Raw genomic sequence first — 66,713 nt, 5'->3', positions numbered from 1 at the left:
TTCTAGTGGAAGGTGTCCCTGCCCATGGAAGGGGTCTGGAATTGAGGGATTTTGGGGTCTCTTCGAGCCCATTCTATGACTGACCTAGCCAGAGATCCACCTTTGCCCAAGGCAGCCTTGTAAGCACTTGGGTGCAGGATGAAGGTGAGAGAAAAACCTCAAAGAGATTTTGATGGAAATACCAGCAATGACAGAGCCTGAGGCTGCATCCTTGGCAGAGCTGAGACCTCGTTAGCACAGCTCTGCACTTATTTGTGGAATTTGGGATACACTTCAGCATAAAAGGTGCCACATAAATCAAGTATTACCAGGAATTATTAAAGACTCGGGTGATGCAAAAACCAGGACTTCCAGTGGCTTTCTGACTTCACCTTTTGTTCCTTTTCTTGTTTCACTGCAACAAAAAGGGGGTGAGAAGGGTAAGGAAAGGAGCTCAAATGTACCAAGGGGAGTGGTTACATCAACTTTGTGGAATCCACCAGGCAAAGATAGTGGAAGAATCTTCTCTTTTGAATGAGAATTTTTTTAAAATGCTCAAATGAAGGCTGAGTACGGGAGCAGAAGGAGCAGGAGATTTGTTGGGGATGGATCTGTGCAGGGCCTGGAGCTGAACACAATGGTCCTTGTGGTTCCCTTCCAGTTTGGGATATTCTGTGATTCTTGTCAGAGCTCCTTACACAGCATGGGTATAAAGGAACCCCCCAAAACCATGGGGCAGAGAGAGATCAGATCCCTGGGGACACAACAAATGGACCTAAACCCCTGCATCCCTTCATGGGAAGGAACCTGGCACCAAAACTTTGTGCTGCTCCTCCTGTGGTGTGGCTCACAGGGCTTTCCAGAAAGCCAAGAAATGAAGATTTACCTTTTGGCCACAGCCATTTAATGTCATCAGCAGAGTCCTGCAGGGAGCTGTCCCTCAGCCATTTGTTGATCTCTTGCATTTCTTGGTTTGAACAGACAGGTGTCTGCAGGAAGGCAGGAGCCTCCCTTGAAATGGAAAATGTAAACACCTTCCTTCTGAATGATTATAATTTGGAAATTAAGGGACTCTCAGGCAAAGATATGGGAATAGGAATAACAGTTCTTTACTAGGAAAATTAAAAATACAAATGCAATAGTACAAAAAAAAAAAAAAAAACCTAAAGCACTGTCACAGAGAACATGCCCTGTCCCCTGTGTGTCAGGGGGTGTCCCAGCCCCATCCCAGGGGGGCTCAGCCCTCCTGCAGTGCCAGCTGTGGCTCTGCTGCAGCAGGGATCCTGCACAAGGGGGGAGTTTTCCTCTGCAGCTCCAGGGCTGCTGCAGATGGGCCTGGGCTCCCTCTGGCCATGCAGGGCAGCAGAAAGCTGCTCCTCTGGCAGTGCAGGGGGCAAAGGCTGCTGTGCTGTGCCAGGCTCAGATTGGATCCAGGTAGGAATGCTTGGCTCCTCCCCTGGGCGGAGCATCTCCCCATGGGATGCTGGGATTGGATCAGCCCTGCAGGGACACTCAGTGGCCATGGACAGCAGAGATCTCCTGCAGGGAGGGTTGGCTGTGGGAGAGAGAAAGGAAAAACTGCCCCATGGACAGCAGAGAACTGCCCCACATCTAACAGATGGCAATATAATTCATACCCTGTCATGGACATATTTTCTGAAATATCCTTTTGCTAGGATTTTTCCTCCTGAGAAGCTGAGAGGCCTCAGGAACAAAGTGTAACCAATAATTATCTGCTGCTGTGGAATGCAACAGGTGCATCTTTGATTGGTCTCATGTGGTTGTTTTTAATTAATGACCAATCACAGTCCAGCTGTCTTGGACTCTCTGGTCAGTCACAAGATTTTATTATTATTCCTTTTCCTCCTTGCTAGCCTTCTGATGAAATCCTTTTTCTTTCTTTAGAATAGTTTTAATATATCATTTTCTTTTAATATAATATATATCATAAAATAATAATCAGCCTTCTGACACATGGAGTCAAGATTCTCATCTCTTCCCTCGTCTGGGACCCCTGTGAGCACCACCACAACACCCCAAACTACACCTTGCAACCCAGGACAATTCCCAACCAGACAAGCTGAGATCCAGCTTCTCTCCAGGTCTCTAAAGCTAAGTACATCCTCCTCCTTTCCACTGTAGAGCAGTCCACACAGTCTGCAGCAAAGTCTTTCAGATTAAATCATTTCCAGAGCCCTAAGTGCTGAGGACAAGTTCTTTTCCCCTGCCAGCAGTGAATGCCTCCAAGCCATGACACCCTGGACATGATCTATAAGCTGTGGTCAATCAGCACAAAGTTTTAGACAGCTCCTCCTCCTCTTTCCTCCCAGGCCGTGCAGAATTGACAATTTTGGGTTTGCTGAGGGCAGGCAGGGAGCGAGCCCACACTCAGTGAGCAGCAAGGCACACACAGCTCTTCTGCAGGCTGGAATTTGATTCCCTTCCTTCACAGTCACTGTTTATAAGCTGTTTGATCTGACAGGTGGCTTTTGCAGAGCAAGGTAACAGCACAAGGAAAATTGAGAGTTCTTTGTTTAAAGGACAAATAACTGGGCATTTCCTGTGTACTTCAGGGCATTGAAATCACCAGACTCCTCCTTTTGGGCTGGTTTTGGCAAGAGAAGCTTCTGAATTTCCTCCAAAGAGGTGAAAATGCTGCCATTCATTATCACAGTGATCAAACTCAGCTCATGCCCCAGAAAAGCCAAGACCAGCTCTCTCAAAGTGACCAGGAGGAGGCACATGCTGGCAATCTGGGCTACTTCTTGTTATGCTAGAAAGAGGAAAAAACACTACAAACATGCAAAGGAACACAGATCTCTCTAAGAAGTCATTTACGTGGCCTGAAGAACACAATTTGCAGACAGAGGTCAGTGATGCAGATGGTTTTAAAAGACTTCTAGAGGAGAAAAAAGGAAAGGAAAAAGGAAAGGAGAGGAAAGGAAAGGAAAAAGAGGAGAGGAGAGGAGAGGAGAGGAGAGGAGAGGAGAGGAGAGGAGAGGAGAGGAGAGGAGAGGAGAGGAGAGGAGAGGAGAGGAGAGGAGAGGAGAGGAGAGGAGAGGAGAGGAGAGGAGAGGAGAGGAGAGAGAGGAGAGGAGAGGAGAGGAGAGGAGAGGAGAGGAGAGGAGAGGAGAGGAGAGGAGAGGAGAGGAGAGGAGAGGAGAGGAGAGGAGAGGAGAGGAGAGGAGAGGAGAGGAAGAGGAGAGGAGAGGAGAGGAGAGGAGAGGAGAGGAGAGGAGAGGAGAGGAGAGGAGAGGAGAGGAGAGGAGAGGAAAGGAGAGGAAAGGAGAGGAAAGGAGAGAAAGGAGAGGAAAGGAAAGGAAAGGAAAGGAAAGGAAAGGAAAGGAAAGGAAAGAAAGGAAAGGAAAGGAAAGGAAAGGAAAGGAAAGGAAAGGAAAGGAAAGGAAAGGAAAGGAAAGGAAAGGAAAGGAAAGGAAAGGAAAGGAAAGGAAAGGAAAGGAAAGGAAAGGAAAGGAAAGGAAAGGAAAGGAAAGGAAAGGAAAGGAAAGGAAAGGAAAGGAAAGGAAAGGAAAGGAAAGGAAAGGAAAGGAAAGGAAAGGAAAGGAAAGGAAAGGAAAGGAAAGGAAAGGAAAGGAAAGGAAAGGAAAGGAAAGGAAAGGAAAGGAAAGGAAAGGAAAGGAAAGGAAAGGAAAGGAAAGGAAAGGAAAGGAAAGGAAAGGAAAGGAAAGGAAAGGAAAGGAAAGGAAAGGAAAGGAAAGGAAAGGAAAGGAAGACAGGAGAAGATTCAGAAGATAACCACAAGGATGATTCATAGATGTGAGAAAATCCTACAACCTGATCTTGGTGGTAGCATCCCTGATCTCACCCATCTAAAAAGTGATTTTAAAGTCCCAAACCATTCTACAAAGAACATTTCCTTGTCTTTAAACAGCCCCCCACATTTAGGTGCAGCAGCTTTGTCCCTGGCCAAGATGTACAATGGGTAGAGCAGTGTCAATTAGCCTGTAATAGCACAAAACTGGGGCTTTAATGGCTTTGGGCAGCCTGAATTCCTATTTTATACTTTCCATAAGAAACCAGATCAATTGTGTTTCATGCTGAAGAGATTCCCTACAAAACAGGGAAGGAAAGAGTAAAGGGAGTGAGGTGCTGAATTTGCTCAGTGCAGAGATGCCACACCTGGCTGAGCTGGTTCCTCGTGTCCTTCCTATGGGGAAAAGCACCACAAACTGGTCCCGGTTCTCCAGATGGGAGCAAATCCTGGTTGGCCCAGTGGCAGCTGGTGAAATGTGTGACTCCTGGGCTTTCTCTGGCCACCACAGCCGCATGGGGACAGAATTTATTCCTGGTTGTGCTGGTGGCTCCATTTCTGCTCACTGAGCCATGCAAACCCCTGGGAGTAATCAGGGAAATGGGGTGATGGTCACAGCTGGGTCTCAGCCTCAGGGTCAGCAAATTCAGGCCTTGCTAAAGCCCTGCTGAGGCAAATATTAAATCCAGAATCTCAAATACAAAACACAAATGCACACACAGCAGTGCACGGTGACTGCTGGTCTTTTAAAGGCACGCATTTGACCTTTTTGGGGGGAAAAATCAGGAAACCTATGTCAGAAATGAAATGATGATGGATTTGAGGTCTTCTCAGAGCCTGGTGTGACCAAATATCTCTCTAAATAAATTTTATAACACAAAGGGAGAAAGATGCAGGCTGACCCAAGCAGAAACACGCATGTCTCTAAAAAGCAAGAGCCAGGTTGGATACGAGAGTCCTTGCAATTACACAGAAAGAACATTTTAAATGACGAAATGTGGGCATTTCTGGGTTCAGCCTGGCCAAAACCAGCAGCTCCTCCAGGCTGAATGCCCAGTGCTGCTGTTTCCAACACCTCGGGAGCAGGGGAACGTGTCCAAGGCCAGGCTGGATGGGGCCCAAGCAGCCTGCTCGAGTGGAAGATGTCCCTGCACAAGGCAGGGGGCTGGAGCTGTGTGATCCTGAAGGTTCTTTTCAGGAATCTGATGTGTTTTATTCCTTTCAGTTCTCTGGTTTCCCATTCAGCTGAGTTTGGTCTCAGCATTCAAGGGCCATCATGCAGCTCTGAGGGCATTTCACTGTGAGACAGAGCAGCTTCCAACTCCTCAGGGCAGGCTGGAAGCCAGGCTGTGTCCTTCACATCAGAAAGGCTGTTTGGGGTGTTCCACTTGTGGGTTTCTCTGGGTCTGGATTGAAGGCACTTGAGATGTTATTTCATGTTCACACTCAGGTGTTTATTGTTTCTTATCAGTAAAACAGTCTCACTGCTGGGAGTTCAGCAGCTTTTCATTAGAAGGCACAAAATGGCCAACAATCTCTTGTTCCAAGGCCTTTTCAGACTAAACTATCCCATTAAGAACTGACACCTGGATTATTTTCCCTTTTAACCCAATAACTGATCCCACAGAGCTGCCATGGGGACTTTTCTGCCCAATTACAAAATGCCACCCAAACCCATGGAGAAGGAGGAAGAAGCAGCATGAAGAAGAAACCCAGGATGACACCCTGTGCCCTCCATCTTGCTGCCATCCACAACACACTAAAAACCCCAAACCCTCAATTTCTCACCCAGTGACACACCTACACTGCTCTCTATAATCTGTTGCACACTTTTGTGGATTCCAGTCTGTCTTGGAGTCTGGGAAACTTTCTCCATGGATGAGGGTCAGAGTCAGTGCTGCCCTGGGGGTCAGGGCACCCCAGAGCAGATATAGAAATATTCCCAGTGCCCCAAAAAAAAAAAAAAAAAACCACAAAAAAACCCAAAAAAACCAACCCTCTGAGCAGGGATTAAAAAAAAGAAAACACAGCATACTGGCACCCAGGATGTGAGAGATATCCCACTGGATATTCCCTGCTGAGAGCTGGAGAAGGGCATCCAAAAGGAAATATCCAAAAGGAAATTCTCCTCTGAAGGATTAGAAGCTTTTCATAGTAAAGCATTTGAAGTTTTCAGGCTCTAATTCAGTTTTTCACTGGTAAAGGCTCAGGTGGGGCATCCTGGTTGCTGTGGTTTCCTCTCTCCAATTCTGGTCCTGCCTTTCCTTGGGAGTTTGTCCTGCAGAGTTCCTGCAGTGTTGTGACACTGGCTCAATCCCACCCATCACTAATTTAGCTCAGAAAGCACACTTTCAGCTCAGGGTTCTGCAGGAGCCCATGGATTCAGAGCTCCTCATCCTCCATGCACCTCATTTAGCCAGAGAGTGAAATCCAGCCCTGCTGGGCCCCATGTGAAACCCATAGAAGAGGTGGAAAACAACACAAATACTGGCTGCTGCTTCAGGCTGAGTTTCACACAGAATCACGCAGAATCACAGAAGTTCAAGGCTGGAAGAGACCTATAAGATCATCAAGTCCAGCCGATGTTCTAACTGTTCAACTAGATCATGGCAGCAAGTGCCACAATTAGGGGCAAAAAGGGGAGGGTTCAGGCTCTGGACCCTCATTCCTGGCACCGAGGAGGGCACAAATATTTTACACAACAACACAAATTCACTCTGGGGTGTTCCTGGTACCCACCAGGGTCCTCTGCTGCTGAGGTGACAGCACAAGGACAGGGAACACAAGACATCATTCCAAGTGTGGACCCACTGATCTCAGAGGACTTTCCCAGCCAGTATGACTTTATAATTTTCTGATTTTTTCCAAACCAGCCCCTCACAGTCAATCAAAGCTGTGGAGAGCACAGCAGGGATTTTTGTGTGTGTGGTCGGTTGCTTATTCTGAGTTGTCTTATTTTCCCCTTCCTGTTCCTTTCCAAGTCTGAGATTTCACACATCAAGCCTTAAGAGGAAAGGTTTGCTCCCCAGGACCCTGCCCGGCTCTCACAACTCCTCCATCCCCCTCCAGTGCTGCCTTCCCACCTTCCTTCCCAGATTTTCACCAGGGAAATAAAATCTGCAGAGCTTTACTCCCTGAGATGCCCCTGCCCAAATCCTGAGATCTGTGTGCTCCCTGTCCTCTCCAAGAGCAGGGACTGGGTTTGCTCTGCAGTCCCTCACATATGGCATCACCCTCCCCTACCTGCTTTTCACTCCTTTGAGCAGACAGCAAAGAAATATTTCCCTTGTGAGAAGTTGAAGGAAATTTCTGATTTTTCCTGGTTTGAAACTCTGAGGATAGTGTCTGTCCTGCTTCCTGCACCACCACCTAATGGCACGAGAGAAAACAGCACCTGGATCCCAGGGAGTTCTGTGGAACAGGTGAGGCACAGCCAGGGCTTGGTGGGCAGCTCTGTCACTTTGGGGTTGCTGCACAGAGCAACTCCTGCCAAAATATCCTGAATTAACCCTGCCTCACCCCTCCACAGGCACAGCAGCCCTTCCCAGGGACACAGTTCAGCCTCTAAAAAATTGTGATGTCCATTTTATATAGGAAACAGAGGCCCAAAAAGGATGAAATTATCAAAGAGTGGAGACAATGCAGAGAAAGGAGGAATTAACTCAGGTTCTTTGTCATCACAGAAACAAACAGAGCTCCTTCCTTAATGTTAATTCTTTAACTTCTTTTCTGCCTCTGTCAAGGTCAGGATTGACGCACTCAAGATGATATTTCGTGTTCAAACTCAGATATTTATTAGTTCCTATCTATATTACAGTCCTACAAACCCTGAGTTCTGCAGCATTCTACTAAAGCTACAAAATGGCTCACCATCTTTCTCTACAAGGACTTTTAAGGATTATTAAAGCGACCTGAGGGGGTCGCTGGGGTGAGAGAAGAACGAGAATCTTGTTTCTTGATCAGAAGGCTGGATTTATTGATATATGATATATAATACATTGTGACTATACTAAAAAGAATAAGGAGAGAATTTGCAGAGGCTTGCTAAGCTAAAAATAGAATAGAAAAGAATCTATAACAAAGTTCTGTATCCAGGGTCTCTGTCCCCAGCTTGCTCCTGTGATTGGCCCTTAATTATAAACACATGGAACATGAACCAATCACAGGTGCATCCTATTGCATTCCACAGCAGCTGATAATCATCGTTTACATTGTTCTTCTGGGGCCTTCGCTTCCCAGAAGATGAACAAATCTGAAAGAAAGGATTTCTGTGAAAAAATGTCTGCGACAAAGGATCATCTGTCCAATTAAGAGATGACACCTAAATTAGTTTTACTTTTAACCCAATAACCAACCACCCATGGCTGCAATGGGGACTTTTTTATCCAATTACACAAAACCACCCAAACCCATGGAGGAGGTGAAGAAGAAGGTGGTGAAGAAGGAGAAGGAGAAGGAGAAGAAGGAGAAGGTGGAGAAAGGTGAAGAAGAAGAAGATGATGATGATGATGAAGAGGAAGAAGAAGAAGAAGAAGAAGAAGAAGAAGAAGAAGGAGCAGCCTCCACCCCAAAATCTCCGTCTTCCTTTATATCCATTACTATATTCTAAACCCTTAAACTCTGAGTTTCCCACCCTGTGATATCACACACTTCTATCCAAACTCCACACCCACAATCCCAGTTCTGTCATTCCATTCTGGAAGCTTCTCCACGGCCTCAGGTCAGTGCAGTGTTCTCTTGGGGGTCAGTGCCTGCCAGCACAGAAATCTGGAATTCTCAGCAGCCAATTCCAACACTTCCCTGCTCCATGTGTGCCTGTACCTGGCGTTCTGGGCCAGTCCAGGACTGCTCAGCACAGCCAAATTCCAAATGGATTTTTAGAGTTACCAAATGGCAGAGGATAATTTAAATTCTGCCTCCCTCTCACACCACAGTAAAGCCACTGATTTTTCTGACCTTTTCCTGCACACCAGTATGATGCTCCATGGTTCATGGGACCTCCAACATGCAATGTATGGATAAATCCTGCACTTGGGTTCAGGATTTTTGGTGCCAGGAAGTATTTAGGGTTTTAATTCTACAATGAGACGCTTCAGTGAAAGTTTAAAACCACACAGCCTGCCTGAGTTAGCAATGAAACCATAATAAAAAAGAGACACTGAGATTTATCTCCATGCTCTTTAGAGCATCTCCCCTCCAAAGATCACCCAGGCTTAAACATTTCCCTGGATTTAAACCAAAAAAAAAATCTGTTTGAACTGTCAGGTACAACAAAAAATGCTGCCAGGTCTGCCAGAGCCGAAAACCACTGGCAAGGCAAGGGAAAAATCAGGACGTGTGTTATGTCAGGAATGTCTTGTCCATTGAAAGGTGAAACACAGGGAGAGAGTTTGCTTTGGTACTGCTCAACCTCATCCCAGATGTCCAAGGAGGGAAATTATCCTTCATGCAGGGTCAGGAGCCTCCCATCACAGTCCTGTGTGACCGTGTTCACAGGGGTCTGAGGATGAGAGAAGAGATGAGGACCTGACTCCATGTTTCAGAAGGCTGATTTATTATTTTATGATATATATTTTATTAAAACTGTACTAAAAGAATAGAAGAAAGGATTTCATCAGAAGGCTGGCTAAGAATAGAAAAAGAAGGAATGATAATAAAAGCTTGTGTCTGGGACAGAGAGTCTGAGCCAGCTGGGCTGTGATTGGCCATTAATTACAAACAACCACATGAGCCCAATCCCAGATGCACCTGTTGCATTCCACAGCAGCAGATAATCAATGTTTACATTTTGTTCCTGAGGCCTCTCAGCTTCTCAGAAGGAAAAATCCTTAAGGAAAGGATTTTTCATAAAAGATGTCGGTGACAATCCTGCTTCACTCAGGATCCCCAGCTGCTGATGCTGCAGGAGGAAATAAACAGCAGTGTTGTGGTTTCACTCAATAGAACTTCATTTAACATTCCTGGATGGGTTTAATATGGAAGAAAGGAGTCTCAGGGGGAACCTTCTGACTCTAGAACTTCCTGACCCCAGGGGACAGGGACAGAACCAGAGCAAACAGCCTCAAGCTGTGCCAGGAGAGGTTTAGGTTGGATTTTAGGGAAAATTTCCCACTGAAAGGGTGGTCAGGCATTGAAGGAGGTTTAGAGTCCCCATCCCTGGAGGTGGCACTCAGTGCTCTGTGCTGGTGACGCAGTGAGGATCAGCCACAGCTTGGACGCCAAGGTCTTGAAGTTCTTTCCCAACCTTAATAACTCTGTGATACTTCAGGGAAAGGCATCTGCATTTCCTCCAACCTCTCTGCTTCTCCAGCAAGATAAATCTTACCTTGTTTATCCACTGAAATTATTTATGCCACTTGGTGTCGAGTTTGCTGAAGAAGAGGGCCCTGCTCCACCACCCACAGCCAGGGTTAAATTTGCTTTCTCCTCACACCCAGTTTCATAGCTCTGGCTGCCTTTTCTGCAGGAGCTGGCGTGACAAGTCCCTCTGTTTGACAGGAGGGGAAGGAGCAGGTTTTCCCTGCTGCTATTTGCTTCTCTGCTGGCAGGAACCCACGAGGAAAACAAGCACCACACTGACCTTGGCTACATAAAACCTGCAGAGCAAAGAGAGGGGAAGGCACCAGCACCCTGAGACCTTTTATATCCCCTTTGTTATATCCCATAACCAGCAGGGATAAAATAAAAAGGCAAACCACACCTTCTGTTTGCTAACACACACAAATTTCAGCACCTCAGCTCCCACTGTGCTTCAGCTCAGCTCTGCAGTGTCCAAGTGCGAATTGTCACCTCCCCTCACCAAGTTTTGCATGGGCTGGTGGAGCCTCTGGTATAATTTAAGCCTTTTTCTGGGTTGTTTTTTGGTTTTAAGCTCCCCAAAATCTGCTGTGCCACAGGGTTTGGGGTTCAGCTTACCATCCCCAATGGGATTTGGCAGCTGTGTGTGGGAACTGAATCCCACCTGAGATGTGCAGGGTCAGGGGGCTGAATTCTGGGCTTGTGGTGTCTCCTGTTCTCCTAGAAAAGGACTCCTGGGTGACAGGTTTGGGTTTGAAATTTGATTTTTACATGTTAGGTTTACATGTTGAAATTTGATTTTTACATGTTTTTATCCTCTGCTGGAAATGCTGGGGTTGCTCAGCCTCAATAAGAGAAATCTCTGGGGGTGTTTATTAATTCCTACAAATTCCTGATGTGTGGGGAGGAAAGGAGATGGAGCCAGATTCTTCTCATTGACAGGACAAGAGGCAGCAGGCTCATCCCAGAGTAGGGGAAATTCCACTTTAACATTAGGAAAAGCTTATTCAGGATCAAACTATGGGCAAATTTTGGGGTTAAACCTCTGAATTGGGGTCCTCTAGAAAGCAAATCTTAGTGGTCCTTCCCCCACTTGGGTCGGGAAAAGATTTTTTTCAAAGAAAAGTGGAAAAAACCTTTTTATTTCCCAGGCAAATAATTTACTAGCATAACAATGAATAATGCTAAATAATAATATTTATATTTATTATTATAGTATTTATTTTAATTGGACATGGGCAGGAAGTCAAGGCAAGAAAAGGCTCAAACCCAGGAATTCTAGAGCAAGGCAAGGAATTAATCTGAGGTCTCTTGAGCTTTTTTTAAAGTCCATTTTCTTTCCCACACCTCTTAGGAACAGGGTTTATTTCTGCTCCTGTCCCTGCTTTCTCCATGGAGAAATGATTGGCTAGGTACTGAAATCAGCTGTTAATTCTGCCTAAACCATCCTGATGTTATTTAATGGTTGTGATCATGTTTTCCAGGTTTCCTTCCTCCAGGGATGGAAATTTCTCCCAGATCCTCTCAGATTTTGAACCAGCCTCACCATGAGGAAGCTTTTCTAACATTTAACTAAAAATCCCCTGTTGTAGCATCAATCTACTATTTCTGTGCCTTTCCTGTTGGAGATGGGAAAGAGTTTGCTCCCTTCACTTGCTCAAAGATAATAAAATCCTCTGAGCTCTCTCTCCCAGCACTGAAGAACAGAACTGAACTCACTCAGTTCCCCCAGCCTCTCCAGAGCAGAGGGGCTCCAGCTCTTGGAGATCTCTGTGGCCTTTTCTGGACCCACCTCAGCAGCTCCATATCCTGATGTTGGGACCCCAGGCCTGCCACACTGCAGGTGGAGGCTCAGGAGAGTGGATAAAAGAGGGAGAATCAGTGTCTTGGTTTGAACAGACAGGTGTCTGCTCAGGAAAGCAGGAGCCTCCCTTGAAATGGAAAATGTAAACCCCCTCCTTCTGAATTATTATAATTTTGAAATTGAGGGACTCTCCGGCAAAGATATGGGAGTAGGAATAACTTCTTTAAGAGGAATAATAAAATACAAATGCAATAGTCCAAATAAAATAAAATAAAATAAAATAAAATAAAATAAAATAAAATACTGCCAGAGTCAGAGCAGTCCCTGCCCCCATTGTGTCAGGGGGTGTCCCAGCCCCATCCCAGGGGGGCTCAGCCCTCCTGCAGTGCCAGCTGTGGCTCTGCTGCAGCAGGGATCCTGCACAAGGGGGGAGTTTTCCTCTGCAGCTCCAGGGCTGCTGCAGATGGGCCTGGGCTCCCTCTGGCCATGCAGGGCAGCAGAAAGCTGCTCCTCTGGCAGTGCAGGGGGCAAAGGCTGCTGTGCTGTGCCAGGCTCAGATTGGATCCAGGTAGGAATGCTTGGCTCCTCCCCTGGGCGGAGCATCTCCCCATGGGATGCTGGGATTGGATCAGCCCTGCAGGGACACTCAGTGGCCATGGACAGCAGAGATCTCCTGCAGGGAGGGTTGGTGTGGGAGAGAGAAAGGAAAAACTGCCCCATGGACAGAACTGCCCCACTTTTAACAGATGATAAATAGAATACACACCCCAACCACATCTTGCATTTCCAACCTAAGACAATCAGCCCCTCAACTATTGGCCACCATCCCTCATTCTTGGAAAGGTGCAGCTGGAGGTAAAACAGGCAATTTAAAAGTGAGAATGACCCAGCCTCTGACACCTGAGCTCAACCTCTGGCTCTTTTATTTTGAAATCTGCAGAATCTTCTGTTTGCCACAATGGAAAGTTTTTCCAGACCAGCTCATGTCCCTGCTCACAAAGCAATGTCCCACCCTGGGGTCCTGTTCCCACCCAGGGGAGACACACAACAAACAAACACACCCAAAATTATTTGCCCAAACCCCCTCATGGTCCAAGGTGTTGAGTTCACCTCTTTTGCCACCTGGCCAGGCTGATCCTCTCAGTGTCACTCCTCTCCCTCCCCCAATCCCTCATCCATTAGCTCATTTAATTACAGCCTTTCTGAATCGATGGGATTTCATTGATTCCCGAGGAGCTGCTCTGGATTTGCTGCTCCAACCCATCGGGGCCAGCTGGCAGCTTTGTTCTGTGTCCTCCCCTCAAATCAATACCTAATGGATGAGAGGGATCCTTGAGACTGAATACACTTTTGGGATGGAAGGTGTTTTACACCCCGACTGTCTGCTTTGTTTCCTGCAGTCTGTTAAAATCATCACAGGCATAACTCACCTCAAACAAAGCAAAGCGCCCCTGTGCAAGATAATGCAGGAGTGCTCTGGGCAAACCTCCCTCTGCAGAGATAAATGGGTTTCATCGCTCTTCTTAAAGGATCCAGCCAAGCTCTAGAGGCAAAATTGTACTTCAAAAGACAGCTTGTTGAAGTGTCACATTCACATTCTCTGGAAAATCCCTTCACCCAGAATTTTTCTTCTGGGAAGCTGAGAAACCTCAGAGAAAAGGAAAACAATTCTTATCTCATTTGCTTCTCCTGTGTTGTGCTTATGTGGAATGTGTTTGGAGATTGTTTACCCACAGGTGATTGTTCTATTGGATTCTGCCGTGAGTTGTTTTCACTCTTTGGCTGTGTCGGGACTCTGGAAAGAGCCAGGAGTTTTCATTATTATCTTTTTAGCCTTCTGTAAGTATCCTTTCTGTATTCTTTAGTATAGTTTAGTATAGTATTCTTTATTATAATATAGTATCATAAAATAATAAATTAGCCTTATGAAAACATAGATTCATCATTCCTTCCTGCCACAGGGCACCCCACAAATACAATATTGAAGGGGGAATGGTGCTGGATAGCCTGATTGAGATGGAGGTTGGACCTGGTGATTCCAGAGGTCTTTCCCACCCTCAGCCATTTTGTGGCTCCAGAACAGCTCCCAGTGCAAACACAGGCACAAACATTTGCATCATCACAAAAGATTTACATCACTCACCCTGCTGCCGGCTCAGTGTGTGTCATTCTTATGGCATCTGTGGTTTTACTAAAGCTTCAGACCTTCAAATTGTGCAAAAATATAGAGAGAATCAGCAAGCTAAGGTCATTGATTGAAGCCTTTAATGAGGAATGACCCCACTGTCACATGGTCCTCCCATTCAAACCAGGGCTGCAGCTGCCTCCAGTGACTCGACTTATAAAAAGGTAAATTTACCCCAAATAAATTCAAGGTAAACACAAAATTAAGCAATGGAAAATAGAGAAATAAAGAAATAACTCCGCTCCCAGAGGAAAAACCACAATGAGCTGGGCTGGCTTTAGAGCACAGCGACAGCCTAGACGAGGGGATCTGGGTAAAACAGGAGAGCAGATGATTGAAGCAAATCCCAGAGGAGCTGGGCAGGATTAACCCCATCATCAGCCCCACCAGCTGTGTGGGTGCTCACTGATGTCTGCATGCCTGGGGGAAAGGGAGCTCTGAGATGTTTTATTGCTTTATGTGGTGATTTGTTGGAATGTTCCCCTTGTTGACGGAATGACAAAATTGTCCTTTGTCTCCCTAAAAAGGAAAAAAGCCTGGAAGTTTCTCTCTTCACTTAGGTAAAAAGGACCTTGAGGACTTCACCTCAAACTTAAGGACAGCCAATTGGACAGAAGCCAAAAAGTCCTGCCTAAGCAATGTACTGAAAAAGAAGACAACAAGGGAACTAATTGCTTTTGTGAAGTGTTTTACCAAGAGCAAGAACCTCTTGCCCTGGCTCAGTTTTTCTCTGTAAAGAGCTTTGTTATTTTACCTCTTTATGAAAACTTCTCTGTTTCCAGCACTGCCACAGAAGCCATCCTGCTGATTTTATGCCATCTAAGGTAGCTGAGCTATCTTGGGTGTGATATAAATCTCCAAGAGCTTATGAGACCTGGCTGGAGGAGACCCCAAAATCAGTGATCCAAGAAATAAATCACATTTGCAGATGAACATGAGAGGATGAGGCCAATACAAGGCCCCAGGGTGCCCAGAGCAGCTGTGGCTGCCCCTGGATCCCTGGAAGTGCCCAAGGCCAGGCTGGATGGGCTGGGAGCAGCCTGGGATGGTGGAAGGTGTCCCTGCCCATGGCAGGGGTGGAATGGGATGATGTTTAAGTTTCCTTCAACCCCAGGCTGTTCTGGGCAGCTGTGGTTCCATGATTCAGGGTTGGGACACCTGAAATATCCACACAGGACTGGACCACAACCCACAGGAGACCCAAACTCCTGAGGCCAAACAAGAGACCCAAACAAGAGACCCTGTCACTAACATATTTTCTGACAAATCCTTTCACCAGGATCTTTTCTCCTGAGAAGCTGGGAAGCTTCAGCTTCTCCATGTTTTGCTACTTTGGAATGTGATTTGGAGAATTGTTTACCCAACATGTGAATTGTTTTTAATTAATGGCCAATCACAGTCCAGCTGTGTTGGACTCTCTGAGTCTGTCATGAGATTTTATTATCATTCCTTTCTTTTCTAACCTTCTGATGTCTCCTTTCTCTTTCTTTCAGTATAGTTTTAATCTATCATTTTCTTTTAATAGAATATATATAATAAAATAATAAATCAGCCTTCTGAAACATGGAGTCAAGATTTTAATCTCTTCCCTTGTCCTGGAGACCCTCAAAAACCAAAAATGGATATCCAGATGCCTGAATGTCCCCATGCACAACTCAAGGAACATAAAATTCAAAGACACATGTTGACAGGGCTCTTCACCAGAACCACATTAATATTCAGATGTTTAACACACCACTTATGCCACAAATCATTTCTCTTTAAGCCCTGCTTTTGTGTGCTTTGTGGAAATATCTTAGCAGAAGAAAACCAGCAATTATGCTAAGCTCTCTTCAAGTAATTTGAGCCTTTTTCATCCAGTCCCAGTGTCTGCTTGTCTAGGATGTGTACTACACACTCTGTTTGCATTTTATGACTTTCATAACCCATTTTGAGACTGACAGGTTTTGTCTAAATTTCTGGATAAAAACCACACTGCATCCACACTGTCAGAGAGCACCCGAGGTGCAAAATGATGGAAAAACTGTCAAGTAACTTTTAAATTTAAAATCTGAGAAGTTTCCCCTGCTCTTTAGAGATATCACAGAATTATAGGATGGTTTGGGATGGAAGGGACCTTAAAGCTCACCCAGTTCTAATCCTTCCATTAGCCCAGGTTTTTAACCAGTTCCTTCCCTTCATATGTCAAATAAGGCCAAAGAGGGTGAGCTCAAACCATCAGACTGAAATAAAACCATAAATACTGAAGGCAAAAATGAAATGAGAGGGAAATACCCCAAGTCTAATGACACCAGATAATTAGGGAACTAGAAACTATCAAGTAGTTCACACTTACAGAACTCAGGTAGGGCTAAACGTTTGTCAGACCTCCTGAGAAAGAAAACAATGGGATGGAGAAACAGTGGGAATCAAATTAATTAATAATTTATTTTCTGCCGCTGCCTGGGGGGAATGAGCACAGCATGGGGAAGGGGCAATGTGAAATATCATAAAATCAATGCCCACTGACTCTCTGTATCCAGTAAATTGATCTATTTGACTCAAAAGTTTCATGTTTCAAGAGATTTTATTGGTCTTCCCTGGTGGTGAACATGAGCAAACCAAAAAAGGTGAAGCCTGCAAAAATATTCCCAGCTGGGCCCTGGAGGGTTTTTGACTGTATTATTTTAACTATTTTGCTCATTTTGGTTGGTTGTTCATGTTCCTGGGATCTCTGGCAGTAATTGGAATGAAACCTCTCTATTTGTCCAAGACTTGGTGGATTTGGGCAATCTTGTACTGATATATTTCTTATGGATATATACAGATAAGTTTGGGATTTTGTTCAGAAGCTGTGGCTGGCCTTGGATCCCTGGGAGTGCCCAAGGCCTGGTTGGACAGGGCTTGGAGCAGCCTGGGATGGTGGAAGGGAGTTGGAACAAAATTATCTCTGAGCTCCCTTCCAACCCAAACCACTCCATGGTGGATTTGGAGGTGTCAGAGGTGTCTATAATTAAAGACCTGTGGGGGTTTCTACATGTTTTGGGGCTGGTTGTGGAGTCCAGAAAACAGAAAAGAGACACTGGGATAGAGGGAGGGAGAAGAAGGACAGGGAAATAAAAATGGGTCAATGGCAACACCAATGAGAGTGACTGACAGCAACCAAGAAATAAGAATGCAGTGGTTCTGGTTTAATTTATTGCACCATATTCAAGATGTGAAGTTGGAGTATTTTTAGTGCCCTTTAAAGTGCAGCCAAAGGTAAATCTGGCAGCCCCAAAGCTGTGCTCGTGCTGGAAAGTATCACATGCTGCCACCCTGGCTGCCTTTTAACTTCCCAAATCAGCTGAACAGGAGGATAATGGATGGCTGGAGAGGGAAAGCAAATGCACACTGAGCACTTCTTTCAGTTGCTCTCCCCAGCTTGTGAATCCAAGTCTCCAGTGGCACTTTGCCCAGTTCATTTTCCTTCAGCAGCTGGTAAATGAATATGTGATCAGGAAGCGTTTCCAATGAATGTAATTACTCCTCTGCTGGGGGGTGCAGTGAGGGAAAGGCAGCCCAGCAACATTTTATATGAAACAATGAAAAGGGAGAGAAGAAATGATGAGAAATTCCAGCTAAACTTGGTTCTCATGGGTTAGAGGAGATCACCTAAGTCCCAACCTGCTGAAAATCAGGATTAGCTGTGGAAGGAATTCCCTCCAGTGGATCTTCCTGGGATGGTGTTCACAGGGGTTCTTGGATGAGGGCAGAGATGAAGATCTGACTCCATGTTTCAGAAGGCTGATTTATTATTTTATTATATATATTACATTAAAACTATATTAAAGGAATATAAGAAAGGATTTCCTCAGAAGGCTGGCTAAGAATAGAAAAAGAAAGAATGATAACAAAGGCTCTGTCTCGGACTCTCTGTCCGAGCCAGCTGACTGTGATTGGCCATTAATTAGAAACAACCACATGGGCCAATCCCAGGTGCACCTGTTGCATCCCACAGCAGCAGATAATCAATGTTTGCATTTTGTTCCTGAGGCCTTTCAGCTTCTCAGGAGGAAAAATCCTAAGGAAAGGATTTTCCATAAAAGATGTCTGCGACATCTACCCACTTCGATACTGCTAGAATGGCAAATCCAGGGAATCATGGAATCTCAGAATGGTTTTGGTTGAAAGGGACTTTCAGGATCATCCAGCTCCATCCCCTGCCATGGCAGGGACAAATTCCATTATCCCAGGGTGCTCCAAGCCCCATCCAGCCTGGCCTGGGACACTTCCAGGAATCCAGGGGCAGCCAAAACTTCTCTGATTAACCTGTTCCAGTGCCTCACTACTCTCTAAGTAAAGAATTTCAGCCAAACATCTCATCTAAACCCATTCTCTTTCCATTTAAAACTGTCTCTCCTTGTCCCATCCCTCCCTGCCCATATAAAGTTCATTTTCTGGCAGGAACAGCTGGATGCTCCCCTTGGAAGAAGCTGAACAACCACATCTGCTGCCACAGATGTGCCACAGGAGTTTTGCCCCCAGGCATTTGGGCACTGAAACTCTGCCCCATCCACGCTGCAGTCACAAAGGGTGGCCTCTCTCTGGGCAAATATGTCATAAAAACTTACCTGGCCTAAGTTCACACAGCTCAAAGGCACTCCTGAAAGTCCTACTTTAAATGCAGAAGGGAGGAATTATCTGCTTGGAGATCAGATTATTCCTTTCTGTTCAGGTATGCCTGCAAAAATATTGTTATGACCAAAAAAATAAAGCTGGAGTCATTTGTTTTATTGGGTTTTTAAATAAATTCTGCTGAGGACTGTTTAACTGATCCCAGAGTAATGAAGGGAAATGCTGTAAGAAAAGTTTCACTTTACTTTCTTTCACTGGAAGTTTCAAAATGCTGTCTGGTCATTTTGAGTGAAATTTCATCAAAGTAGGCATTTTGGTTTTTTCTGAATTTCTCTGGATTTTTCTTTGGAAGAGAACAGTTCAACAAAAAGGTTCTGCAGCTGTTTGATGCAGGAGGAAGTGAGGCACAAAGAAAGTGAGAAATCCCCATATCCTGAGTGGGGATGGCAAGAGCCTCTCATTGGTCTGGGATCTGTGGATCCCAAAGGAATTTGATCCTGGAGAGAAGATGCTCCAATTCACTGCCCTGAGCTCAGAAATACTGGTTGGCCATAAAACCTGATTTCTGCATGATTTTAAATCATGTCTGGAGTCACAGAGGGAATTCCTAGAGAGCAGGAATTGATCCCAGGTCCCTTCAGCTGTGTCACAGCCTCCCAAGCCCTTTGGGTCATGGAACTCTCCAGTGATCCCTGGGGTGCTCACTCCAAAATGGGAACAATTGAAGCCTTCCAATTGGAAAAGCACTGTCAAATGGAGTTATGCTCAATTAGACCATCCTGGGGGATGAGGTTTTTGACCTCCTGAGAGATGAAGTTTTTGACCAACCTGAGGCCGTGGAGAAGCTTCCAAAATTGAATGATAGAACTGGGATTGTGGGTTTGGAGTTTGAATAGAAGTGTGTGGTTTTGACCATCCTGAGGGATGAGGGGTTTTTTGACCATCCTGAGGGATGGGGTTTTTGACCATTGTGAGGGATGAGGTTTTTGAACATCCTCAAGGATGGGGTTTTTTGACCATCCTGAGGAATGGGGATTTTTGACCTCCTGAAGGATGGGGATTTTTTTACCATCTTGAGGGATGAGGTTTTTGACCAACCTGAGGCCGTGGAGAAGCTTCCAAAATGCAATGATAGAACTGGGATTGTGGGTGTGGAGTTTGGATAGAAGTGTGTATTTTTGACTATCCTGAGGGATGAGGTTTTTGACCATCCTCAAGAATGGGGTTTTTGACCATCCTGATGGATGGGAACTTTTTTGACCATCCTGACAGATGGTGATTTTTGACCTACTGAAGGATGGAGATCTTTTGACCATCCTGAAGGATGGGGTTTTTTGACCATCCTGAGTGAATGGGGATTTTGACCATCTTGAGGAATAGGGATTTTTGACCAGAGGGAATGTGGTTTTTTGACCAACCTGAGGCTATGGAGAAGGCTTCCAAAATTGAACGATAGAACTGGGATTGAGGGTTTGGAGTTTGGATAGAAGTGTGTATTTTTGACCATCCTGAGGGATGAGGTTTTTGACCATTATGAGGTTTTTGACCATCTTGAGGAATGGGGATTTTTGACCATCCTCAAGGATGGGTTTTTTGACCATTCTGAGGGAATGGAGATTTTGACCATCCTGAGGGAATGGGGATTTTGACCATCTTGAGGAATGGGGATTTTTGACCAGAGGGAAGGGGGTTTTTGACCATCCTGAGGCTGTGGAGAAGCTTCCAAAATGAAATGATATAACTGGGATTGTGGGTTTGGAGTTTGGATAGAAGTGTGTATTTTTGACCATCCTGAGGGAATGGGGTTTTTGACCATCCTGAGGGATAGGGTTTTTTGACCAACCCAAGGCTGTGGAGAAGGCTTCCAAAATGGAATGACAGAACTGGGATTGTGGTTTTTTAGTTTGACTAGAAGTGTATATTTTTGACCATGCTGAGGGATGGGTTTTTGACCTCCTGCAGGATAAATATTTTGACCTTCTAAGGGATGGCTTTTTGGCCATCCTGAGGGAGGTGGGTGTGCAGGGGCTGCCCCAGCTGCCAATTGCAGTGGGGCTGTGCAGGGTTGAAAAGGCAAAGCCCATCTCTCACTGCAGACACCTCCACACTGTGTTTAATGCCCTGACCTTTTGCATTATTGAATATGCTCGTTGCTATAAAAAGGATTGATTTTCTTCCCTGGCAGTGATGGATGGAAAGATCTGATCCAGGGGGAAGGGCTGCTTAACAACCTGGGTCAAAAATATTCTCAAAGGCATTTTCCTTTCTTGCCCACATCCCCAAGTGTGCCTAAAGCAGCAGGAGGTGCCACAATGAAACAACTGAAGACCATAATTCCTCAGCACATCAATGGATTTGGGGACTACACAGCTGACCAGGCACCAAAGGATGACTTAATTTGCAATCATTAATTTATTAAGCACTTAAATTTTTAAGTCAGTCTTAAAAGGCGATGGGGTCTCCACAAAACTGAGCAGTGAATTTTAATGACTCAAGACTGTCAGAACAAAGGCTGAGAGCAGTTATACCCTGCCTTTTAAAATCTTTATGGGATTAAACTCTTTGATCAGAGCCCACTGTTGCCGTTTCTTGGCTTTTCTGGACAAAAAACTCTCTCGAGTTTAACAAAAATTTCATTTTCAGGATGTTTTCTTTTTGACTTTTATCAAGATTGAGGCTGACTGGAAAGTATCAGTTTGAATGAAAATTGCAGCATTTCAAGTTTGCTTTTCTTAAAGACAAGTTTAGATTTTTCTGTTTGTGACTGAAACACCAGAAATCTCAGAATGGTTTGGGTTGGATGGGACCTTAATTATCATCTGATTCCAATCCTTTGCCATGGCAGGAACATCTTCCACCATCCAAGGTTAGTCGAAGCCCTGTCCAACCTGGCTTTGGACATTTCCAAGAATGGGGAGGTACACTCATGCAAATCTGCATTAAAAAGTAATTTTAGGTCTTTTTTGGAGGCTGATATGTCTCAATCATCAGAAAAGTTAATTACCTTAAGATATGGGAGCAACACCACATTTCTATCCCCAGCACACTTCCTTCCTGCTTTGGAAGGCACTGGTGGTGCCAGGTTATTGTAACATTCCCATAAACCCATCAGAAACTTGTAAATTGAAAATTTAATGAGTCAGATTCCTGATAAGGGGGGGGGAAATAAAAGTTTTCTAAATTCTATTGATGTTCAATTTCTATCACGAGAGCCTTCAGGGAGAAACATTTGATTTGGGGTTGTTGGTGGGGATTTTTTGAATGTTGTGCTAATTTAGGACCTGAGTGCTGTGAAGCATTTGAGCAGCATCCAGACCCCTCAATCACAGGAATAGTGAAGTGCCAGAGATGCTGGTGGGCAGGGACATTAAATCACAGAGTGTCACAGGTTTGTCAAACCACAGGGATGTGTTTGGAAGGGGCATTAAATCAGGGAGATGTGGCTGGAGGGGACATGGGGTGTGACCGTGTTCACAGGGGTCTGAGGATGAGGGAAGAGACGAGGATCTGACTCCATGTTTCACAAGGCTGATTTATTATTTTATGATATATATTACATTAAAACTATGCTAAAAGAATAGAAGAAAGGATTTCATCAGAAGGCTGGCTAAGAATAGAAAAAGAAAGAATGATAACAAAGGTTTGTGGCTCAGACTCTCTGTCCAAGCTAGCTGGCTGTGATTGGCCATTAATTAGAAACAACCACATGAGACCAATCCCAGATGCACCTGTTGCATTCCACAGCAGCAGATAATCAATGTTTACATTTTGTTCCTGAGACCTTTCAGCTTCTCAGGAGGAAAAATCCTAAGGAAAGGATTTTCCATAAAAGATGTGTGTGACAATGGAGTGCAAGATGTGGCTCGGGGCAGGACTGACACCACAATGGGTCAGGCTGGGCATGGAGCTGCTCCAGAGCTTCTCGTCCCTCCTGGTGCAGTTTATATCTAACATCCAGCCTGGATCTGCCAGCTGCAGTCACAGAACCACAGAACCACAAAGGCTGGAAAAGATTTCCCAGGTCCAGCCTCAACCTGGCGCTGGGTTCACCACCAAACCCTGTCCCCAGGTGCCACATCCACACTGCTTTGAGCTCTTCCAGGGATGGTGATTCTTGTTCCTCTCTGGGCAGCCCCTTCCAATGCCTGAAACCCTTTCCATGAATAAATTCCACCTAATATCCAACCTAAACCTGCTCTGGCCCTAATTGAGGCCGTTCCCTCTCCTCCTGTCCCTGTTCCCTGGAGCAGAGCTGGCTGTCCCCTCCTGTTAGGAGCTGTGCAGAGCCACAAGGTCCCCCCTGAGCCTCCTTTGCTCCAGGCTGAGCCCCTTCCCAGCTCCCTCAGCTGCTCCAGCCCCTTTCCCAACCCCATTCCCTTCCCTGGACATGTCCTTTATTCCCAAAACTGACCCCAGGATTGGAGCTTCACTCTTTGCCAGTGAATATGTGGTACATGACAGCTCAGCACTCTCCATGCAATGATCAGGAAGAGATATAAAACAAACAAAAAACCCTCCCAAAAAACCCACTACAGGGAAAGAAATTGCTGAAAATCCCTAAAATTGTGTCAGGGAATTGTTTTCCCATCCACAGGTGATACCAGAAGTAGGTTTCTGGTAGATGCAGAAATTTCTTGTAGATGCAAACAGGACTCTCCTCCCCTTCACTCCTCAACAGCAGCAAGTTTACTGTGGGGTGAAGCTGGGGGAAATCTATCCTGTTTGCCTGCTCCTGGCCCTCTGTGCCCCCTCCTCTTGCTGAGGTTGCAAGGGCAGCATCACTCCCTGCCCATTTATCAGCAGGTTTGGGAACAAGGCTTTGCCTCAAGTCTCTTTCCAAAGCTCAACTCTCCAGGCAGTTTCTGCAGATGGATTAAGGACCAGGGATGGATGGATGGATGGATGGATGGATGGATGGATGGATGGATGGATGGATGGATGGATGGATGGATGTGTGTCTCAGATACCCTCCAGCCCCTTCCTGGATCCCTGAGGCTGAGAACAAAACCCCAGGGCTCAGAGCAGGAGCGCCTCCATTCAGCACAACGAGCGAGGTTTGTTCCTTAAAGACACCAAACTAAAAAATAAAAGTGGTCAGAGCCCACTGTTCCTGTTTCTATGCTTTTCTGGACAAAAACTCTCTTGAGTTGAACAAAATATTTCATTTCAGGATGTTTTCTTTTTGACTTTTATGGAGATTGAGGCTGAGAGGGAAGTATCAGTTGGAATGAAAATTGCAGTGACTTTCTGCTTCTGACAAACTGGTTCCAGCCCTGCCAGTTATCACTGGCCATGGTCTGTGTACAAATCACCAACAGGACAGGACTGCTGGGAACGTGCCTTGAGCTGTTTTATTTTCCTGCATCAGTCTCATTCCATGGTTATGACAATGGGAAAATGCCAGCAGCTCACATCCCAGGCAGCAGACAAAGAACTTAATGTTACAACTCACTTTAGAGGTTTTTTCACCAATCACACAAAGCAAAAGCACATTGACAGTAGTTCTATCCAGCCACTATAAGCACAGGTACCTTTGGTTAAACAATGCTTGCTTATTTCAAATACAATACCTGCTTGTGAGCCTTAAAACACAATGCACAGAGCTCCATTAGTAAGCTTCAAACTTCCTAACATCTCACTAGATATCCTTTTCTGTAGCTTAGGGAGTTATTCTACTCAAACATTAATACACAGACCATGGTTCTATTTGTCTTTACTTTTCTACTTCTTACATAATTTTCCTGCTGACAATCTCATGGCTACTGGGGCCAGCCTTTTGCAGCTTTCCCAAAACCCTCTGATTTTGTGGATTCCCAAACAAGTTAAGCAGATTTTCAGCCCCAAAGTGATTATCCTACAGTCTCCAGGGTGTTTGGTCTCCGTTTCAGGAATCCTACAGCAAAACCTGCTGGGAAAAGTGCAGCATTTGTAGGAGCAGGTAGGAAATGTGGCAGGTTCCCCTCAGCTTCCTTCCCAGCCTTGTGCACTGGTGCCTCCCAGTGCCTGCAAAAGGGAGAAGCAGAAAGCTCAGAAGAATTGAAGATTGTTTCAGTAGTTTTTATTTTACATCAAAGTCTTCCTTGCTATCACAGAATCACAGAATCTGAGAATGGTTTGGCTTGGGGAAAACCTTCAGATCATCAGGTTTTGAGGCAGGGATGCCTTCCACTAGACCAGGCTGCTTGAAGGTCCATCCAGCCTGGCCTTGAGCACCTCCAGGGAAGAGTTATTCACAAAATTCACAGGATGACCAGGTTGGAAGTGTGACAGTGTTCACAGGGGTCTCAGGCTGAGGGAAGAGATGAGGATCTGACTCCATGTTTCAGAAGGCTGATTTATTATTTTATGATATATATTACATTAAAACTATACTAAAAGAATAAAGGATTTCATCAGAGGGCTAGCTAAGAAGAATAGAAAAGGAAAGAATGATAACAAAGGTTTGTGGCTCAGCTCTCTGTCCGAGCCAGCTGACTGTGATTGGCCATTAATTAGAAACAACCACATGAGACCAATCCCAGATGCACCTGTTGCATTCCACAGCAGCAGATAATCAATGTTTACATTTTGTTCCTGAGGTCTCCAGCTTCTCAGGAGGAAAAATCCTAAGGAAAGGATTTTCCATAAAAGATGTCTGCGACATGCGTCCAAACCAAAACCCGTCTGCCAGCTCTGGGATGCCTCAAGCACCAGAGGTTCCTGCTCTGGATCACCTGAGTGTTTCTCAACCACCTGGAGAGCAGCCAGTTCCAGTGCCTGCCCACCCTTTCTGTAAAATATCTCTCCTGAAATCCAACCCAACCCTCCCCAGGCTGAGGAGAACCTGGCACAACCTGAGGCCATTTCCTCTGGTCCCATCCCTTACCTGGCAAAGGAAACCACCTGTACCTAAACCTGGGTCACCCCTAAAGCAGAGACAGCACATCCCAGGCTGAGGGAGTGCCACTGGCCCAGTGCCTGTCCCCCCAGCAGCTGTGCTGGTGCTGTCACCTCCTCTGAGCATCACTCAGGGCACATTGAGCCCCCCAAACACAGCTGCAAGCCTGGAGGAACCTGCACAGGTTTGTTCAGTGCCTTCACTGCAGCTTGGTTGGGTTTTTGACCTCATCTAGCAGTTAATAGGAAAATTTTGGGGCCAACCAGGTCAGGTCTGTGCCCTTTGCTCCCACCCAAGGTACCACAGAGAGAGGAGGTGGCAGCTCCCTGGAGAAATCCTCGTGCTTGCTTTGCCCTCTGGTGGGCAGTAAAGCATTTCAGGGCTTCAGGGCTGAACTTTCTGCCTAATTTGTTTATTATTACCCTATGAAATCAGGGATTTGGGATTTATTGTGAGTGGAGTATTTGCTTTGTTTTTTGGGGTTTTTTTTGTTTGTTTTTTTTTTTTTTTTTTTTTTTTTTTTTTTGTTTTTTTGTTTTTTTTTTTTTTTTTTTGCCAGAGTCAGGATTAAATGTGTGAGATGGAATTTCTTGTTGGGACTCAGATGTTTATCAGTTCTTATCTCTGTCACACTCTCACAAACCCTGAGTTCTGCAGCACTTCACTCTCACAAACTAAAAATGGAGCCCCATCTCTCTCTCTGCAAGGCCTTTGAAGGATCAACTGTCCAATTAAGAAATGACACCTCAGTTATTTTCACTTTTAACCCAATAACCAACCAGCCATGGCTGCAATGGGGACTTTTTATCCAATTACACAAAACCACCCAAACCCATGGAGAAGAAGGAGAAGGAGAAGGAGAAGGAGAAGGAGAAGGAGAAGGAGAAGGAGAAGGAGAAGGAGAAGGAGAAGGAGAAGGAGAAGGAGAAGGAGAAGGAGAAGGAGGAGAAGGTTCAACCACCGCTCTAAAACCCCTATCCTGCTTTATTTCCATTACTCTATTCTAAACCCTTAAACTCTGAGTTTCCCACCCTGTGATATCACACACTTCTATCCAAACTCCACACCCACAATCCCAGTTCTGTCATTCCATTCTGGAAGCTTCTCCACGGCCTCAGGTCAGTGCAGTGTTCTCTTGGGGGTCAGTGCCTGGCAGCACAGAAATCTGAAATCCTGAGTATCCAGGGTTCCAAAAGTGAATTATTTTTTTCCCCATAATGAAATTATTAATCTCAGCCTTCCATGCTGTACTGACTGGTGCTTTACCTTTTAATGGTCATTATTTCAAGCCTTCCTTACCATTCTTTCATCAAAAGACATTTATTCCACCAAAGGGAATTTTAAAGGCATATTGTGTTTTGGTTAATGTGTACTTGAAGTGGGAACAGGAAGTAAAGACATTTTAGGGGTCTTTGGTTGGTGTTGCCATTTAATTACTTTGTCAAGGATTCTTCTAAGAGCTGGAGAAAAGTGAAAGAAAAGGAAATCACAGAATCCCAGAATGGTTTGGGTTGGAAGGGACCTTAAAGATCACCTCCTTCCATCACCTGCCATGGGCAGGGACACCTCCCACTGTCCCAGGCTGCTCCAAGCCCTGCCCTGAGCTCAGGACAAGTGGCCCAGAGATTCTAAAGCCATGACCATTGAGAAGGACACTCCACCTGTGGGATCTCAGCACCTCAGGACGGAGGTGCAGAGTGGCCGAGACCACCCTTGGGGGGCTCGGGAGTCCTGGAATGTTGCCAGAAGTGTCTGGTGGCTGGACTTGGATCCTACACAGGAGACAACACCTGTATGAGGACTGGGAGGAATTCACTGGGTGAATGGTGAAGGGATAAGTTAATTAGAGTGTAAAACACAGGGTTTAGGATTTTGGTACAGGGGGGTCTAAAGAAGTAAGATGGAGGAATTGGGGTGTGTCCTGTCCTTCTTCTTCTTCTTGTTGGCCTCCATCTTCTGTGGTGATGGTGGCACTTTGGGATTGGTTATTACTAAAAGTGCACCGGTTAATAAGGGTAGAAGGTATTGGGGAAAAATTATAAATATTGTACACGTAACTTCGGGTATAAAGATAAGTGACCGCCCCGGGGGCTCTCAGTGTGCCCATGGCTGGCTTGCTGTGCAGACCTCTGTCGGGCTGAAAGAAAATCTTTTAGATAAACAATTAATAAACACCGAGACCGAGACAAGATCAGAAGTCTCTCCTCGTCCTTTGAAGCGCCGGCTCTTCAAGGCCATCCCTGGGCCTTTCCAGGCCACCTAAACAGCCTAGACAGCACAGAAAACTTACAAGCCTAAACAGCCAACAAAAGAAAACTTACAAGTGGCGTCCCTGAGCTATCTCCGGTCATAAATCAGCGCCGGGAGAAACAGTGAAAATCTACATCCACCTGTCCTCACCTCCTGCCTGTCCCTGCTTTTGTGGCCATGGTTTCCTTTCCCCCCTCACAAACAGTTTTTCCGTGCAACTGGGTCACCTTTGAAAGTCAGCAGAAGTGGAGTTACTTTGTTTGAAATAAAAACATGTATTTCTATCACCTCAGGAGTCGTTTCTGTTTCGGCACAGGGACCCTCTGATCCTCCCACCTTCTTTTATCAGCATCTTCAAAAGAGAAAGGCAGTTATAATTGCTTTCTCCCCTCGCCACAGAAGAAAGGGAGAGGCTGCTGTTCCCCTGCACTGGCATCCTGAGAAGAAACATGCTTTGAGCAATCATTTATTTACAGAACGAAAATAACATCTGGATTTCAAAGGGCAGAGCAGTTCAGAAGAATGAGGCTCTCTCTCCTCCTGATTCCCACCCCCTGCCCTGCCTCTCTCCTCACTCCAGGGGCTTCTCCCTCTCTTTCTGAGCATTGTTCTGCTTTTGCCACAGAATCCCAGAGTGGTTTGGCTTGGAAGGGACCTTAAAGCCCATCCAGGGCCACCCCAGCCATGGTGGGGACACCTTCCACTGTCCCAGGCTGCTCCAAACCTGGTCTTGGACATTTCCAGGGATGAGGGGCAGCCAAAGCTCCTCTGGGCACCTTCTGCCAGAGGTTCCCCACCTTCAGAGTGAGGAATTTTCCTAATATTCAATTGTTAACCCTGCCCTCTGTCAGTTTGAAGCCATTAGATACCCTGTGGAGGAGCAGGGAGCAGAAAAATGGGAAGCAACCAGTAGTTCCACAAGCCTGGTTTCTTCCAGCTCTTTGATTTTTATTTTCTGGTTCCTGATCCAGCAGAATCCTCTGAGTGCTGTCACACAAAGCATCTCTCCCACACATGAACCCCATCCCATTCCAGTGATGGAAAAGCTGAATTTTCTGTCACTTTAACCCCTTCATTGCTTTAAAACTGATGAATTGGTGTCTTCAGAGCCATCAGCAAAGGTGGCTGATATTCCCCAAAAAAAGCCCACAAGTTCTTAGTAAGGACAAACGAATTAACAATTCTGTTTTTATTAAGGCTAAAAATGCACCTGCAAACTGCCACGTCCCCACTGTCCCTGCCAGGCAGCTGGAAAGGCACCTTTGGGATGTGTCACATCTCATTTCATCTCATTTCAACACACAAATTTTGCAGGAAAAACCTCTGAGAATCCCTGAAAATTAACAGCAAGCTTGTTAAAGCCACAAAGAGATTCCATCAAAGCCTGCTGCAATGCCCTGCTTGGAAAACTGCATTTCTATAAATGTATTTATAAATAAATATGTATAAATATGTTTATCCAGTTCAGCTGATGAATTGGCCACAGGGATCACTAAAGATGCCTGCAAAAATGAAATGATTGATTAACCTCCTCATATAATCAGTAAATTCCAAACACTCCATGAAGACAACCATTACAAAAAAAGCCATTTATTAGATATATGTACATATATACATATACATGCAAAATGATTTTATACACATTTACACAGGTTCAATTATTAATACAGTGCAAAAATTTCTAAAAAGGTACCAGCCCACCTTCTACAAACTCAACAGGTCTTTGGGAGAAAAGGGAAAAAAAAAAGAAACCAGAGAATTACCAGCTCCATAAAGTGACTAAGCACTGAGTAAGCAAATCTGGAAATTACTGAAGTTTATTCTTTGCCAATTTGCTTGTGCTGAGCTGCTGGGTGAGAAGAGCTTCCAAAAGACTTCTCTTGCAAAGTGACAGAATGAAGAAGATGCAATTCAAAGCACATTAACCAATTTAAAGCTGAAAAAAGGGATGGATTTCTCTTTGGGGATTTGATTCAATACAGGAGAAATCCCACATTATGAGTCAGATTTTGTGTTCTCAAACTGCAAGTCATTCTTTTTTATCAAATCTTAAAGCACTGAGATCAATGTAAACTATTCTATTCCTCTTGCCAAGAGAAAATGTTTAACTGTATTAACACTGTGTGGAGATGGGATAAATACCAAATTAAAAATAAAAATAGATCAAATTCTGTGTGTTCTGCCTCATCCTGGAACCCAAACCTATGAAGTGCACACGGACTAATCCATGTAGATTCCTTAATATGGTTTACACCTATTACAGGAAAATAAAAGGTTGCAAAGGGATTAAGACCAACACCAAAGCAGAGCTTTGTCACTGGGCAGAAAACACCTGAAGATTCAGCCACATTCCCCAAAAATCCACAAAGCAAAAAAATACAAGTTTAGGCAAAGGCAGAACTGAACCAACTGATTTGGTTTGATTTTACTGAAATGTTTTCAGGAAAACCAATTCAAAAAAAGCTGAAATTAACCTTTCTCCACTCTGTTAATTGCACAATTATGCAGACACCCCGTTCTAGCACTCCTCTGCAGAGCTGTGGCTGCCATCCCCTGGCTCAGGGATGGGTTTGGTTCAGGACAGAGCAGTTGGATGCTGGGGAAGCAGCAAGAATGTTCCAACTTTTCCAATCAGCTCTGGGGAATGCCCTCTGGAAATGCTCTGTGTGCAGAAACAGGAAAAGCTATTCTGGACTCTTTAGCCAGAGTGGGGATAAAAATGCAGGAGGAGGGATTTGGCTCCCATCCTAAAGTCCTTTTCATGAAGATTTGTCTGTCTGCATAAAATGCTTCATCCTTTCCCCACAAGAATCCAGTGGGTTGATATCCAATTTATGCTCCTGGAAAACACCACCAGTCACTAGATCCATTATCCTTAAAGTGTTGCATTTTTAGTGTCAGATTTTTGGGGTGTTCTTTTTGCAGGTTTTTTTTTTTTAAACTTGTAATCCAAACTCATGGCTGAGTTCCCTGCAGTCTCCAGAAACAATTTACCAGGGAAAACTGGGAGTGAACAGTTTGAAAATTAAGAGCAGCACAAAACCCCTCACATCTCTGGGGTCATCTTGGTGTCTCAGGGACAGTGCTTGAATTGTGGCTTCATTTCTCCACTTGCAGAAAACTGGGATAATGACAGACAAACAACTTTAATCCCCTCCTTTAGAACAGAAAACCTTTCCCTTATGGCACACAGCTCCAGCTGTGTCCTTAAATGCCTGGCTAAAATATTCCTCCATCATTCCTACCAGACTATTGCTCACACTTTGGGGGTTTTTGTCATGTTGCTGTTCCAGTAAGTGCAGTGAAAAAGAAATTCCTATATTTTCCTCCAGGCACAAGTCCCCTGATGTCCTGGAAACTGTCCAGGTTGGAATGAGCTGCACATGGATGCTGTTTCTGCATCCAGAAGTGCTTCCAAAGTCCAGCACCACAAATTCCTATTCTGATCCTGGTGTTTGCATCCTGAGATTCCAGGAAAACTTGCTGAGATAAAAGAAAGGAATTTTCTGCCTTATAACAGAAAACCTTTCCCTTATGGCACACAGCTCAAGCTATGTCTTAAATGCCTGGCTAAAATATTCCTCCATCATTCCTACCAGACTATTCCTCACACTTTGGGGGTTTTTGTCATGTTGCTGTTCCAGTAAGTGCAGTGAAAAAGAAATTCCTATATTTTCCTCCGGGCACTAAGTCCCCTGATGTCCTGGAAACTGTCCAGGTTGGAATGAGCTGCACATGGATGCTGTTTCTGCATCCAGAAGTGCTTCCAATGTCCAGCACCACAAATTTCTGGTCTGATCTTCATATTTGCATCCTGAGATTCCAGGAAAGCTCACTGACATAAAAGAAAGGAATTTTCTGCCTTATAACAGAGAATCTTTCCCTTATGGCAGAGCTCAAGTTGTGTCCTTAAATGCCTGGCTAAAATATTCCTCCATCATTCCTACCAGACTATTGCTCACACTTTGAGATTTTTATCACATTGTTGTTACAGTAAGTAAAGTGAAAAAGAAATCCCTACATTTTCCTCCTGAGAAAAGCTCTGGCACTGTCTCCTGATGTCCTACAAACTGTCCAGGTTGGAATGAGCTGCACATGGATGCTGTTTCTGCATCCAGAAGTGCTTCCAATGTCCAGCACCACAAATTTCTGGTCTGATCCTGGTGTTTGCATCCTGAGATTCCAGGAAAGCTCACTGACATAAAGAAAGGAATTTTGTCAAGTGTTCCTGCAAAAAAAGACAACTCTGCTGCATGTTAATCTCTTTGCAACCAGAGGTAGAGACTATGTGAGAAGAAAAAGAAATCTTTGGTGAAAGAAATGGGAATGACCAGAAAGTGAAAAAAAAATAAAAGGAAATTTTAGGACCATAATTCCACAATAACATACCTACAGTGTCAATCTCTACAAGCCCTCAAGGACAGCTGCATCAAACTGCTATGCATTTTTTGAACAGCCAGCCTAAATTATTCATCTATGCCCTAAAATGCCCCTGTGCACCTGGATCCATGACAAAATAAAACAGCCAGTGCAGCAGAGGTTGGGAATTCCAGTCCCCAGTTCCAAAGTGCACACCCAGAAACTCTTCTGAGTGTCAGAATTCACCACCACTAACCACAAGTGTTCCACAGAACAAAGAGAACCTGCTCTTGCTTTCCATTCCTGGAAATGGCTTCCTACTCACCAGCTACTCATTTTATTAAAAAAAGGTGAAGGAGTCAGTGGCCTGTCATAAATAGGCTTGGAAGATTTATTCTCCATCCAGGCCAAGCAAACATGGAATTGCCCTTATCCTGAAAGTGACCTTAGCCAAGGAAACAAAGGCCACAGGAGCTGACAGATCACTTACACCCACTTGGATTATTTTCTGCTGCCCCAAGCATATTTGCAATTACCCCATGAGCACACACTAAACTGCAATGTGCTGTTCAGCAAGATATTTATAGATTTTATGGTTTATGAAAGACCCACAGCCTTTCCCTGTCCTTCCAAACCTAGAGAAATGATCCTGAAGCTCACCCTCAGCATTTTCCACACTAATTACAGCAAATAGCCCTTCACTCACATTTACAGCAAGACAATCTAGAGACAGAAGTGTTACCCATCACTTTACCCTTGTTTTACCACACAACTGGAGTATTTGCAGCAGCAGGGCAAGACTGACCTGCCCAGCTCTCACAGAGCCAGTGAGACAAATGGCAAAATGCTGTCTGGATGGTGGCAGCCAAGGAGGAAAAGCCTGCTGAAGGTAAGAACTTCCATCTCTGGTGACACTGACAAGCTCCACCACGTGAAACAGAGCTGCACCCCTCGCTGTGTGCTGGACAGAATTACAGGATCCTGCTCATCCCAGGTTGCTTGGAGCTGTTCTCCTTGCAATAACCATTGCCATGGCTGGTTAAAAAACACTCTCAGTTATTTCTGGTCAGGTGAATACAAAAAAAGAGTTGTAAAAACAGAGTAGCAAACCCCAAGTTTGTTGTTTGTTTTTTTTCATACACCACAGTCAGGCTGCTTCTCCAGGAGCTGCCTCGTCAGGATCTGGTAAGAGGAAAGAGAAGCCACTCCTATGTGGAAGGAGATTTGCCAGAGGTTCCTCAATCCATACAAGTAGAAGTTGCATGAGCAGACACAGAAAAGGAGCACAAATGTCTTCACCTTCCTGGCTGAGCTGTAGAAGAGGTACAGGTAACACTGCAAAAGAGCAGAGAGGGAGAGTTAGCACTGAACTCTGCACAAAACCAGGGAATTATTGCCTGGGACCCATCTGCTGAGCATGTGAAGGGCAAACCCTCACAGGAGCACATGAAAAGCTCCCAGTGCTGACAGAGGAGTCACTTTTCCCCCTCAGGCAGTGACAGATCAGCCTTTGTCAGCTCAGGTCACAGTTTCCAACTGTGCTGATGCAGAGGGCAGCATGTGGAAAGCACTGCAGGTTGTGCACAGATTTTGGGGAGAAGCTGCTATAAATCAAAAGGAGAAGAGAGAATTCTCCTTTATTCAGCTTCCCTGGCTTCAGGTACTCACAGGGAAAGAGGCAGCACAGAGCCTTTCTTTGTGAAAAACAGCTTGCATCAAGTTCTTAAATCTAAATTCATCTACTAGATCTAAATCCATCTATTAGATTGAAATAAATATATTAGATCAAATCCATCTATTGGATCTAAATAAATTTATTAGACATAATAAATCTATTGGATCTAAATCCATCTATTAGACCTAAATAAATCCATTAGATCTAAATCCATCTATTAGATCTAAATCCGTCTATTAGATCTAAATAAATCTATTAGATCTAAATCCATCAATTAGATTTAAATCCATCTATTAGATCTAAATCCATCTATTAGATCAAAATAAATCTATTGGATCTAAATCCATCTATTAGGTCTAAATCCATCTATTAGGTCTAAATCCATCTATTGGATCTAAATAAATCTATTAGATCAAAATAAATCTATTGGATCTAAATCCATCTATTAGACCTAAATAAATCTATTAGATCTAAATAAATCTATTAGATCTAAATCCATCTATTAGATCTAAATAAATCCATTAGATCTAAATCCATCTATTAGATCTAAATCCATCTATTAGGTCTAAATAAATCTATTAGATCTAAATAAATCTATTAGCTATAAATCCATCTATTAGATCAAAATTAATCCATTAGATCAAAATAAATCTATTAGATCAAAATAAATCCATTAGATGTAAACAAATCCATTAGATCTAAATCCATCCATTAGATCTAAATAAATCTATTAGATCTAAATCCATCTATTCACCCCAAAACTCTGCCATGAGCAAAGGTGTAAGAAAGCTGAAAGACACTAAATTGTACCATGATACAACAAATAATCCCATAAATACATCACAGTCTGCAGACAGTGGTCCCCAAACCTTGATCCAAAAGGTAAAAGGACAGTGAATACACTGTAGGCATCAATTATTCCTGGAAACAAAACTGCAGCACCTTTCTGCAATGCCAGGCTGAAAGTTGAAGATTTTCCAGCATGTATTTCCCTCAGGTCAAAGGTTGTGGGATTTTTTAGGAATTCAAGGAGCCTTTCAAGAAAAACCAGTTTGGAACATGTTGGGTTTTCCTCATTCAAACTCTTCTGTGTAAGGTCAGAGGAAATAACCTCATTGTGGAAAAAAATGGAAAATATGGAAAATTGGAATATGGAAAAATCCCATTAAGGAACCACCAGGATTCAATGTGATTTTTCATGTAAATTACACCATTTCAATAATGTTGCTGTCCAATATTTGCTCAGTCCCCAAGGTGGTTGTGCTGCAAAAGCCCATCACTAAGTGAGACACTGACAGAAGATGTGTCCATCCCTTTGGGAATAACCCATCTTTGGGATGGCATTTATCCATCACACCCAGCCCCTCTGACTTGTCACAACATGGGAGCACTGAAAAAGCCTGAAAATGCAATTTCCCAAGGGTCAAAATGTGCCTTGAGCTGCTTTTGTGCCACTTCACTGGAATAAATCAGTGGAATCACCTGGGTAGGTGTCGTGGGTTGACAGCCTTTATCCCAATATCGTGTGTTGTGTCTGGCAGCTGTGCCTTTTCTCTCTTCCCCCCCCCCACCCCGGCCGTCTTGCTGCGGCGGGGCGGGGAAGAGAGGGGGGAGTGTTTGACCAGGCCTTTTTGCTTTTGGTTTTTGCTGCTTGGCTTGGCTAGCCGCTTTGCTTGCTTGCTTTCTGCTTTTTTGTGCTGTTTTTTTCCTTTTCTCTTGCTCCCTCTTTCTTACCCTCCCCTGAAGATACTTGACCGGCTCCGGACGTGACCTGAAGACGTCCAGGACATCCGAAGCTTGCAGAGAAGCGCCGCGCCCTCTCAACACACAGTCTGTTTTTTCTGTTTTCTTTTCTTTTCTTGTGTTGGGGAGTGTTCTTTTGTTACTTGTAAATAAATAGGTTTTGTTTTCCACTTTGCTCCTCCGAGAAATTCCTTCCCGAACCCGGTGTTGGGGGAGGGGTGGTTGGAGGTTTGTTTTGTTTTTGGGGGGCTCCCTTTTGGAGATTTCCCCTAATTTGTCCTAAACCAGGACAATATACTTTTTGGTGCGTTGGCCGGGAAAAAGGAGGCCAAAAAACAGTGGAAAAAAAACCTATAACAATAATATTTTGGTTTTGGCTATTTTGTGGGCATATCGGTGATTCATAATGTCATTTGGAGTGGAAGCTTGCCGGTCGTTCTGGTCCCTAGGGGTTTTTGAAGTTTTAATACTTTTGTGGTCCCTGGGGTTATTTCCTTACCCAAAAATAGCTCTGATGTTGGCCCTAATAAGTAGCTTTTGTAAGCGGGGGGCACTAACCAGAATAGTCATTGTGCTGGTCTTATGTATGATGATGTGTCGGATAAAAATGCTGGACTTTATTTCAGGAATGTATGGACTGTTATTATGGTTGTTTACTCAGTTTGTTTGGGGAGAAGAAGGGGAAGGGGCTTTTCAGCCTTTGTCTTCCTTCTTGTCCTCCAAATTGTTGACATCTCTATTAGAAAATACTGAATTTCCCCTGAGTTTGAAAGAAACCATCTTTCTGGCATTTAATTTATTAAGCCTTTTCTATACTGTCTGGAGTGTGTATAAAATGAAGACTGAGATTTCTAGAGGGGTTAGAGACACTCCTGACTTAGGAGTAAAACAAAGCAGGAAAAATCTTGACTGGAGTGGGAAATGGGAGGACATGGGCCAGACTTTAAAGGAATTTTCTGATCCTATGGACTGGGACTTTCCATCTGATCAAATTCAGAATCCAGTCGAGGTGGCAAAGTATTTGAGGGAGAAGTGCCATGGTAACACTAAGGAAGAAAGGATTACTGCAGTGAGCTGGGCCTTGGCATTTGTTTACCGTACTCTGCTAGATACTGTGGAGCAGCAGATAGCAGAAAGGGAACAGGGAGATAAGTTAGTTACTACCCCAGTGACCCAGGCTGCAGCTAACATCCCAGGCTCCAGGCTAGCAGCTGAATCAGACAGTAGGCCCCAAACCATGGCTGTTGCAGCTAATACAAGAGGTGGAAAGTGTAAAGGCAAGACCGATCGAAAGGTGGAGGATGATGAGGATGATGATGCAGGAGAAGGACCCTCACCAAAATCAGAGGCCACATCAAGGGGCACAGAATCTGGAGCTAATATTGACTCCTTTTCTCTGAAGGACCTCAGAGGCCTAAGAAAGGATTACAGACGACAACCTGACGAATCTATAATTAGTTGGTTAGTCCGCCTTTGGGATGCTGCAGGGGAGGTTACGATTTTGGATGGTACTGAAGCGAGGCATTTGGGATCCCTGTCACATGATCCTGTCATCGATCAAGGTATGATGAGGGGGGCTAACCCTCACAGCCTCTGGGAACGGGTCCTAAGAAGCGTAGCAGAACGATACCTGTGTACGGATGATCTCTATATGCAGCAGACACGGTGGAAGACCATAGAACAGGGGATCCAACGCCTGAGAGAGATGGCGGTGGCAGAGCTCATTTTCTCAGATGACACAACAACTAGAAATCCGGACCTGGTACCATGCACACCTGTAATGTGGAGGAAACTCGTGCGACTTGGGCCACCTGAATACGCTTCTGCCCTAGCAATAATGAAGCGGGATGATACATATGAGACTGTGCTCGATATGGCAAAGAAGCTTCGAGCGTATGCAGATGCTGTGCATGGCCCAACTCATGCCAGAATTGCAGCAGTGGAAACCCGACTGCAGAAACTAGAGGATAAAATTGAGGAGAATCATAAGAAACTCCGGGAAGAGATTAAGGAGGACCTTATTCAAATCTCAGCTGTACAAATTAGAGGTCCTGGTGTCCAACGCTGGCGCTCCTTTGATGGGGAGAGAAGGTACACCCCACGGACTGAGTTATGGGCTTTTCTGCGTGAGTCTGGAGAAGACATGAGGAGATGGGATGGAAAACCCACCGCTGCTTTGGCACAACGGGTGCGTGATTTGAAGAAAAGAGAAAGTATCACCAAAAGGATAGCAGCTCCGGTCGCTCGTAGCCGAGATGTTAAGTATAATGATGACGATGACATGTCCGATCCCCTTGAAGGAACTTCTAAGGCATATGCCCAAGGAAAGAAGGACAATCTGGCTTAGAGGGGCCCTGCCTCCAGCCAGGAAGAGGCACGGGAGAACCGGGTTTTTTGGAAGGTGTGGATCAGATGGCCTGGCACATCAGAGCCACAAGACTATGAAGCGTTGGTTGACACTGGATCACAGTGTACCTTAATGCCATCGGAACACGTGGGGACAGAACCTGTTTCCATTGCTGGAGTGACGGGAGGATCACAACAGTTGACTTTGTTGGAAGCTGAGGTGAGCTTGACTGGGAAGGAATGGCAGGAACACCCGATTGTGACTGGTCCAGAGGCTCCGTGTATTTTGGGCATAGACTTCCTCCGGAATGGCTATTACAAAGATCCTAAGGGATTCAGGTGGGCTTTTGGAATAGCTGCAGTGGAGATAGAGGGTATTAAACAATTGAACACCTTGTCTGGACTATCAGAGAACCCATCTGCAGTAGGACTCTTGAAGGTAGAGGAGCAGCGAGTGCCAATTGCCACCTCAACAGTGCACCGCAGGCAGTACCGGACGAATCGAGATGCCGTGATCCCCATCCACAAAATGATCCGAGAGCTGGAGAGCCAAGGGGTGGTCAGTAAAACCCACTCACCCTTTAACAGCCCTATCTGGCCTGTGCGAAAATCTGACGGAGAATGGAGACTGACTGTGGACTATCGTGCCTTGAATGAAGTGACTCCACCACTGAGTGCGGCTGTACCGGACATACTGGAACTGCAGTACGAGCTGGAGTCTAAGGCAGCAAAGTGGTATGCGACCATCGATATTGCTAACGCGTTTTTCTCCATCCCTCTGGCAGCAGAATGCAGGCCTCAGTTTGCTTTTACATGGAGGGGAGTGCAGTATACCTGGAACCGACTGCCCCAAGGGTGGAAACACAGTCCTACCATCTGTCATGGACTGATCCAGGCTGCACTAGAAGAGGGTGAGGCTCCAGAACATCTGCAATATATTGATGATATCATTGTTTGGGGGAGCACGGCAATAGAAGTGTTCGAGAAAGGAGAGAAGATAATTCATATTCTCTTGGAAGCTGGATTTGCCATTAAGAAGAGCAAAGTCAAGGGACCTGCCCGAGAAATTCAGTTCTTGGGGGTGAAGTGGCAAGATGGACGGCGTCAGATTCCTGTGGATGTTATTAATAAAATCACTGCCATGTCCCCACCAACTGATAAAAAGGAAACACAAGCTTTCTTAGGCGCTATAGGTTTCTGGAGGATGCACATCCCTGAGTATAGTCAGATTGTGAGACCCCTTTATCTGGTTACCCGCAAGAAGAACGACTTCCATTGGGGCCCTGAGCAGCAGCAAGCTTTTGTCCAAATCAAGCAGGAGATCGCTCATGCTGTAGCCCTTGGTCCAGTCAGGACGGGACCAGATGTGAAGAACGTGCTCTACTCTGCAGCCGGGAGCCATGGTCTGTCCTGGAGCCTTTGGCAGAAGGTACCTGGCGAGACCCGAGGCCGACCATTGGGATTTTGGAGTCGGAGCTACAGGGGGTCTGAAGATAACTATACTCCAACAGAAAAGGAAATCTTGGCCGCCTATGAAGGAGTCCAAGCCGCCTCGGAGGTGATTGGTACAGAGGCACAACTCTTTTTGGCACCCCGACTACCAGTGTTGGGATGGATGTTCAGAGGAAAGGTTCCCTCTACCCACCATGCCACCAGTGCTACTTGGAGTAAGTGGATTGCCCTCATTACGCAGCGCGCTCGAATTGGGAAGTTAAATCGCCCTGGGATCCTGGAGATAATTACAAATTGGCCTGAAGGTGAAAGCTTTAGTGTCGCAGATGAGGAACAAGAGCCAGTGACCCGGGTTGAGGAAGCTCCGCCATACAATCAGTTACCAGTAGAAGAAACACGCTATGCTCTATTCACCGATGGTTCTTGTCGTGTCATAGGGATGAAACGGAGGTGGAAAGCAGCTGTGTGGAGTCCCACTCGACGGGTTGCAGAGGCTACTGAAGGAGAGGGTGAATCCAGTCAATTTGCTGAAATCAAAGCTATTCAACTGGCCCTAGGTATTGCAGAGAGAGAGAGGTGGCCAAGGCTCTATTTGTATACCGATTCCTGGATGGCAGCCAATGCTCTATGGGGATGGCTGAAGAGATGGAAAGAGGCCAACTGGCAGCGAAGAGGAAAACCAATTTGGGCTGCGGAAGAGTGGAAAGATATCGCTACTCGGGTAGAGAAGTTACCTGTGAAGATTCGCCATGTAGATGCCCATGTCCCCAGAAGTAGAGCTAATGAAGAGCAGCAAAACAACCAGCAAGTACATCAGGCTGCAAAGATAGGGGAGTTGAAGATAGATCTCGACTGGGAGCATAAGGGAGAGTTATTCTTAGCACGATGGGCCCATGATGCCTCAGGCCACCAGGGTAGAGATGCCACCTATAAGTGGGCACGAGACCGAGGGGTGGATCTAACCATGGACAGTATCTCTCAGGTTATTCGTGACTGTGAGACGTGCGCTGCCATCAAGCAGGCCAAGCGGGTGAAGCCCCTCTGGTATGGGGGGCGGTGGTCTAAGTACAAATACGGGGAGGCCTGGCAGATTGATTACATCACACTGCCTCAAACCCGCCAGGGCAAGCGCTATGTACTAACCATGGTAGAAGCCACCACGGGATGGTTGGAAACCTACCCTGTGTCTCATGCCACAGCCCGTAACACTATCTTGGGCCTTGAAAAGCAGGTCCTTTGGAGGCACGGTACTCCCGAGAGAATTGAGTCGGATAATGGAACTCATTTTAAAAACAATCTTATTAATACTTGGGCTAGGGAACATGGCATCGAGTGGATATACCATATCCCCTATCATGCACCAGCTGCAGGGAAAGTGGAAAGGTATAATGGATTGTTAAAAACCACCTTAAAAGCATTGGGTGGGGGGTCTTTTAAAAACTGGGAGCAGCATTTGGCAAAGGCTACCTGGTTAGTTAACACTCGAGGTTCCACCAACCGAGCGGGTCCTGCTCAGTCTGAGCTCCTTAATATAGTAGATGGGGATAAAGCCCCAGTGGCCCATGTCAGAGGTTTGTTGGGAAAGACAGTATGGATCAACCCTGCCTCGAGTACAGACAAACCCATCCGTGGGATTGTCTTTGCTCAAGGACCAGGTTATACATGGTGGATAATGCAGAAAGATGGAACAACACGGTGTGTACCTCAGGGAGACCTGATTGTGGGATGAGATTCATATATGAATGTCATTGTTTGTTGAATGTGAGACAGAAGGAAACTGTAAGTGTCAAAGGTCTGAGCAAGTAAGATGAGAGGAATGCGTAAGTGTCAAAGGTGTGAGTAAGTGAAATGAAAGTTTTTATTGTATATTCACGATATGGGATAAGGGGTGGAGTGTCGTGGGTTGACAGCCTTTATCCCAATATCGTGTGTTGTGTCTGGCAGCTGTGCCTTTTCTCTCTTCCCCCCCCCCACCCCGGCCGTCTTGCTGCGGCGGGGCGGGGAAGAGAGGGGGGAGTGTTTGACCAGGCCTTTTTGCTTTTGGTTTTTGCTGCTTGGCTTGGCTAGCCGCTTTGCTTGCTTGCTTTCTGCTTTTTTGTGCTGTTTTTTTCCTTTTCTCTTGCTCCCTCTTTCTTACCCTCCCCTGAAGATACTTGACCGGCTCCGGACGTGACCTGAAGACGTCCAGGACATCCGAAGCTTGCAGAGAAGCGCCGCGCCCTCTCAACACACAGTCTGTTTTTTCTGTTTTCTTTTCTTTTCTTGTGTTGGGGAGTGTTCTTTTGTTACTTGTAAATAAATAGGTTTTGTTTTCCACTTTGCTCCTCCGAGAAATTCCTTCCCGAACCCGGTGTTGGGGGAGGGGTGGTTGGAGGTTTGTTTTGTTTTTGGGGGGCTCCCTTTTGGAGATTTCCCCTAATTTGTCCTAAACCAGGACAGTAGGATATTAAAAACCTCTCCTTAGCTGAAAATGGCTCTGTCTTGTGAATTGTAACGGCAAAATAATCACCAAAAAAATGTTATTTGCAGTTAACATACCTGAAAAACACAGGCTAGAAAAGGTAGAAAAAAAGCTATCACATTTCCAATTCCTTCATGGTCCTCCTGTTGGGATTAAAAGAAGTGACAACCACGTCAGGCACAGCTTTTAGCAAGTGCTGCTTGATATTTGAGAACATTTTAAATATAGTCAAGAACCTCTCATCCCAGTTTATGCTGATTGACTGTAACAGTGTCAAACACCAAGACCAATATCGTTGGATAAGACACCAAGAACTGAGGCTTATGTGACACTTCCTGCTAAATAAAACTGTGTCAGGATACAATCAGCACACTTTTTTCCCCCTTTTTTTAAAGTTGTTTACAGTGTCATGTTTATTTTTAAAAAAATTACAGAAAAGGATCTAAAATAAAGAACAGAGCAAAAATATATCCAGGCAGCCTGAGAAGAATAAATAAATTAAAAAATAAAAATTATAAAAATTACTAAATAATTATTTTAAATTTATTAAATATTAAAAATAAATTAAATATTAAATTATATAAATAATTATACAAATAATTATACAAATAATTATAGAATAATAAATAATTATATAAGTAGTATATATTATATATTATACTTATATATTATATAATAATATAATATATATTATACACAATAATATTTATATATAATATATTATATTTTATATTATATATAAATATAATATATATTTTATATAATAATAAATAATTATACAAATAATTCTATAAATAACTATTAAATATTAAAATATTGTCAATATTAAATAATTTTCGAGTAAAATAATAAATAATTCAATAATTATTTCATAATTATGAAATAATTATGAAATAATTAAATAATTGATAATGTAATAATTTTTGTTTATTTTAATAAATAATTAAATAGTTTTTAGAATTTTAGAATTCTGATAATAAAAAATTAAGAATAAATAATCAAAAAAAATTTATATTCTTTATAAATTATTATAAAAATAATATAAAATAATTTTAAAAATAAATCAAAAATTAAACTTCTATAGAACAGAATAAAATGCAGAATACTGTGATGTGCAGAAAAATACAGAAGGTGTAGCAGTCCTGGAGAAACAAAACACTTCTTGTGGAGAGATTGTGCTCAGCTAAGGGGCAGAACAGCCACCCTTGAACTGGTTACCCAAAAATTCTCTGCCTTTCACTCATTGTCAGGTCTGGGAGCATCAGGGTTACCTGAAAGGAATATTCTGCCAGGTGAACTCCTCGGATGAGGTTCAGAGCTCCACACATGATGTTCAGAACAAGGGACAGAATCCCCAGGGGGGTCACAGGCTGCATTCTGTAAGTAGGGACTGGAAATGAAATGAAAACCAGACATTAGTGAAAGTTTGCTCTATTACTTTCAATATTTTACTAGAAAACACCACAATTACTTTGTGTGGATTTTAAACACTTTCAAAACCTTCCATGCTTGCTCCAGGGAAGACTGATTATGAATAGAAACCCCCCCTTTTTTTTTTTGTTGTATTGCAGTATTCAGTTCTTCACACATCCAGAAATCACTCACTGGAGTATTTTTAAACAGATCAACAACAGATTTTTCTTGCCCTATTTGGCGTCAGTGTCTTCTATGGTGCACACAGATAATTCTTTGTTTATTCCAGCAGATGAGGATGCTCAGCACTCAGGTCAGCAGAAAAAACAGAGGCTTTCCCCACCCAAAGGTCTGGGAAAAGGCTTAGATTTCACCCACCACCACAGCAAGGCAGTAATTCATCTCCTCCTTAACCAGTAATTAAACATTTTATCCCACCTGAGGGCTCAGGCTGCCCCCATTTCACAGGTAGTGAATTATCTGCCTCCTTCCTTTCTCACCTTCTCTACCACTACTTAACACCCACACTGCTGAGCAGCAGTTCTGCATAATAATCTCATTGATACATCCCTAATTAAGGTCAAAGTAATTATCATGTGTGTTTAGCTTTGGAACCTGCTGCCTTTAATTCAGGCTTGGCCAAGAGCACACCTCCAGTTTTCCTGCACTTGTTCAACAACAGATTCCACACCTTGATCCTCACCCACATTTCATCCCTGCCCTTGGATCACCACAAGTAGGACACTGCCAGTTTCATAAAAAATGATAATTTGCAGCTCAGATATCAAATCCAGATGTCCTCTTGCACCCAAGACACAGGAGAGAATGAATGAGCCCTCAAGGAAAACATCTCCCCATACCCAGGTGTATCCAGATCCTCTTTATCTATCTATCTGTTTATCTAAGTATTTATCTATTTATTTGACCCTTTATCTATTCATCTGACCATTCCAGAAAAACTGCACCTCTGGCTTCCCTTGAGTGACAAATGAATCACCACATCAGCCACCACATGATTTCAGAGAGAAAAACACTCCTGCCTTCTCCTTCAAGCCAGATTTTGATAGATGGATGTAAAAAACTCTGGTGCCAAATTAATAGAGGGATGTAAAGCACCTTTCATCTGTGTCTCTGTAATTAATTTGTCTGGCATGCACTCACACACCCATAATTTCAGCTCCAAAGGAACTGGATCAACTCAATTTGATGAGTGTCACTTTAGGGAGCATTATTGGGTGCTACAGACAGAATGCTCTAACTCTGTCACTCAAGGCAATTTGGCTTTTCATTTGCTACACAGTGACATTTACAGAGAACTTGTAGCAGCATCTTTATTCATTCCCCGACCCCAAAATTCAGTCTCCTTCTATTTTTTCCTGCTATTCCTACTTTTGATTAATTAAATAATGTGGCAGCTATATATATGTGTGTAACTCTCCCACAGATATTTCCTAATAAAGACTGCTCCTCAAATTTTAAGGTTTACTTCAGAGGCACAAAATATCTCCCAAACAAATAATTATTAAACACAAATATCATTCATTGAGCAGAATCCTGCAAGCCACACATGCCAAGAGTTCCCAGTTCCTAGGGAAAAACATGTAGGCCTCAATATATTGCTTCTGCAGCATGAAATATTATGTAAAAGTTACATATATTTTTTTTAGTCCAGGAGGATAAAAAAGAATTGCTGTCACAGATGCAGGGGAGATTAAAACATCCAGTTGCTCAGGGTTCAGATTTTGTGAAAACTGGGCTTGAAATGGTTTGCTGCAGAGATTTATTTGTGCTGCTACATTCTGAGGTTTAACTCACAAACTGCAATTGCACAGAGAAGTGAGATGGGTCCTGCTAAGGGAAAATTATTTCACTTCATTGGGTGAAGTCAGTCATATTTTTATAAAGAGAATTTCACACTGGAATGGTCTATTACATTAAATAAGGGAAAAGAAGAGTACAAACACTCAGTACAGGACAGCAGCACTCTGCACAAGCACAAATAAACACTAATTAGGCTTCACATTGATCTGCCTCCTCAAGCACAGAAATTGTGCACTTCAGAGCACAAGATCCACACAGAAATGTTCTGGGAGCTGTGGGTGATGCACCAGCAGGTTTGAACGTGTGCAGAATAACTGCAAACACCCTCACCCAGTGAAGAAATTGAAACCTCTGCCCAGGAAAGGTTTTCTGGCAGAGGCCTGTGGCCATTTCACTGGAGGGAGACACCAGAGTGTGCAGCATTAGCTTGGATCTGCCTCCTGCAGGCACAGCACAAGGCTGGACACTGAGTCACTCACTCAGAGCTCTGCAGAAACAGCACCAGGAGTGAGAAATGAAATCACTCCAACAGCCTCAGCTGAAAGACAAGCACACAAAAGGCAGAGAGTGAGACAGCTTCAAAAGCAGCCCCTGAAAAGGCCTTTGAAGGACTCCCTGTGTGCCTGTGGAAGATGAAGAACACTCACCAAGGGGAGCTGCAGGATTCACCAGTTGCCTCACAAAACAGTGGCACAAATTGTTCTGCTGCTTCCCAGAGGCAGCTGTGATGTGCAAACCCTCCCTGCCCACAGAGAGCCCCCTGTGCCCTGCAAACTCTCCCTGCCCACAGAGCCCCCTGTGCCCTGCACTCAGCCCCATGTCCTGGTGCAAATCCTCTGTTCCAGATTGCAAGGCAAGATGTTTTCAATTCCCATCTGTATGGCAGTTGTCTTTTGTCAAGTGGGCAGTTTGCCTTATCTCTCTCTTTGAGTGACCACATTCACACCTCCCTTGGGAGGGGACATCTGCTGATAACAGCTATTGAATGTCACTGCATGGCTGATAAGAACTACAGCATCCCATTGGGAGATGTGAGCCCAGAGGGAGGAGCCAAGCATTCCTACCCAGAAATAATCCAGAGGTTCTGAGACACCAGCACGGCTTCTCCACTGGATTCCCCAGAGGAACAGCAGCTGCCTCTCCTTCCACTGGATCTTCAGAGGAAGAATCCATCCTTCTCTACAGGATCCCTGCTCCAGCAGAACCACCCCTGACACTGCAGGAGGGCTGAGCCACAATTCCAATGGGACTGCCACCAACACCCTGACCCACAGGGTGTCAGGTTGGGTTCTGGCTCTGTCAGTGTTGTTCTAGTGCACTGCATTGTTTATTTTATCCTTTTATTGTCTTCCCTAATAAACAACTGTTATTTCCTGCTCTCATATTTTTGCCTGAGAGCCCCTTAATTTAACATTTATAGCAATTGGGAGGGGTGGGAGGGTTTACATTCTCCACTTCAGGGGAGGCTCCTGCCTTCCTTAGCAGACTCCTGGCTTTCCAAACCAAGACACCCTCCCTGCCCACAGAGAGCCCCCTGTGCCCTGCACACAGCCCCATGTCCTCTGTGCCCACACTGACACCAGAGAGGCTCTGAGCAGCAGCCAGGGCTCTGGGGGTGCTGATCAAGGGTGCAAGGGAAGGGTTTTTGTAGCCAGAGTTGGGCTGTGTTTAGTTAACAAAAGGAAAGAACAAACAGCAGAAAGATTAGAAGTAAAAAGGGAAAAAAAATCTCTTGTTCTCAAGAATACTAACAAGGAGAAAGCTGCCCTGACTTTTGTGGCCTTTTTCACAGCAAACTGAAGAGCCAGAAGATGAGCTCAGCCAGCTCCAAAGAGGCCAGCAGCAGCCCCAGCCATGTGAGGAAGGGATGTCTGGATCATCCCTGGATCAATCAATCTGCACCAGGGAGTGCAGTCACAATTCAATCCTGCTCTCCTGCAGCCACAGCATTTCAAACAGGCTCTTGTAGAGCAGAGCCCTGGTATAAATAACATTAATATGGAACAAACACTATGCACACAGCTAAACTTAGAACAGCAAAGTGGGATTCAGCTGGGAGGGGATGATGAGAGGAGAGAGACACAAGCCAGGAAAGCTGACTCCAGTGGAGGCAAACAGATGATCATAAACATGAGCCTTAAAATAAAGGCAGAACAATCTGTGAGAGTATTTGGGTTAGACCAGAGAGAACAGCCAGAAATAAAAAGCCAGATGGAAAGTAAAGGAAAGCAATTAGGAATAAGAGGGAAGTAAAAATATATTTCTGATCTGTGGACACAGACTAGATCACAAATATTTACTGGCACTGAAGCCGCTCAAAATTTAAAGAAAAAGTGCAAAGAATTTCTAAGCCCTGTCGTAACATGAAAAGATTTAACCTTCAAGCACAGCTCTGAGGAGCACTCACAAATCTGACTGGCAAATAAAGGGCTTTCCATTCTATTTTTAATTCCTCCTGGCCAGTGCCCTTCCATATTCTAATTTAAAATACCTATGTCAAATTAGATTCCAGCTCATCTATCACAAATATAAGATTGAGCAACTGGAACTTAATTTTATTAGTGCTTCATAAGCCAAGAACAACAACAAAAAAAAAAGGAAATACAAGCTCATGGCACTCCAGCTGCATTTAAACCACCGTGCTAATAGGATTGAAATTTAGTGGTGGACTTGGCAGGGTTTGGTTTCTGGTAGGACTCAATGATCTGAAAGATTTCCTCCAACCTAAATAATTCTCTGATTTCATTTGTGGAGGAGGTAGGCAGGACCTTAACCGTGCAACTGAAACACAACTAAGAGGTACCATTTTTATAATAAAGAATTAGAGGCTGGTACTTCAAAAGCAGGTAAAACATCAGGTTCTGTTATTAAAAAGGCCCCTGTCAAGCCTCTGTGTTATTTATACAGATACACAAAGCCTCTTTCAGAATTTTAGTCAAATGAATTCAATTTTAGAAAGCAAGGTAAAAGGAAAAAGCAAAGAGTGGAGAACACCTCAAGCCAAACAATGTGGGAACAAGAGGTTACCCTCAGTTCATATTTTTCTCATCTTCTTTTCCCTCAAGGCTGAAGAATCTCATTCAGACTGTAATTACAGATCTTTCATTATGAGTTTGCAACAAGCAATGAATGAATCAGTGGACCTTCTTTAGAAACTTGAACAAACGAGGGTTTGAAGAGAAAATATCACATGGAAAATATCAAGCCTATATTTTCCATCCAGAGAGGAAGCTGTAAGGCTGGAAAAAGACTCCACAGCAGCCACCAAAGCTCTGCTGCACACCTGCTGCAATGTAAAGCCCATATGTTGTTTACTATGATGGAAAAAGCCTTTTTTGGTTTGACACACACAATGTAAATAAACTTTTCTTGGTACACAAGGAACCTCCATGTGTTTTTCTGCCATGTGCTGTGGGCCATAATTCATGACCAAAAAATTAAGCACAGCAGATTTGTCCAGCAATTGAAATCTGACTGCCAAAAGAAAATTAACTTTTGAGGTAGAAAAAAGAAAATAGCAGCCTCAGTATTGTCCCCTGGGGTTGCTGCTGCAAAAACTTTAAAATTATATGAAAATTCAAAGTGCTAGCTAAGTAAGCAAACCAGTGCTATGTTCCAGGCGCTGAGTGAGCTGCTAACAAATGCCAATAACACCAAGCATGTAACACTATAAAACCAAGCAGCAACAGACTTTTCACTGCTTGCCCACGGACATAACTGCTAGGACTTTGAAAAGATGCTCTGCTTCAACCTTTCTTCACACTCAACATTTATCCACATCCAGAAGCTGAAGGAGCAAGTAAAGGACTTAAAGCTGAGAAAAACTCAGGTTACATCAATGAACTTTTCAGATAAGATCGGTTCCATCTTTTACCAAACAGATTTTTGGGTTGTAATCATTGTTTTTACCGTTTTACTCAAGTTACCCTGTTAAGCGTCTGCAAAAATCCACTGGGGAACTTTTCATAGTAGGAAAAAACAGGGGAGTTGTGGGAATGGAATAAATGTAATAAAATGTAATAAAGCTTTGCTCTGGAAAGATCTACCATGGAGTTTTCCCCACCTAGGCTGAAAGAGAGGACTCCCCCCATGGTGCTCTGCAGCACTATTGCCAATCCACATTAGAAATCTCTCTCAGTTTGAACAGACAGGTGTCTGCTAAGGAAGGCAGGAGCCTCCCCTGAAATGGAAAATGTAAACCCCCTCCCTCTGAATTATTATAATTTTATTTAAATTCTCCCATTGGCCAGTTAACCCTGCCCACCCCAATTGCTCATCCCTCATCCCTCCTACAGTTTGCTGCCCTTTGTACCACCCCTGTACCCTCAAGTCACTGAGCCCATAGTTAAGCCTGTGCAGACCCCATGGTTTGGTCTCTGTCCCTGATCCATTTGGATCATGGTGGATGCAATAAACCTTGGCTGGAATTCATCACACAAAGACCTTTCCTGTCCTTCTTCCCCTGAGCTATCTGTGGTGTTTGTGTGTGTGCATGGACTTGAAATTGCTCCCGTGGCCTTACTCAGAGCAGCTTCTGAAGGAGACGCTTTGAGGGATGTTGCAGCATTTCTACTGTCATAGATACATATTGTAATACTGGCTTTTTGCAAATATTAAAATAGATATTGTATGTGTCATGTTTAAGTAACTTTGTTATATAGTTTTTATTTCTGTTGTTAATTAGGCTTAGACATAGTAGTGAAATAGCTGATATGTATTATAGATAAATATAATCATGTTGTCTTTTTGCAAATATTAAAATGGATTTTATATGTGTGATGCTAAAGTAACTTTGTTATAAAGATACAGTTTTTATTTCTGTTGTTAATTAAGCTTAGACATAGTAGTGAAATAGCTGATATGTGTTAGATACATATTATAATATTGGCTTTTTGCAAATATTAAAATAGATTTTATGTGTGTCATGTTAAAGTAACTTTGTTATATAGTTTTTATTTCTGTTGTTAATTAAGCTTAGACATAGTAGTGAAATAGCTGATATGTGTTATAGATATGTATTATAATATTGGCTTTTTGCAAATATTAAAATAGATTTTATATGAGTATTGTTAAAGTAACTTTGTTATATAGTTTTTATTTCTGCTGTTAATTAAGTTTAGATATAGTAGTGAAATAGCTGATAAATAACTTTGTTATATAGTTTGTATTTCTGCTGTTAATTAAGCTTAGACATAGTAGTGAAATACTGATATGTGTTATAGATACAATTATATTGGCTTTTTGCAAATATTAAAACAGATTTCTTATGCGTAGTGCTAAAGTATCTTTGTTATATAGTTTTCATTGCTGTTGTAATTAAGCTTAGACATGGTAGTGAAATAGCTGATATGTGTTATAGATACGTATCGTAATACTGGCTTTTTGCAAATATTAAACAAGATTTTATATGTGTACTGTTAAAGTAACTCTGTTATACAGTTTTTGTTTCTGTTGTTAATTAAGCTTAGACATAGTAGTGAGATAGCTGATATAAGTATGTGTTATAGATCCATATTATAATATTGGCTTTTTGCAAATATTAAAATAGATTTTATATGAGTATTGTTAAAGTAACTTTGTTATATAGTTTTTGTTTCTGCTGTTAATTAAGTTTAGATATAGTAGTAAAATAGCTGATATGTGTTATAGATACATATTGTAATACTGGCTTTTTGCAAATATTAAAATTGATTTTATATGTGTGGTGCTAAAGGAACTTTGTTATAAAGATATAGTTTTTATTTCTGCTGTTGATTAAGCTCAGTGAAATAGCTGATTATCAGTGTGCTTGTGTTACAATGCCTGCTGGGATGGGATAACACCCAATGCACACAGGATGAGCACACCTGGACACATCTGCCAACCATCAGCACTCACCCTCTGAAGGCAGTATGGGCCAAACCCCAAAACTGGAAATGATAAAAAAGGACTAAAACCATAACCAAGGAATGTGCATGCTCTAAAAAGGTGAACCCAAGGAGGAGCCACGCTAAACAACTCTTGGAACATGTAAACTAGTTTGGGGGAAAGTCTACTATGCACAAGGGTCTGTGAATATGCACAGGCTGATGTAATTAAAAGGTATTTAAGGAGAACCCCTGAAGGTAACAGTGTGCTCTTGACTCAGTGCCAAGATGCACATGGCCATAATAACACTTGCTCCATTGTCCTTGTCTCCTATTGTCCTTTATTAAACTTTTCACATTTTCACAGAAGTGTCCTAGATTGCAAGGCAATATGCATTCCATTTCCATCTGTCAGAGGTGGGGCAGTTATCCTCTGTTCATTGGGCAGTCTTCTTTTATCTCTTCCACAAACCAATCCTCCCTCTAGGACATATATGCTGTTAATGGGCTACTGAATGTCCCTGCATGGCTGATAAAATTCCATCATCCCATTGTGGGATGTTCTGCCCAGAGGGAGGAGCCAAGCATTCCTACCTGGATATAATCTCACGTTTTGGGACACCAGAGCAGCCTTTCCACTGGATTCCCAGAGGAACAGCAGCTGCCTCTTGTACTGGATCTTCAGAGGAAAACTCCATCCTTCTACAGGATCCCTGCTCCAGCAGAACCACCCCTGACACTGCAGGAGGGCTGCAGCCACAATTCCAACTGGATTGCTTCCAACACCATGAGCAACAGTGTTTCAGGTTGCATTCTGACTCTGTCAGAGTTTTTTCTTTTGTATTACTGCATGTATTTTGTGGTGGTTTTTTTTTCCTTTTCCTAATAAACTGTATTTCTGACTTGGAGTCTCTCACTGGTTTTGCTTTCAAACCAGAACAAAGAGTGAAGGTGTTTTTCACATCTACCACTGTGACACCTGGCAACAATGTGAGGGTGAGGAAATGTCCTGTCACCTGGTGTAGAAGTAACTTACCAACCTCCACATGGCCTCCTGCGAGCCCTCCATTGCTCAGCCCGTTCAGCAGCTCTGTGTTCTCCAGCTGCAGCTGCACTGGGGGCTGCAGCCTCAGCTCCTCCTCCACCCTCTGCCAGCTGCCCTTGGCCCTGGAGCCACGGCTGCTGTTGAAATGCTGTTTCACCTTCTGAATGGTGTTATCTGAAACAACAGGAAAAGCTGCTCAAGTCACCTCTGAAAGGCTGCTTAATTAATCCTTAGTGGTGTTGAAACCTCAATTGTGGTGATATTTCATCGTATCGTTTTGATTGTTTTCATTTCTTCATTTCGTTTCTAAAAATTCCATTGCTGGTTAGGGAACAAAAATACTTCTTTTAGATATTTTATAGCACAGAAAGGTTTGGGATGGAGGGGACCTTTTAATCATCCAGTTCCACCCCCTGCCATGGCAGGGACACCTTCCACTATCCCAGGTTGCTCCCAGCCCCATCCAACCTGGCCTTGGACACTGCCAGGGATCCAGGGGCAGCCACAGCTTCTCTGAGAACCTGTGCCTCCTCACCCCCACAGGAAAAAATTTCTTCTAATATCTACTCTAAAAAATAATTAAAATGATCTGTAACTGCCAAAAAAAAATTAAAATCTTGAGCATCAAGCCCATCTTAGAGTTAACACAGGAATGGAGATGATTAAATAAATAAATAAATAACCACACAGCAATGTTTGGCACTCAGTAATGTGCTAATGTGTAAGAGTAAAACTTATTTTAGAAATGTATTTTTTCTTTGAAAAATAAGCTTTATGCTTATTAAAAGCCTAGATTAAAAGATTAAAGAGGCTGGGTTATTAGTGTCTTTATTATACACAAATTTACACTGAAATCATTAGCCTTACTAAAGAGGCTAGATTAAATTAAAAGATGCTAGAAATCCCCCCAACTCCTACTCAAGTTAAAAAAAAAAAGGAGTAATGTGGATCTCAACATGAAATTACATCCTGGCTGTAATGTGCCCTGCAGGGACTCCACCCAAAATCCAAGATGGCTCTAAAAGAAGCTTTCCTGATGGATTTCTCAAGGTTAACACTGTTACTGAAATCTGGACTGAGGAGTGCAAACACACTGCAGGATATTATCCTTTCCCAGAAAACTCTCTCACTGCAAGGGAATTGTGTCTTTCAAAGGTGTGAGGTTCAGTAGAGCAGCTGCTACTTGGCAAGAAAACCAATTATTTCAGGCTAAAAAAGAACCTCTGGGCATTGTTCTGAGGTATTCTGACTCCAAGTCATGCCAGAAATAAAGCTGCCCATAATAATCTATTCTGTCTCCCTTTTTTCCTGTACTCATCAGTCCTCACTTGTCAGATATTTTTAATTAAGTTTGAAAGTGTCCGAGGTGTGAATTTCTTTTTTCTTCTCTGCTTGTTCATCAATCAGCACAACATTTTGTTCATAAGAGATGAACTCTCAGGAACTCCAAACCAAACACTTGAATAGTTCAGGGCATTAAGATTTCCCCCTCCTCCTCCACATGCAGGCAAAGGCACTCCCAGAGCCACTTTCATCATCAGCCTTTAGCCAGGAGATGTTGTTCAACACCATCAATTTGGCAGAAGGAGGGTTTTTACTATTAGAGAACAAAGTTACAAACCAAATTCAATAAAAGCATATGGTCTGGAAGCTGAATTGATGCTCCTTGTGTTGTAGGAAGCAGCAAATTCCCAGCGAAGCTCTTCCAGGAAGCAGAAGGCCATGATGGTTGAGTAGCTGCTGGAACAGATTGCCATGCAGGCAATATCCCCAGAAGAAAGGAAACTGAAATAGAAATTAAAAAAATAAAAAAGATCACATCAACATAAAAAGGTGAAATGAACGTAAAAAGGTGAGGATGAAGCTGTGCTTTCTGTCAGAACAAAATGTACAGACTGAGCTGAGAGCAGACTGAAAAATAAAGGGATTTTTGTTGTTGTCAAAGTCCTGCAATTCCTGTAGATCTATTTTTTCTCACACAATTATTTATTCTTAACTCATCCAGGATGCCTGAGCACAGTGAAGAGCACAACCCAGACTTTATTAAATTGGTACATTAGTACAAATCCAGCACATTCTTTCCCCGGGCTGGCTTTAAATCACCTGAATAAAAACAAAGTTTGTCAGAAAACCAGTTTTGAAAGAAAATGCAGAAAAAAAATAAAAGCATCCCAGGAAGCAGATGGATTCCTTCCTTCCCTTGATGGCAACATCATATTAACAGTAAGAAATATTTGCTAATTTGCACAACCCAAGATTTTCAAACACTTCCTGCTACATCACAATGAAAATTCTACTTTAAAAGGAGCTCCTCTAACACTGAATCCATATTTTTGTAAAAGTTTCCACCTGCAGATGGTTCAAACCTTCCAGGAGATTTCTCAGGGACATCTTCCCTTGCAGCCCAGCCATTTGTCAGCGGGAAATCACTTTAACACCCAAATTTTGAAACTAAACAATTTGTCTCCTTCCTCCTGTTCCCATATTTTACCCCAACTTCATTTCCCACTCACCGTTTCTATTTCACCTCATTTTCATTTATTTGCTGTACCGTGGACTTGGGATTTACAGCTTTGCTTGGCTCTGCCAGCCCAGTTCCACTGGGGAGCTTCCCCAGATTCCTGCTGCTCCCAGCTCCCAGCTGGGATCAACACCATGCCTGCCTAAAAGCCCCTTTCCCAAGCTGTCCATAATTTATGGCCTTTTGGCCACGGATCCAGTGGCACTGCTGTCACTGCAGAGCCAGCCTGAGCTGCTGCACACACCACAGCAGACTGAGGGCTGCAGCACTTGCTGCCCTCAAAGGGCACGAGCTGGCTTGGAGTGAAAAGGAGCCGAGATGAAAATCTCTGCTTTTCTGAGTGTTTCAGTGGAAATCGCGGTATTTAACTCCGCCCAAAAAGGGATGCTTGGTTTTAGCTTCACTTAAAGTTTTCTTCCATTTGCTCACCAGAAATGCCATCACCAGGTAAAACTCACTTCTTAAATGAGTTTAAACAAATTTTTTCATTTTTTTCGCTGTAATTTCTTTAATAAATTTCTTCTCCTAAACTAAATGATTCCAAGGTACTTGGATGCCTTCTTAAAGGGATTTGTAGAAATCCATGATTCTCCAGCACTGCCCATTTTTGCTGCCCAAAATGAAAATGAACATGAGCAAAATATATATAAATAAGAAATATACAATATATAACTAAATGTGTATAAATATTGTGTAAGTATCTATAAATATATAACTAAATGTGCATAAGTATTGTGTATGTATGTAAAATACATAACTAAATACATACATATAAATACTGTGTATGTATATAAATTATATAAGTAAATATGTATAAATATTGTGTATGTATGTAAAATATATAACTAAATGTGTATAAATATTGTGTATGTACATAAAATATATAATTAAATGTGTATAAATATTGTGTATGTATATAAAATATATAACTAAATGTGCATAAGTACTGTGTATGTATATAAAATATATAACTAAATATATATAAATATTGTGAATGTATACAAAATATATAACTAAAACTATATATTGTGTTTGTATATAAAATATATAACTAAATACATATATATACTGTGTATGTATTAAAAATATAACTAAATGTGTATAAATATTGTGTCTGTACATAAAATATGTAACTAAATACATGTAAATACTGTGTATGTATATAAAACCTATAAATGTGTACAAATATTGTGAATATATCTATAAATATATAATGAAATGTATATAAATATTGTGTATGTATATAAAATATATAACTAAAAATATATATTGTGTATGTATATAAAATATATAAATGTGCACAAATATGGTGAATATATCTATAAATATATAACTAAATGTATATAAATATTGTGTAGGTATAAAAAATATATAACTAATAAATATTGTGTATGCATATAAATATATATAACTAAATGTGCATAAATATTGTGTATGTATATAAAATATATAATTAAATATACATAAATATTGTGAATGCATACAAAATATATAACTAAAAATATATATTGTATATGTATATAAAATCTATAAATGTGTACAAATATTGTGAATATGTCTATAAATATATAACTAAATGTGTATAAAAATTGTGTAGGTATCTATAAATATATAACTGTGCATAAGTACTGTGTATGTATATAAAATACATAACTAAATGTGTATAAATATTGTGTATGTATATAAAATACATAACTAAATACATATATATACCGTGTATGTATATAAAATATATTACTAAATATGTATAAATATTGTGAATATATAAATATATAACTAAATGTGCATGTATATAAAATATATAACTAAATACATATATACTGTGTATGTATATAAAACATGACTAAATATGTATAAATATTGTGTAGTTATCTATAAATATATAACTAAATATTAATAAATATTGTTTGTGCATGTATATGTAGATCTGTATAAATGTATGTGTATTTATATGTATAAATGTAAGTGCAAAATGAAATCTATGTAAACATAATCAAGTATAAAACAAGTAACAGTTATGTAAGTGTGTTTATATAAATTAACATACAAAATACAATATATGAACATAAAAATATAAATATATACAAATATATAACTAAGCACATGCTGACTACATTGAGCAGGAAATGAGGAATAAGCTCCAAAATCATTGGAATTCACACCCTACACAAGCAGTGTGGCAATTCATGTTGGAATCAGCCACTGCAGACCACACCCACAGCATTATTTCAATATAATTCTACCCCCCAAGAGCAATATTTCAAAAATTAAAGCCAAAAAAACCCCAGCAGAGCAGAGCAGGGACTCACTGGATGCTGAGGTTACGTCCTTTGGCCGTGCCCCGACTGGGGTACCGTGCCAGGATGGAGGACAGAGCCTTCAGCCTCTTCCTGCACTCCAGAAAGTCCTGGTTGAGATGGAAATCTGTGGAGGCTGAGAGGGGAAGCCCATCCCTCACCCTCACCACGCAGGCAAAGAAGATCATGGACATTCTCCACGGGAGTATTCATGAGGACAACCTGGAAATGAAAGGTTTGAGTCAGTTCTTTCTGAAATTCCAGGCAGGATCAGAGTGAATTCAGCACTGGAATTGAACAGCACCTCTGCCACTGCAAGGCAACCAAACTCTTCTCAACACTCATGGCTGAGCCCAATTCTTGCCTCTCAGATTAAAAGATGAGGCAGGGGATTTGATAGGGCAATTAACTACCTGAAAATATTTCTATTTTCCCTCCTGCTTTGCCCAAAGCATCAGAAAGGCTGAGGAAAGCTCTCACAGGAGTTTGTGGAAGCTGCTGTGCTGATCCCACATCCCACTGATGTGCTGCATCCAAAAACCTGCCTGAGCTTGGCACTTCTCTATTTTCTAGTGTAACACACAAATCCAAAAATAAATTTTAGGCTAGAGCCCACCAGGTTCTTTTTAAACTCACCTAGGGCTAAATATAGAATAAAAGTTGCCCTCTCTTGACTTCTTCCTCTTTAAGAGGTCACAAACTTCCGTGGAAAGTTATTCTTGGGCTTCACCTGGCAAATTCAGAACAAGCAGAGATGTGTCCTTCAGACATACCATGAGGATCCAGGGCACGGTGTCAGAGGGTTAACAGCACTTCATATCATCTCTGAAAGAGAATCAGAATGAACTAACTAAAAATTAGTTTAAAAACTTCATTAATTACGTGTATTTACATGCATTTTTACCATCAGATCTCCTGTGCAGTGGGAAAACATATCCTAGGAAGTGTTTTGCCTGAAGGAAAACAAACAACTCATTTTCTTATCCAATATATTCATTTCTAGACTCAGTCAAAGATGCTGTGGAATTGCATGCAAAATATTTATGATGCCCCAATCATAATTTTTTTAAGTTATGTCAGTAAAAGAGCAGCTCTAAATAAGCAGATTTTAAGGGATTATCACAAACAACTCAAGGAATTAAAAAAAGGCAAAAAAGGAAAACCAAAGGCATTTACTTGGCTTCAGGCAAACTACACAAATAAAGCAATGGGGAAATAGAAAGAAAGGGGAAAAAATACTTTGTGAAGTCAAACTTTTGATAGAGAGAACAACTGCTTTGACCAGGCCTGTACCACACAATTCATCAGGGTGCTCAAAGTGTCTTTGAAATGTGGCTCTTCAGGATGAGCTTTTCTTGTCTGAGAAGTCCTGAGAGCAAAACCTTCTCTCCTGATGTCTGATAAGGGCTGAGCTCCTGCCACAGGCAGCACTGAGAGGGTCTCATTTCTCCCCCACAGGAACCATTCCCACAGAAATTGTGGGAACCATCCCTCTGTCCAAGGTGCCAGCATGTTAAAGCAACTGCAATTATCAGAGGATAATTATCAGAGGAATTAGCAGAAAGCACAATGGCACAAAAGTTGTTTCCTTAAAAAAGCAGACTAAAACTACAGAAGATCAGACATCTCTTGAGAAGTGTTATCTTGAACTTTTCAAACAGAGATTAAAGAATTAGATGTGATTTTTTTTCCACATTCCCTCTGACAGTTCTCTTCCAGCTGTCATTTCTGTTGTGAAAGCAAACTAAGCTCACAAACACCAACACACATCAAAAAGGATTTCAACAATAATTATGATTGTTGTAAATCAGTTTGAAACATCCCATCAGTCTTCAGTGTGCCCATAAGCATTGATAGAACAGTGTAGAAAATTTTCACATGAAAGTGAAATAAACCCCCAAAAATACGAACTTTAACATAAATATTAACTTTAACACAGCCAACTTGTTGCTCAGAATTGCAGTTTTAGAGTGAAGGGTTGGTAATGCTGATGAAGTTTAGCTCCAAAATAACTCCAAAATAACCAGAAGATGATCAGGACAATGAAAAAGCATCAAACTGAGAAATCACAGACATTTCCTAAAACCTACCCAGCCCATGAAATTATTCAGCTCCCCATGCCACTAACAGCAAGAGTTGAAATTTAAATACCCATATTTTTAATTAATCACTAAGGATAACATCACCTACAGTTAACCAACTGCACATAGAGAGTTTTCCAACTTTCCAAAACATACAAACCTTCCTGCTGCAGTGCCTAGTGCTGCCAGCTGCCCATCAGAGGGATCCTTTGCTCTGGGAAGGAAAAATCCAGGAAAACTTCCAAATTCGATGGCAGACTTCCCTGGAGAAAGGAATCCACTCTCCTTCCTCAGAAAAAGAGGTGCTGGGTGTCCCTTTGGCACAGCCCTTGCTGCTCTCCCCTCAGAGGATGGTCAGAGCTGTGTGGCTTTGGCAAGTGACAGCCACCAATGGCACTGCCCTTGGAATTTTAACGACTTGCAAGCCAGTTCTGCCACGTCACCTGTGCCCAAGCACAAAGTGTCACAGCTGAGCAAGGTGTGCCCGTAGACAGGTGGCTCAGTGCTGTCCCTGTGCCACCCTGGCTGCCCTTTCCTCCTGCAGACTCTGTGTTTGCTCACCATCAGCAGCCCAAAGATCTGTCACTGCCAGGACGTGGCAGCTCTTTGCCCTTGGCTCTGAACTTGGACAATGAACTCGAGGCTCTGCACTCAAATCTGGCAGAGTTCACAGGTGATAACATCATGGCAGCATCTGGCACAGAGCAGAACCTTGGGAAGGATTTCAAGCAATTATTTCAGAAGAACTGGTTATCATTTAGGGCTGAAGGAAACAAAGTTGGTTTTTTTTTTCATTTATTGAAGCACCTGTACACCCAACAATGCTTCAGAGTAAAACTGCCCAGTGCAAGACTCACATTAACAGTCCCAATCTCAGAATAAACAATTCCTCAGTGTATCTAAGTGACCTGGAGCACAATTCCCCCTTCCCTCACTTCCCAGCGAGCAGCCAACTCTCCCCTGGCTGAGCAGGGATTATCAAGGCAGCCTCAATCAGACCTCCTGCACTTCACTGTGTGTTACACAAGCTCCTCTGGGTAAGAAGATTATACCCAACTCACCAGGCCACACTTCCCCAAATGCTCAACAAACTCCTGCCTAATTGCCTGGACTTAGAAAACAATCTGCTCAAATGCAAACCAGTGCAGAGTTCATAAGGGAGATTGTATCAAAAACCTGGTTCTTTCACAAATTATCTCACCAGCAAAAGCAGGTTTCCTTCCAAGAATGGCACACTGCTCCCAAAATATGTGATTTCTCTCAAGTATTCACTGTCTCTCCCAGCTCAGACACATTTCCCTGCTCTCTGGAGGTGTCCAGCTTCATCCCCATCTGCTTTGTCCAGTTCTGACCTTCCTGCTGAAGGAAGAGCCAAAAGCTTTAGTGGATGTTTCCATGGCCCTGAAGCAGAATGTGAAATTTTTGGGACACATGACAGATTGATATATGACCACAACTACTGCCCTAAAGCATCCTTCCTCAGGCAGGTGATCTCCAGAGGGAGCCCTGGACAGCTCCAGGTGGGATGAACATCAAACAGATTCAGGTTGACTCATCAAACACAAAACCTGAGCTGCAGCTCCAGTGCTGCTTTGGGTCTCACCCAACAAGGATGTGGTTCATGAGGGAGATTTATCACCTCCCTGAGGGATCACCAAGTGGAGTTTATCTTCTTCTCAGATGTATAAAAAAACAAATCCAGACCAGTGTTAAATCTCTCATTTTCTAAGATTGCACCAATATCCACCTGATCTTTGCCAGTGAGCTGCCTCCAAGCCCCCAGCAGTGCTGAGCAGCTACAGACACCCCAGGCCCACCTTCCAGACTGAGCAGTGAATAAAAGCAACTTGAAAACACACTGCTATCTCAAAATTTAACACAGGATTTGTGCATATCCAGAGCTTTTAGGCTCCTATAAATCCTACAGGCTTACTCTTATCCCCAAGGGGAAGCATGCGGAAAAAACCCTTACCATCACAAATCTGTCTGCACACACTCCTGTGGATTACCAGAAATAAAGCACACACAAACCTCCAAGCCCAGGATCCAGCTCCCACATCAATCCCACTGTTCCAACAGACAATGCTCCAAACCACACTGCAACAACTCTGTGATGCTCTGAGGCTCTGCCCCACCTTCACCTCTCAGAGACACCAAATTCACCTGGTCCCAGATATTCACCCACCCCATATGCTTCAATCCTGATGCTTCCCCAAACCCAGCAGCTCATCCCTGTCCCTTGAGGATCCCACCTAAGGACCCATCCTACATCCATTCTGTTCTACTCACATTACACAGAACTACACCCCACTCATACCTCTCCTCCCCTGCATTAAGCATCCTAAAATCCCATAAAGAACCCCCTTCCCACACTCTTCAAGAAACCCAAGCACTTTGAAAGCAAACACACCCATGTCCCCACTCAGGGCTCTGCTCTGTGCTGACAAGGCCTTCCACACACCCCTCCAGCACGCAGACACCCCAAAACCTTACACCTATCCCCAAATCCTCACGTTATCCCTGCTCATCCCAAACCATCCCCAACCCACCTCCTCCTCCTCTACCCCTCAAACACCCCAAGGAACCCCCAAATCTTATATCCTATATCCCAACACACACATTTCCCTGCTCCCCACCACATCCCCAAACTCCCCTCATCGCCTTTCCAAGCACCCCAACGCCCCCTGACACCCCAATTTCACCCCGGTCCCTCCCAGTTCGCTCCCCACACACATCCCGGACCGCCCCGCCCCGGGGACGGGGGCACAGGAAGAGGATGAGGAGCAGGGCCGGTGTCCCCTGCCCAGCCGGGACCCTCCGGCGCAGGGCCGGTGTCCCCTGCCCAGCCGGGACCCTCCGGAGCAGGGCCGGTGCCCCCTGCCCAGCCGGGACCCTCGGCCGCCGCTCACCTCCCGTTCCCCGGCGGCCCCGCGGCCTCGGCCCCGCTCCGCCCGGCGCCGCCGGCCCCGCCCGCATCACCAGCGAGGAGCGGCGGGAGCGGCCGCGCGGGGAGCGCCGGGACAGCGCCGGGAGGACCGGGAGAGCGGCATGGGAACCGGGATTGGGAACGGAATGGGAACCGGGACTGGGAACGGGAGAGCGGGCCGGGAAAGGGGATGAGAACAGGGCTGGGGAACGGGAGAGCGGGCTGGGAACGGAGCTGGGGACCGGGACTGGGGACTGGGCTGGGACCGGGCTCGGACCGGGACTGGGAGCCAGGCTGGAAAACGGGAGAGCGGGTTGGGAACTGGGCTGGGACCGGGGAACAGGGCTGGGGACCGGACTGGGAACCGGGCTGGGACCGGGGGGAGCGGACGGGGAACGGGACTGGGGAGCGGGACTGAGGAACTGGACTGGGAACGGGATTGGGGAACAGGCAGGGACCGGGAGAGCGAGCTGGGACCGGGACTGGGGAACGGGGCAGGGAATGGGGGGGTGGGGGGGGTGGGGAGCGGGCTGGGAAGGGGACTGGGAATGGGAGAGCGGGCTGGGAACGGGACTGAGGAAGGAGACTGCCATCGGGCATGGGGACCAGGCAGAGCGGGCTGGGAACCGGGTTGGGGAACGGGCTGGGACCGGGGGGAGCGGACTGGGAACAGGGCTGGGGCTTGGGCTGGGGACGGGAGTGGGCTAGGAACGGGACTGGGGACCGGGGATGTGAACGGGGCAGGGACCGGCGGGGAGCGGAACCCGGGACCAGGGCTGGGGAGCGGGCTGGTACCGGGTCGAGAACCAGTCTGGGAACGGGGATGGGGGTGCCTCGGGATAGCGAAGGCGTGTGGGAAATCCCTCTGGGAAGAGGCAGTGTCCATACAGGAAGGAGGCAGAGGATGCTGCAGCTTCATTCAGTAAAGGAGAGCGGCCCTGGGGCTCATCCCCGCGGGGTTTTCTCTCTCTCTCTCTCTCTCGGTTCCTTTATCCCAAACTGCGCCGCTCGCTGCCCTCTGCCTGCCCCTCTGGCCGGGGTACCAGGGAGGTGCAGCCTTCCCGAGCCCCCTGCCACATATCCCCCCTGAACAGGTTATTTACCCCACAGTTTAGGAACTCAGGGTTGTGCGGCCCCATTTGGCTGGTTCAGGAGTCAAACTGTCCAGGCTCTGGAACAAACCCTCGGTTGAAGTTGGTACAGACAGTAAACCCCATATCAGAGCCGTTAACAGCCATCCCCTCACCCTGGAATTGTTTGTAGAGACATAAGCACACATCTTCCCTATCAGGAATGAGGATGGGGTTGGGGATGAGAATGGGAATGGGGAAAGGGTGTAGGGATGGGGATAGAGATGAGGATTGGTGTGGGAATAGGGATGGGTGCAGGGTTGGGTGCATTAAATACCCGAGGTGGTATTTTTTGTTTGGACTTAGATGTTTATTAATTCTTATCTATATTACAGTCCCACAGACTGTGAGTTCTACAGCACTTCACTCTAACAAACTAAAAATAGAGTCTTATCTCTTTCTCTACAAGTGTTTTTTAAGGATAAACTGTCTAATTAAGAAATGACTCTTAAATTATTTTTACTTTTAACCTAACGACTAACTACCCACGCCTTGTAATGTGGAATTTTATCTAATTACACAATACCACCTAAACCTATTAAGAAGAAGGATTAGTCTCTGTCCTAAAACTTCCATCTTGCTTTATATATATTACTTTATTCTAAAACCTTTGAGTTTTCTTCTATGTGATGTTACACATTTCTATTCAAACTATACACTTATAATCTCAGTTTTATCATTCAATTTTGGAAGTCTTCTTTATGGCTTTAGGTCAAATGCAGTGTTCTCTTGGGGGTCATTGCTTGTCAGCACAGAAAGTCTAAAATTCTCAGTAACCAGGGTTCCAGCAGGGGTGGGACTGGATGATCTTTAATAATCTTCCCAAACCCAAACCATCCCCTGGCATCACTCTGGATTTCGCATTGCAGGTGTTGCAGCAGCAACACAACACAAACTGCTCTCACAGGACATTCGTCTGAAAAAGCAGCAGAATAAAAAGAGTAAACAATAAATCATTGCTGAACAAGGGAGCTCTGCACTCAAAAGCTGTGACGTGGAGCTGTTATCTGAGTTGTTGCTGTCTCTCAGCAATAGCAGCCCTGCTCAGCACCACTGAATGGCCACTGGTGTTTTGCTGTTCCTCTGACAGATACCACTCCCCGCGAACACATTTATAAGGAAAAAAAATATTTCCATCTACACATCAGCAATGATCTACCCAGTGGAGCAGGGGAGAAACAAAAAGCTGATTTTTGCCTCGCCACAGCCCCAGCTGTGAGAATGTGAACAATGAGGCACAGAGCACCACTGAAGTTCCAAAGAAAACAAGTTTACATGCAGACAGGCTTGAGCCAGATAAGCTGACACCATCTGTATCCCATATGAGAAGCTTTGCCAGGGAATTTGAAGCCAATCTATGCTTCCATTTTTAAGCAGAAAATCCTTATGTCAAAGAAAAAAAATCTGTAGAGAAAAGCATGGACTGAGTATTTGGGGCAAAAGGCATAAAAATAAAACTGCACCACTTAATACTGGAGTGTTGGGAGAATCTTTCTGTTAAGCACTACAAATAAACAAACAAAAAAGCCACAAAACAACCAAACCCAGGGCACATCCTGAAATGGCAGCATGGTTTATACATATAAAACAGGAATATATTTGAAGGTTTCCTTCCTCAGGGTGCTATGGAGTGGGGTCGGCACACTTTAGAAATGGCACATGCAGGGTCAGACAGCCCAGCCAAGGGGGTCACACAAACTCAGGCATTATTCCCTAAATCCTCAGGGAGCTGGGGAAGTGCCAGCCAACGTGAGCAGGGCCTTGCTGTGAAAATACCTTGCAGTTATTTCACTGAATGGGTTTCTAGGCTGTATTAAATGCAAATTCACTAATTCTTGCCATGGCATGGGGGTTAGAAAGAGGCAGGACACTCATCTACTCAGCTCCCCAGGGCACTCAGGAAAATGTGATTTTTTGACTGACCTCCTGTTTGAGTTATCCTGCCAACCTCAGAACAAAAGACTGCTTTATTAGATTGCTTGCCTTTGGGATTTTTTTAGGATTTAATGATCCTAGCCATGACTGGGAAAGAACAGAGCATGTCAAATACTGGAACTTTCCCTAAAATTTTAAATTAAGCTAGAAGAGAACACACTGACATGCAAAACCCTTGACAGCTCTCTGGATGAATGCAAGCTGGCATTTGGTGGTTGTGTTAAAATAGACATGATGGCTTGTTAGAGCTCAAATATCCTCACCACTGCTTCCTGAGTGAGCAGGAGGGCTGGACACTAAGCCTGGGTTTAAAAGGCCACAGTGCTGCTTCCAAGGTAAATAATTGTGAATTGCTCCAGTGATAGCACACAGCTCTGCCTGAAAGGAAAGGTACACCCTGGTCTGACAGACAAGGCTCTGACAGGCATTATGCCCTTCACAAATGTTTATTTATGGTTATGTGGATGCACCTTGTGGGTGTCTGAGAAGTGGAGTGAAACCACTGCTGTGTATCTGAGGGTTTAGATGGGATATTGGGATGGAATTCTTGGCTGTGAGGGTGGGGAGGCCCTGGCACAGCTTTCCCAGAGCAGCTGTGGCTGCCCCTGCATCCTTGGCAGTGCCCAAGGCCAGGCTGGATGGGGCTTGGAGCACCCTGAGACAGTGGAAGGTGTCCCTGCCATGGCAGGGGTGGAATAGGATGAGCTTTAGTGTCCCTTCCAACCCAAACCATTCTGGGATTCTGGCACCTTAGATATGCAAACAGTGAACCCAAACCATTGCCAAGAGGGGGAGGAGTGTAAGATGAAAACCTCAGCACACTCCATGTTACACCTGTCCAGGAACCAGAGCCGCCGTGAAAAGCTGCTGGAGGTGTTGGAAAAGAAATGAAATTTAGCAAAATATTTAATTATAGTGAGTTGTGTGTGAACTGGTTTGTTAAAAAGTAGTTTTGTAGCCGTTTAAAGTGTGTTGGGTTTTGTGTGTTACCTAGCAGGTAGTCTTAGAGATTTAATAAATAATTAAACTAGTGCAGGAAAGTAAGAATGCTAACCTGTCTGGAGGCAGCATACAATGCTCTTAGAATAAGATAAGCAGAGGATTAATGATCTTATTTGTGAACCAAGGAATGTATCACAAGGGGTCTGTGACCAGGCAAGGGGAATGGGGAACTGTTCCTTGGAGACTTTGTTGTGAATCGCATGTATAAGAGGGAAGCACCCACACGTGAATTTGGGGGCTCGGACTTTGGGACGTGAGTCCCCCAGTTCCCCGGGCCCTTAATAAAGCACCCACAAAACTTATCCGAGTTTTGTGTCATTTATCAATCGGGCAACAGAGGAGATATCAGTCACTCCCTGGGGGGAGGTTTGATGTCTCACCCCCAGCAGTGGATCGGGACACTCCTCTGACAGAGGCTGGCAGGACCAGGTAGCTCAGCACCTTCTGCAGCAGCCACATTTCTGTCTCACACTGCCAGAAGGGTGACAGGATGTCACGAGAGATGTCATTAAACATTTTGTGTCACCAGCACATCAGTGTAAGGCCCTGTAAGTTCCACATTCACACAGTAATGACAGTCTCCAAATCACATCATAATGCTAATTGCATTTCTTCCCAAAACATCCATGATGGAGTAACTTTGGAAATAAAATCTTAAATTTCCATTTCCTAAGAATTTGGGTTAACCTCTAGAACAACTGATTTAATGCTGTAGCAGGAGGTAAATCCTTTTATTTACTGTATATTATTGCAGAAGAACATGTCATAACTTGTAATCCAAATCCTCAATCTTGTGAGCATTTGATGAGCATGTGGGAGGTTTATTTGTCTGACTGCTCTCCCTGAACTGAATGCATCCACGCCTTTAAAAAATGTCATTTTAGCTTGTTTAAATGTGCT

General features: G+C 43.8%; 1 protein-coding gene across 1 annotated transcript; it reads right to left on the bottom strand.

The window, feature by feature from the left end:
• Positions 1 to 32,154: 32,154 nt before the first annotated feature.
• Positions 32,155 to 60,129, bottom strand: SEC22C (SEC22 homolog C, vesicle trafficking protein). The gene is made up of 8 exons (XM_058808202.1): positions 60,022 to 60,129; positions 57,376 to 57,564; positions 56,752 to 56,961; positions 53,543 to 53,706; positions 51,913 to 52,095; positions 43,068 to 43,186; positions 41,874 to 41,939; positions 32,155 to 33,454 (listed from the first exon to the last, which is right to left on the bottom strand). The coding sequence occupies exons 3-8, from the start codon at positions 56,931 to 56,933 to the stop codon at positions 33,254 to 33,256; spliced, it is 915 nt and encodes a 304-aa protein (XP_058664185.1). The 5' UTR covers positions 56,934 to 56,961; positions 57,376 to 57,564; positions 60,022 to 60,129; the 3' UTR covers positions 32,155 to 33,253.
• Between the last annotated feature and the right edge of the window lie 6,584 nt (positions 60,130 to 66,713).

Source organism: Ammospiza caudacuta, chromosome 1 (genome assembly GCF_027887145.1).
Source record: "Ammospiza caudacuta isolate bAmmCau1 chromosome 1, bAmmCau1.pri, whole genome shotgun sequence".
In the NCBI taxonomy this organism is placed as follows: Eukaryota; Metazoa; Chordata; class Aves; order Passeriformes; family Passerellidae; genus Ammospiza; species Ammospiza caudacuta.
Note: the sequence above shows the minus strand (reverse complement) of the source record. Positions and strands in the feature narration are given on the sequence as shown.

Bases quoted from the DNA above. Each gene is read 5' to 3' on its own strand.
- SEC22C (XM_058808202.1), bottom strand. From the start codon at position 56,933: ATGTCCATGATCTTCTTTGCCTGCGTGGTGAGGGTGAGGGATGGGCTT. The intron at 53,707-56,751 runs GTGAGTCCCTGC...TTTCTATTTCAG, and splicing joins GGACGTAACCTCAGCATCCA to TTTCCTTTCTTCTGGGGATA. The intron at 43,187-51,912 runs GTAAGTTACTTC...TTTCATTTCCAG, and splicing joins AGGAGGCCATGTGGAGGTTG to TCCCTACTTACAGAATGCAG.